This window comes from Maylandia zebra, linkage group LG3 (assembly GCF_041146795.1).
Source record: "Maylandia zebra isolate NMK-2024a linkage group LG3, Mzebra_GT3a, whole genome shotgun sequence".
NCBI lineage: Eukaryota > Metazoa > Chordata > Actinopteri > Cichliformes > Cichlidae > Maylandia > Maylandia zebra.
Genome location: NC_135169.1, coordinates 17,447,883 through 17,519,224, shown reverse-complemented (window position 1 = coordinate 17,519,224; position 71,342 = coordinate 17,447,883). Strand labels below are relative to the sequence as shown.

The following is a 71,342-nucleotide window of genomic DNA, read 5'->3' as shown; positions in this document are numbered from 1 at the left end:
CAAAGGAGAGTGATTGAGGATGATCATCTTTTTCGAGGCATAAATGCCATCAGCCTCTCCACAATTGACCGCATCCTCCGAAAGAATCAATTCCGGATGAAACAGGCATACCGAGTCCCTTTCGAACGAAACTCTGACAGAGTGAAAAACCAACGTGTGGAATATGTTCAGGTATGAGTTTGGATATTGTATAAAGTATTGTGTACCATCACAGCATGGCAGTTTATGCTGCCATTTCAGCACTCTTGAACTGTGGTTCAGGGTACCGATTGACTCTACTGTGTTATGTGTTTTGCAGAGAATCTTTGAGATTGAAGGACGGCCTGTTCCCCATGAAATAATCTTTGTGGATGAGGCAGGTTTTAACCAGACCAAAAGAAGGAAAAGGGGGAGGAACATAATTGGCCATCAGGCTATTGTAAATGTCCCTGGTCAGCGTGGAGGGAATGTCACTATGTGCGCAGCCATCAGCCAACGAGGGGTACTCCACCGCCATGCCGTACTAGGACCCTATAACACTATGCTTCTCCTTGCTTTTCTTGATGGTTTAAGACAACATATGTTCCAGCTGGACTACAGGGAACCAGCACAGCCAGAGCAGCCTCACTACGTTGTTGTGTGGGATAACGTCAGCTTCCATCGCGCTGCTCTGGTTCGTGACTGGTTTACCAATAACCCAAGGTTTTCTAATATCTTTCTGCCTGCATACTCTCCCTTTCTAAACCCGATAGAGGCGTTATTTTCGGCATGGCGGTGGAAAGTGTATGACCGAGAACCTTATGTCCGTGTTCACCTCCTTCAGGCCATGGAAGAAGCCTGCCTAGACATATCAGTAGATGCATGCCAGGGGTGGATCAGGCATGCAAGAGGATTTTACCCCCGCTGCCTGGCTAGGGCCAATATAGCCTGTGATGTGGATGAGATTCTCTGGCCTGACCCAGACCAAAGACAAGATGCTGAGGTGGGATAATGTTTCTGGTGTGTGTTGTACTGTATAGTACATGAATAAAAATGTGCCACTGTACATACATTGGTTGCGTCTTTTGTGTTTATCATGTGAAAAGGTTTTTGAAGGGGAGAACCATAAGCAACCTAATTGTTTTGGAACTATTGTTTTGAATTAATTGTACCAGTGTGCAAAACTCTGTTGTAGTGTGTGTGTTTTTGAGGGCTTGTGTTTGATGTCTGAGGGCAAAGTTTGGTTTTTCAGCAAGAGTGAATAGTTTTGAGTGTAGAGCTTCATTTTGACCTGAAAATAGGATATTTGGGAAATTGAGTGAGATGTTATGGATTTGTGTTTACTGTTGTGAGAATATGAGGCATAGTTTCAAGAAATGTGTTTTAGCAATCGAGAAAAACTGTAATACACTAACGGTAAACTGCATTCAGCTACCAGGGAATCAAATTTCGCGCCGTTCCGCTGCGCAGGGGTTACCGAACCCATAGACTGTGGCCGAACCACATATATAAGTTCAAATTTATACAAATACTATGTGTACACATTTTTCAGAACTGTGACCTCAACTTTACACATGAAACGTTTGTAAAAACGTTTGTAAAAAGACATAATTTGAGCTAAGAGAGTGCCGAAACTAGCTAAATTGCTAATATACGTTAAGCTAGGCTAAACCAATAATTAGTAATTACACTACATTTTTCTTTAAATAAAACTTACCTCTGAAGCGCTGAGCTTCAGCTTCGGTGACATCTAAGCCCCACTCTTGTATTTTTGTTAAGAGTTCCTCGGTTGAAAGTGAACAGAGCACACCAGGACTTGCAAGTTCGTAATCCATCTCCGTCCGTTGATAAAACCAAATGGCACCTGCTGCATTTACAGAAAGTTCTAGAATCCACCAGCTATTCGTTGAGTTTCTTCTTCTACTTTTTGTTTGATGATCCAAATAGTTATACTTTAAAATAAACATTCTCTTAAAAAAAATGTTTAAATGCATTTTTACTTTTTTTCTTTCAAATAAATTCATTGTTCTTAAAGCAGCTTAAAAATAAGGGGGGTTCAGGGAATACAAAAACAACAACAGCAATGAATAATAAAAAATAAAATAAAAACACTAAAATATATGCTTAAATCAATACAGTTGCAAATAAATTACTGTCAAAAAGAATTTAAAAAAACCTCTAATCAAAAAGAGCTTAATCAACCTGTACTTTATCTTTTGAAAGAATGGGTACAAATAAGTACTTTTCACAATTAAGGAACATGTATGTACCTTTCAGACGCTAAAAAAGGTACAGATAGTTCCCCCGAGGTCCAATATTTGTCCTTAGACTGTATTAATGTCATTTTTGTACCTTGGGGCACAGTAATGTACCCCTTCCGTACCCCTATTTCTGACTGTGCAGGACTACTTACTACAGAACCAGAATCAAAACTAGATGATAGTAGCACTAAAAATCATCATAGACCTGCACTACACTTATTTTTTAATTCTACCAAAGTACACTATGTAGATTCAGAAAAGTTTATATAAATATTTAGCCTTGTTGGGCAAACAAGCCTGCATAACTTAATAAATATAGAATTTGAAAAGTAACAAATGGTATCGAAAAAGATGCACTAGGTACGAGATACATGTTCTGATGAGTTTGACTAACATTTTTGACTAAAATGTCTGTCTCATCTGCTCTTGTTCCATCTCTGTTCTGTCCTCATTCTCCTCTCCATCTTCCTCTTTGTGTGACAATCAAGCCAAACACCAATATCATCAAATATACAGTTTAAACTGTATTGTATTCAAAATTGAGCCACACTTATGGAGCTCCACAATTCTTTTCCTGGTGTTTTGGTTGATATCTCTTGATTTTCCCATGTCAAAGAAACAGGCTCTGTGTTTTGCCTTATATGCATCCACAGCTGTGCCACCAGTCTACTCACATGGACTCTACTAACCTATCAGAAGCTTCTTCAGCTCAGAATGGAATCGTCTGCAGTTTTCTTATTACAGTTTTTCTCGATTGCTAAAACACATTTCTTGAAACTACGCCTCATATCCTCACAACAGTAAACACAAATCCATAACCTCTCACTCAATTCCCCAAACATCCTATTTCCAGGTCAAAATGAAGCTCTACACCCAAAACTATTCACTCCTGCTGAAAAACCAAACTTTGCCCTCAGACATTAAACACAAGCCCTCAAAAACACACACACTACAACAGAGTTTTGCACACTGGTACAATTAATTCAAAACAATAGTTCCAAAACAATTAGGTTGCTTATGGTTCTCCCCTTCAAAACCCTTGTCACATGATAAACACAAAAGACGCAACCAATGTATGTACAGTGGCACATTGTCATTCATGTACTATACAGTACAACACACACCAGAAACATTATCCCACCTCAGCATCTTGTCTTTGGTCTGGGTCAGGCCAGAGAATCTCATCCACATCACAGGCTATATTGGCCCTAGCCAGGCAGCGGGGGTAAAATCCTCTTGCATGCCTGATCCACCCCTGGCATGCATCTACTGATATGTCTAGGCAGGCCTCTTCCATGGCCTGAAGGAGGTGAACACGGACATAAGGTTCTCGGTCATACACTTTCCACCGCCATGCTGAAAATAACTCCTCTATCGGGTTTAGAAAGGGAGAGTATGCAGGCAGAAAGATATTAGAAAACCTTGGGTTATTGGTAAACCAGTCACGAACCAGAGCAGCGCGATGGAAGCTGACGTTATCCCACACAACAACGTAGTGAGGCTGCTCTGGCTGTGCTGGTTCCCTGTAGTCCAGCTGGAACATATGTTGTCTTAAACCATCAAGAAAAGCAAGGAGAAGCATAGTGTTATAGGGTCCCAGTACGGCATGGCGGTGGAGTACCCCTCGTTGGCTGATGGCTGCGCACATAACACAGTAGAGTCAATCGGTACCCTGAACCACAGTTCAAGAGTGCTGAAATGGCAGCATAAACTGCCATGCTGTGATGGTACACAATACTTTATACAATATCAAAACTCATACCTGAACATATTCCACACGTTGGTTTTTCACTCTGTCAGAGTTTCGTTCGAAAGGGACTCGGTATGCCTGTTTCATCCGGAATTGATTCTTTCGGAGGATGCGGTCAATTGTGGACAGGCTGATGGCATTTATGCCTCGAAAAAGATGATCATCCTCAATCACTCTCCTTTGAATCTCTTGCAGGCGGATTACATTATTTGCAATTACCATGTTTACAAGTTCCCTCTCTTGCTCCTCCGACAAAAGCCTTAACCTGCCTCCACCAGGTGGTCGTCTCTGTGTCCTACAAAAATAGAAGCACTCATTACTGTAACTGTCACACATTCATTTTACAGGCAAATAATGGAAACATACTGAAACTCAAGACACAAAAGTTCAGTAACTTAAACGTTACTGTACAAAGCAGTCTTACTGCAAGTACACCTACCTGTTTTCCTCCCTGAAGGTTCTGATGATGGAGGCAACAGTGAAGCGACTCAAATTTGGTTGTACTCGTTGCCCAGCCTCCCTCATAGTCATCCCATGGACAAGGACATGGTCAACTAAAGTGGCTCGAATTTCATCCGAGACTGACTGTCTTCTTGCCCTTGCTCTTCCCCTTCCTTGTCGCCGTCGTTCTCCACCTCCACCTCCTTCACCACGTCCTCCTCCTCCTCCACCTCTCCCTCCTCCTCCTCCACCTTCCTGTTGTCCTAGACCACCTCCTCTTCCTCTTCCACCACGTCCTCCTCTTTCACCATGTCCTCTTCCTCCACCACGTCCTCCTCCTTCACCATGTCCTCTTTCTCCACCACGTCCTCTTCCTTTGCATCTCTTTGGATCCATTGTTTCAAACCTGAATGAGCTGACTTTGGCCCTTTTATCTATCCATCGCAGGTTCTGATTGGTGTGTGCTAAATTTTGACTCCTAGTGTTTCCACCTGGTTAATTGTGTGCTAATTGAGCTCAAGCTATGCTGACTTAAGTTAACATTATTGCATGCTAGTGCTTTCTAAATGACTACATGGTGTAAGCACTGTAAAATGTAGGGATTTGTGTGTAGAGTTTTGCAGTAACAGTTCACCAAATTTGAGTCATGTGTCAAAGCAGGGAATAGTGTTTATAGTTCAGGGAAATGGGTGTGCTTTTTGACCAATAGCGTTACGGTTTTGAAATTTTAGTTTAGAGGCCTGGTTATAGTGTTTAGGCAATCGAGAAAAACTGTAATTAACAATAAACTTAGTGTACATGTACTCCTAAATTTGATGAAAGTGATAAAAAATAGACAGCTCCCTCTTTTTATTCTGACATTTAACTCATTCAAAAGATATTTCAATATTTATTTATCCAAAACAAAACAGGTTTACTCTAAATTGATGTTGTACAGTAAAAAAAAAATGTTCTTGTGTTTTCCATAAAGTGTATGTAAACATCTGGTTTCAACTGTGAATATACTGCTGTGTATTGAAGTTCCTCTTGTTTTGCATAGAAATATACTGAACAACATACAAAGCATAATATATAAAATACTACCAGAGTTTTTTCTTTGAAAGAAGCCCCTTATTCTTGTATATCAGTACATTACTGAAACCGGTTTATTTAGCCGTGGAGGGAAACAACTGAAAATATGAAATAAACACATGTAAGCTAAGACTCTCTAAAGAAACAGCATTGTTATTGTTCGGCTTTTCATTTCGCCCTTTGTTGATTCACTCGAAGAGCAAGTAACTACTATGGGTCACGTGATCAGTTTGATATCAATCATTTGTGATACACCGTCATATTTACATTATTTGTACAGTACGAATGATTTTCTTTGGTACCTGGTGAAACTTAAGCTCTCCTCTGTCTGCCTGGCTGCACTTCTACAGCAAAAACAGGCAGCAGCTTCTCCCCCCCTCGCTCACATGCGTAAGTGCTGTGCCTAGTGCCTGAGCTTGGATCATACCAAAATTAGGGGGAATTTACGACTGTGCGCTATGTGCTTTGAATATTGTGTGTAGTTTTTGTTTTATACAGTTGTCAGTCAGGCATCTAACTATGAAAGAAATTACACTCCAAAAAACCCCGGGTTTCTGAAAAAATGCAACCCCCCCCCCGCCGATGATTTACAATATCCCAATGGCCAATTATGTTCCTCCTCCTCCTCAACCTCTTCCTTTGCATGTCTTTGGATCCATTGTTTAAAACCTGAATGAGCTGACTTTGGCCCTTTTATATATCCATTAAAGTTTCTGATTGGCATGTGATACATTTTGACTCCTAGTGTTTCCACTTGGTTAATTGTGTGCTAATTGAGCTCAAGCTGTGCTGACTTAAGTTAACATCATTGAATGCTAGTGCTTTCTAAATGACCACATGGTGTAAGCACTAAAAGATTTAGGGATTTGTGTGTAGTTTTGCAGTAACAGTTCACCACATCTGACTCATGTGTTAAAGCAGGGGGATAGTGTTTAAAGTTCAGGGAAATGGGTGTGCTTTTTGAAAAATAGCATTATGGTTTTGAAATTTTAGTTCAAAAGATTGGTTATAGTATTTAAGCAATCGAGAAAAACTGTAATTGTCTTGAGGTAAAGTTACACAAAGGTTTAAATATGTACTTTTAAATGCTACCAGCATATGCCACTTTTGAACGATTATTTCTGTAAATAATCATTTATGAAAAAAAGGATCATTTATTTAGTTTAAATATTGGACCAGTCATTGATGAAATATGTCGTTTTTCTTTTTATCATCAGGCGCTTCCTCCCAACCTGGTGTCAACTTAGCAGGACTCGATAAAGCGAGCAGCGGAGTGATGTTGGAGTGTAAGTCTGCAGGATGGTATCCAGAGCCTGAAGTAATATGGATGGACGGTGATGGAAACCTCCTCTCTGCTGGACCTACAGAGACCCTCAGAGGTCCCGATGACCTCTATACTGTCAGCAGCAGAGTGACTGTAGAAAAGAGACATAACAACAACTTCACCTGCAGAGTCCAACAGAGGAAAACCAACCAGACCAGAGAAACACACATACATGTTCCAGGTAGAAGAAAAACATTTAACTTAATAAATAAAATCCATTTAAGGCAAATGAAGGTGTTGTGCTTTTAAAATATACTTTTTTATTATTTCAGATGATTTCTTCGTGGTTCCAGCAAGTTGTGTTGTTGCTGTCACCTTTAATGTGATTTTCTGCCTCATATTTGTTCTTGCAGTCGCTATTTTTATGTGGAAAAACAGTGAGTCAGTAATGTGTTTGATTTATTTATACATTCATTTCATGTCAAAGTCTGTAAAATTGTGCTATTTTGAACTAAATACATGTATAAAAAAGTGTATATGTTTAATTTTTATTTGTTTTCCCACAGAGATGAAAATTCAAGATACTCCTACCACAGAATGTCAGTCTTTCCTGGAAGATTTAGGCAACATAAATGGAAAACTTGATGAAGAGTTAAAAGTGTGTGAAGAAAAACAAAAGAATGCAGTACAGAGGATGATTGTTGTTCTAAAGGAGATTTTGACTCAAATAGAGAAGCAGAAAGAACAATTTATCAGCCAAACAAAGGAGGCAGAAAGACTGGCTAAGGAGAATGAGGAGAAGATTAAATCAGTTGAAAACGATTCTGCATTAAAGGGAGATAAAGCAAAGGGATACTTCAAACTAAAAGAAATCATGATCGATGTCAAAGGGGAAATAGATAAGGTAAAACAAAATAATCAACAGTTTGGATTTAATACAGACACGCTAATAAAGACTATAAATGATGAGGTTTCTAGAATGACACAACAGAAAGAAGAACTGGAGAAACACTTAGTGCAAATGAAAAGACAAATGGAGGAGATAGAGAGTAAGAGAAATAAGATCCAATCGAAGTTTGAGAATCTGCCAAAAAATAATAGAAATTTCAAAATTATTAGGCGGGGCAAAAAAAATTGTTTAAATGACACAGTAGTGTAAGTGATACTGAAAATTAAAAGTAACAAGAAATTTAAAAGCACAGTAAGAAGATATATGTTTTTTCAAATATGTTGTTGGATTTACTTAATTCAATGGTGGACATTTGTTGCACACAGATGTTTTGCTTCGGCAGCAACTTAAACAATTGAGTTAAATTAACACAATTTATTCATGTTCAATAAACCTGTGCAATTTGTGTTGATAAAATGTGACTTAAACATGTTTTGATGAAGTAATTTGAGCTCTTGGAATATTTTAATCCTTCACAATTTTCTCACGTTATCCCAACACGATTCAATAACTTTTACCCAATACTACTTGGTCACTTAAATGCTACATGTTATCTTCAAATTACATTTTGCTATTATATTCTAGTATCAAATACACAATTTTCAAATGGAGGCCTTATAACAGATTGTATTGTTCTCTTCCAAGATGGTTGCTGGCATCCACCAGTAACCTTTCAAAACAACATGTCTAATTTCACTGCATTGACAGTAGGTAAAGAATTAAACTGACATTACTCCTCCATTGAATCTATATAAATCAACAGTTAAATAATGTCAGTTCTTCCGTGTTCTCTGGAATCAATCACAGTAAAGAAATTAGACTGTTTCTTTTGAAAAATGTTGGGAAAGAACAAATCAAAACATTCTATTTAAGGCCTCTGACATCAAGATTCAGTTAAACAACAATTATAACTAAACAATTTGAGGTAATGTTAGTTTCCATTAACATTAAATTAGGTTACTGAATTGGCAAACACCTTCCTATTAACACTACCCATTTTACCCCAATAACTAAAGAAATTAGCACTTGCAGGTCAAAACCTTTATTCAAGAGACGCAAAAATAACATTGATACAGTGACTGTCAAAAATTACAGCACTGATCATACTGTGACATCTTGGTTCAAAACAGCACACTTAGAAATATTCAACGTTCTTTACTTCAACTGAATGAAACTGAAAATACCATTTCACACGGCCCATATGGGATATTTAGACTGTATAACTGTTCACGCTACATCTCTTCACTAGTAAAAGAAAGAAAAAATACAAAGACAAATTTAAAAATGCTGCCAAACAGACAAACAGAACTTGTACAGAGCAAAAGGAAAAACAAACAACAAAAAAAACGGCTTGTCCTCATGGCAGTTGCAGAGTATATAAAAATGAACCCTGCGATCCGTTCCTGGAATTGAGCTTCAAAAATGCAGCAGAACAAGTGTGAGATTTAAATGTCCTCTCACCTAGAGCTGGTCACCTCACATGCATAACAGTGAGCTTCGTTGCAGGAGCAGTTTTGTCTTAGTTGTGAGCTTTTCTTGAGAGCTGAGTTGCATCCAACTCCATTACCACCCTTTGAATCACCTCAAAAGTGTAGCAGAGTTGTGATGGGTAACTCATGTTGAAGGAATAAAAAAGGTCCAAACAGCATGGCTACTGCAAAGGTCACGTTATCCAGATCTTGAAGAACAACATCAGAAAAGTCATTGCCTGGCGCATCTCTGGAGACAGATGTTCATTGTGGTTTTCTCAATCTGTGCAGTGGCCTCAGTCAAGTCCTGGTTAAACACAAAACATTTCTTTAAGATTCCTTTTTAAACTCATCTCTTTTGAATCTACCAGTTCTAATGTTAGAGTAATTTAAACCAATGCAAGCAACATAGTAAATAGCTATAGCCAAAGAGTGGCCTGCCATGCTGCCATTCATGGTCTAACAGAGTTTCTAAGAGAGGGTGAAAAACATAATAATTTCAAATGCTTTACATTAGTTTTTGTTAGAAAGACACCGGCCCATCAGAAATCCAGGTTATGTCACTCAGAAGATGTTAGAATTTAGACTTTCAGCCCCACAATTTGGTTAGCTGTTGGTCAGTTGGTCTTTTTTTTTTTTTTTTCAAACAAAAGCTAATGTAAATATTGGGGGGATTTTTCTTTGTTCACTAGAATGACAAATTTAAAGTTTTTTCACACTGATGTGACCCCTAATACAGGGGTGGGGGTGGGGCCTCAAGGGCCGGCGGCAGAGTTCACTACCAGGCCTCATGTGAACTTCAAATTATTAAAGAGGACTACTGGTCCTAACCAGTCCAATGAGGATCAAGTGGATAACTAAATGCATTTTTAAATGTTGCAAATCCACAATCTACTCATAAAACACTCACCATGAACTCCTGCACCAAGATGTTGCAATTGTCTTTCACACAGATGCGGAGCACTTTGATGAGGGACTCCGAGCATTAATGTCATCCTTGACTATTATAACAAAGAAAACAGAGATTTGTGAACTTTTCAGTAGCACAGAAGAAAATGATCCCAGACAAAAACTCTTGACTTTTTAAACCAGTCAACATGCAACACCAGCATCTACAAAGCAATATCAAAAGTTCCTGTTTGACATCAACTTTATGGATATATCGTTTCCAGAACATTTATTTTTTAAAAAAGATAAATTTTTCTCAGTGGGCCAGTAAATGCATGACGAAAATTATGGCATCCTTTCGGTGGAATCAGTACTCACAGGTAATAGTTGACGGTTTCAATGGATGTAGCATAAAAATCTTTTACTGACCTAATGCAATACATATACACTTTGTAGTTAAAGAATTTTAAAGTTCTTACTGTCATAATGGCAGCTACATCCATTAGCTTTGTGCCCTGTTCCCCCGATCACTTTGCAAACACTTTCAGCAGACTGCCAGAGAGAAACTCAGCTCCGTCAGAAACCTTGACTGTATGCATGGTTGGGATGCACTGGAATGCTGCATTTTATCTGAAATGACATAAAATTATTTTGAAATAACAGCAGGCACTGTGCTTGGTTAATCAGTAATGTTTTGTTGAATAAAAACTGTGTTTCCAGATCTTATGGGATTAAAAAAATCCAAAGATGTTTGTTTCTGATTTGCAACCCAAGAACCCACAAGTTACAACCTCATTTCAGTTCAAGTGTGCATTAATGCGAGTCCAGTAATCACCTTTCTGGCAATACATACAGGTATAAGATAAACCTATGGCAGATTTTGGATTTCTCAGTTGTATTAATAGGGTGAGTATGCATGCACCTAATAATTATAAAAAACCTATTATAATTAAGTTACAGAAACGAAAATAGAATATACTTTCTTACCATAACACCTTGAACCCACAATCCATCAGCTGACTCCTGGTGAAATGCAGAATAGATGTGGTCTCTCAATGTGCAGCAAAAAAAACAAAAACAAAAAGAAAAGGACAGCAGGTGAGGGCAGGAGGGGTAGGGATGTAAGCTAGCATAATGCCGCTGATGATATTAGCTAAAGCTGTTCAATGTCCAAAATCTCCCTAACACCATGGTGCAGTAAATACACAATGTAACTGAAGAGTCAGTTGGCAAATCTATTCACACAGAAAACCAAATTATGTTATGAGTGCCTCGTAATTAGGTTTAATGTGATATTACGGCTCTTGTGCCAAAGACAAATTCAAATGAAAAAGCGCCAATTCTTTGACAACAGATAAAACAGCAAATAAGCTAACGGCTCTTTTTTAGCATGTTACATGGCGACACTCTAGACGTTTAACTACATTTGGCTGAAATATGGTAAAAATTAATTCAAAAAATCAAGACATACCAAAAACGTAGAGTTGGCTGCTCGACTTGACTGAGATGGATGCCTTTTTTAAACCACGATCCAAAGCCCGCGAGATGAAATCACGCGTGGTTTCACGAGATTTAACGTTGCTATCTTATTAACTTACTTCACCTGAACATGATATGAACAATTTAATACACCCTTTCTGCATATCATGTAGTTTTTACACTATATAGTTACATTTAACTTTAAAACATGAGGCAATTGTGTTAAATACATGCAAGATGCTTACATAAATCCAAGAGATGGCCAGTCCCTTTTTTTCAGTGTGGGATTTGAATACTGTTAGTGGAAATAGAGGCTTTTGAAGCTTCATCTGAGAAAGCCTGGTTGGCTAATAGAGCCAGTTAGCATTTTGAAATAACTAAAAATGACTGCTCTTGATCAGCAGACCTAAAAGTGAGATGGGACATATAATTTTAAATGTTCTTATAGATAACCGAAGAAATTGCATGCAAGCATTAAATAAATTAAAGTGGATCTTAATTTGGTATTTTAGTCAATCTAGAATATGACAGATTCCATAAATACTGTTTGTATTTATTGAAAGCAAACATTTAATTTAACTTAATTTTAATTAAATATTTAAATTATGATGCTAAGGTCCTGAGATATGAATATATGAGTATTTGTAAGTATTATTACTGATCAGTGGGATTAATTCCAAAAGTGGTGAAAGTCAATTTTTAACATCAGTTAAACCAGTCGTTATGCATTTGACAGAAACGATGATGTGGTAAGTAGTAAGTAAGTAAGTACTGCTGTGTCCTGTCAGTAAACAAGTGCTGAGCAATGTTTTGTTGTATTCATTTATTTTTAAATAATCTACTTACTGTTAGGAGTTAATTTGAGATATCAGGGTATGTTCTTGGTCATCCAGATTGTGGCAGTCTTAAACATTAGGTTGAAGTCAACTGGAGTTCTTTTTAGGTTTATGAAAACATTTCACCTCTTATCTGAGATCTGACTTCCCAACAGCTAAAAGTTGTTGGGGAGTCACCTTTTAGAACGGAAGTCAACTATAAAACCGTTGGCTTCAGTTCAAATCTTTCAAGTTGAACTGAGATGAAGTCAATGATACTTTCTGTGGAGCTGTCACCTTGGACGTCATCCTAAGAGTCACTAACCAACATGTGAGCTCTCAGGATGACATTAACCAAGGTGTAAATCAGTGATGGAAGTGTGATCTGTGCACTGGAACTTAAAAACAAAGCTTCTTTCTAACACAGAAGAATAGATAGAAGTGGGATAAATTAAATTGTAAGGTATGCTAATATGAAAAGGCAGTTAAAATATTGTTTTTGTGAATGTGTGTACAAATCGTTTGCATGTTGATGATTTTTAGTCTTTTAATGCTTTTTCTTGGTTTTTCCATGTTGTTTTTATAAAGGTTATGTTGTACATATCAGTGTGACATTGATTACTTATTGTTGTGTATGTGAGCATTTTACAAATTCAAATTAATGGTTCTTTGATATGTATAAACAACATATGTACTCATTTTTTAAATTTGTTATAACTTGATTATTCAAATGTGTCCTGATGACTTTAGCTTGAAAAAATAAATTAATATAACTTATTGAGGAAAGGGTCCCATTTTAACTGATTATCAAAAGAAGAAGTTATGCAACTTCTTGTTATTTCAACCTCAGATTCCTTGAATGTATGATAACACCTTATCGCAATGTACCAATTACGTACACAAACGAGTCACAAAAGGGTGGAGGTGCTGTGTCCCTTCACTGTGTCTGTCTACTGCATGGCCTGATGTTAGAATATTTTTTTCAGAAAGCAAGGTCTTTTGCTTTTATTGGAAAGGGCAGTGCAGACAGTAGGCAGTAGGGTGGGGGAGAGCATGAGGGGGGGATAACACACAGGAAATGATCTGTGGATCGACTTGAACTCATGGTCACAGCAGTGACTGTTAGTTTAGTTGGCCAATCATTTCATAGTTTTTGTCAAGACCTTTTTTTTTTTTTTGTTACGTAACCCCTATGCTGCCTGTTTCTCATAAAAAACCCAACAAAATGTCAACGCTTGGGAGGAAGAGAAGAGCAAACATATGGATACATTTCACATTTGATGTGAAGGGAAAAAAGACACTTTATAAATTGTGTGGAGCAACGCCCACTGGTAAAAACACAACAAACTTTTACACTTTAGAGTTTAGTCAGCTGGATCAAATTTAGATTTATTCTATTATAATTCTATATTATTAGTGAAATAAAAGTAGAATAAAATTAAAAGATGTTTTAGTCAAAAGATTATGACTAAAATTAAATCAAAATATGCTGTCAAAATTAATAGTGTGAGGCAAAAATGGTGGAACTGTGGAAGAAGCGAGGCACACCTTATGGCTGTCAATGTGGTACTCAAGATGGACAGGAAGACACAATGGCTGTATCCCAATTCAGGGTCTGCAGCCTTAAAGGCCACATTTTAAGGCCGATTACGTCACAGCGACGAGACGAAGGCTGTCCCAATTCGAAGGCTGCTCGAAATGCAGCCCTCGAATGCGTCCTTCATTTCTTGAATTTTAAGGATGTGGGGGTGTCAACTTAGACATTCACACAACTTAGACATTCACATTACTCACACTCTCATTACACATACATATAGGATCTTGGGGGTGGGCACGATACACGGAATCCAAAGTACCATCAGGGTGTACACCTCACCCCTGGCGTTGTTGCCCACCTCTCAAGGTTAAATACACGTAGACATTGAGGGCTAGCAGGAGGGACTATGCGCTTACCTGCTGCTCTCTGGCAGGTAGCTCCATGCCCTCCTGGGTTTTAAATGCACCTTAGAACACACATGCATCAACACTACAATGAGCGGGTGGAGGGATGTTTGGAGTCTTCTCTCACCCCCGTTCTCTGCGACCTGCTGGAGCGGGGGGGCTAGGAGGAGGAGTTGGCCGTCCGACTGCGGTCTGGCTGCCGGCGGAGCTCACGGGCGCGTCACTGCAACTCCCCCTGGCTTCTGCTCCGCGGCTGCTGAGTGAGCCCTCATCTGGGACTCTCCTCAGCTCTTTCTGGGACAGTGGCGTGGCTGCCCCTCTGTTGGTCTTCCTTGGTCTCTTGTGTTCTGGGGGCCTCTGGATGTCTGGAGTTTTGATCTCCTCCATACCTGCTTCATGCCCTGGAGGACGGGGCTGTGGCCCCCCCACACCCTCTAGCAGATCATTACATGAAGGAACCTTTTAAAAAAAACAAGCGCGTCCATGCTCACAGGTGTACACACGGGTGATCACACCCACAAACTACACCCTTTTTGGCTCCTCCCTCAAAGCACACTGTGTTCTGTTGATCTTATGTGCTGCACAATAATGTTTAATATTTAGTATTTACTGTCATATTCCCATATATCATTGTGATGTTGTTTATTCTATTACTCTTGTTCTCTTCTGCTTGTTTTCTTTTTTCTTTCTCAGCAGGTGATCCAGGTGATTGATATATGCATTTTTTATTTCTTTTTTTTTTTCTGCTCACTCTGTTGGTTTTTGGTTTTTGCCCTTCTCCCCCATCCCTCTTCTCAGCTGTTTCTCTTTCCCTCTTTCTTTCTCCCCTTCTTTCCCCCAGTCAAGTCTGTCCCGTATTCAGTAAGTGAAAATAAAATAAACAATAAAAGGTGAATCAAATGGACCATTACGGCAAGGCTGGGATGGTCAATTTGGTAAAGTAAATCCGTTGGGCCTCTTTCTTTGCCTTTAGACAACAATTCTGATGGCAAAAGAGCCAAACGGGACAGGCAAAAAAAAAAAATATGTCACTTATGTCACAGGTTATGTGCAAATGTTTAATAACGAAGAACATTAAAACATTACTGTTGGCCACATGTCGGCAAAGTTATATGACATTAGTGATGTTTGTACTAACTTGGTTTTAAAGCCTTTACTTTAAAATATACGTGCTCAGTAGTTGACCTTAATCTTACAGAGACTGTGATGATTTCATGGATATTTAAAGTAAGCACTGAGAGAAATTTAGTAATGCCGACATATTGAAAGAACAATATTTGTGTCTTATATATAATACATTTATATATACAGTGTAAAAGGAACCTGTCTTTGAGTGAAGATTTAAGGTGACAGGAAATATAAATAAATGCAGCTTGAATCTTTACTGAAGCTCAATATTTGAAACAGAGTTCATTCACTGCTGTATTAACTAATAATGACTGAAATAATAACTTTAATATTGGCCATATTATATTTACATTACCAAAGTGAGATGACTGTAGTCTCATCATTACTACATAATGGCGGCGGCCGGCGGCACATGCTTCGAGTCACGAGATGAAAAAATGCGGTGCTACAATGCAGTAGAATGTAACTAAAGCTGCGGCCAACATCAGAATTGGAAAATAAACATATTTAAGGAAACTTACTTCCAGTCATGAACTTAACACTCGGAGCATCACCGTGAAGGATGGCAACCAGGAACACAGCTTACGAGGTAAACAGAACTAACACGGAAAACAATCTCCCTTTCTCGAGTAGCATCGCGTTACCCCCAACTTCTGCCTACATCATTTCCTACAACTCCACCCCACACAATATTGCAGAACATAGACATAAAATCCCAGAGCCTTTTATACAATAACGTTTTCACTTTTATTTAGAAAGTAAGTATTCAACGGTTTAGAAAGCATTACAGTGGGTTGTGGTTTTGTTCAGTGTTTAAGATGATGGTGATCTGCAAATGGTGTTCAGAGCTCCAGGGCAGGTTAGGCTCAACCACACCAGGCAAAGGTGGCGATCATGTGGATCTGAGTGCCATAACTGTAAATGTATTAAATACAGAGATCACACACACTGACAGGTAGACAATAATAGGAAGAAGGTGAAAACAAAATGTAACAACAAAAACAGAAAAAATAGAAAAATACTTACAGTGATTTCTACTCAGCCTTAAATGTTAATGATTTGCCTTTAACAGAGAGGGTGATAACACAATTCAGTCATTCATGTGTGTTTATGGGCAGCATACAGGAGTTTTTAGGGTCAAAAAATATAGAGGAGTTGTGCGAAACAGTCTCTGTTAGAGGCTGATAAAAAACAAACAAATACATAAAACATCTTTCTCTAATCACGAATACTGGGTGGTGTGACATGACACAATGTTAAGTTAGGTTTCTTCCTTATTGCCATTGTTTGCTTTGTTTTAGGTTGTTTTGTTTGTTTGTTTGTTTTGTTTATCAAGGACTGATTTTTTTCTCTTCTTTTTTCAGGGGGATTCTTTTGCTTATTATTTGAGTACTTGTTCTCACTGAAATGCTCTGAGATTGCTTTGTATGATTAGATTCTGCACATGAAATTAACCTTGATCTTCAGCTCATTCTTCAACTTTTTCACTTCCTTTTCAGCTTGCTCTCTTTTTCCTATTTCCTCCTTCAGCCTCTCCATCAACTAAAAGAAATAGAAGACATTAAAAAAAGAACAACATGAGGCATATTCGACTTTATTTATATTATATAATAGTCTGGCGAGGATAATTTATTCATTTATTTTAAATCATAGGGTTGACCTAATTCTGAGAGGTTTAATGTGTATATGTTCAGTCGTATAGTGTGCACGCAAGATTAAGGTGTAACAACCAGAGTGCTACTTAACTAAATGACATGAATCTTTAAAATAACATTTCACTAAAGTTAAGGGGAAAAAGCTCAAAGTGAGTTGTTAAGATAATAAAGCAAAATGAAGAATTTGATGTTGCTCCTGTTTCAAAGTACAATAAATAATATTAGTTCTTTGTGTAATGGTAGTGCATATGTGTAGTTTTAGTGATTTCTTGTCTCTGACTTTCTGTGATGTCAGTGTAACCTGAATAAATCTGCAACATTTAGATTATGAGGGAAATATATTTAAAAAAAAGATTGCAAGTGAATTAACCTCTTTGTTCTTGATCAGGACTTCATTCAACTGAGATTCAGTTTGCGCCTCCTTCTGCTTCTCAATGCTGAGCTGCTCACAAAGCTGTTAAAGAATAGACAGAAAGACAGCTTATTTTTAAATGTATAAAAGTTCATTTGAAATTAAAATTCATCTTTATAAGTGCAACTGAAGAAGAAGTTACAGGGTCATTACAATTTTTTGATTGAATATATAATATAGTAATAGAACACTTGTATTTCACATGACCTGTTATACCTGGGTTGCAAGTCTTTTAACAAGGGAGCAGATATAAATAAAATAAAACTTTTCTAGCGAGTCATCTGTTACACGATGAATGTTGAAAATATATCTAGTTATCCAGTCATCCTTCTATTCTTCTTATCCAGTTCATGATCGTGGGGGGCAAGAGCTTATCCCAACTGCCATTGGGGGAGAGGCGGGGTACACCCTGGAAGGCTAGCTGGTCTGTCACAGGACTATCAGAGAGACAGGTAACCATTCACACTCACATTCACACTTGTGTGCAATTTCAAATTACCAATTAACCTAACATCACTAACTGCACATGTTGTCCACATAGACATGGGGAAAAAAATCCAAACTCCACACAGAAAGGCCGTGGTCAAATGATAGATTTGAACCCAAGACCTTGGTGCAATGAGGCTGCCCAATGTCTGGTTATACTGTCTCAAATATTTATAGATTACTTGCTTTATATTGACTCCTACAATCTATTTTATATCTTCATGTGGGTGGGGGTGGTATATGAGTGCAATATGCCACATTGTTTTTTATCTGAGTTTGTGTATGCTTAATTTTTAGACCTGCTAAGATTATTTTTCATGTCCTGGTCTGTGCTGTAAAACCTTAGAACAAAAGAGGGTAGAGTCTCTTTATCACAAGGCTGTGCATGTGTTTCTTTATAATTATGTTTGGGCAAAGTCCCAGTAAATTTTGAGATTTAAAGAAAAAAACAATAACCATAAATGTGTGTGTTTACTTCAGTCTTTAGCGCGCTGATCTCAGATTTCTGTTTCTCCACCTCTTCTTTCAGTTCTTCAGTAGCTTCCTTCCATTTCTCCAGCTAATAGACAGAAAGATGGAATTTAATGTCAGCATGTGTATCTTTGGTGTATATATTTCTATATATTTCTTAACATCGATCAAATACAAAAAAAAAAGGAGAAAAAAAGGATTGAGGACGTGAAAGCAAAGCCAGCATGTTTTATTTCAAAATCACCATTTCATCTAAAATATATGCAGATTTTCTCCTCTGTATTTTATTTTTGAATAAGTTTAAGATAAACCTCTTTTTCTCTGGTCTTCAGCAGCTTTTGCAGTTGTTGTTTCTCATCTTTTAGGGTTTTGGTGGAAGCCATGAGACTGTCCTCCTGATAAACAAGTTATATTTAAAATAAATAAATAATAATAATTAATGTAATGAAAATTCATCAACTAGTTGGAAATATCTCATTAGAATTACACTAGTTTGGCAAAAATGTTAAACTGATAATTTTTTAAAACTTATCAGTTTTGAGCATGGTTATACTGATAACTTTACATAAATCTTGCAGCCACCCAAAAATCCTTGTTTATTTGGGATAATTCCCTTCATATTTGTGAATCCACATAATGAAGCTCAGTGATTCACCACCACATTGATATTGTGTGATATGTGACACAATGATACATATTGATGGATGTGTGTGTACATGTCTTTTAATCTGTTTGTTTTCTTCTGTCTTGTTGTCCAGTTGTTTTTGTGTCTCCCTCAGTTCTTCACTCAACTTCTTATCAGCTTGTTTTTGGTTCTCTGCCTGACAAACAAAGAGAAAATGTGATGTTTGAACAGGCAGCGACTTAAAGGCTCTTTAGAAATTTGGTATCATCCTTTACTGTAAGCTTAATAATAGACCCATACTTTTCTATGTCACAGATTTGTCTCGACAATAATTCTTAAACTAAAAAAAAAAAAAGGAAAACAAAACAAAAACACAAAAAGCACTATTAAACATTTTACTTTACATAGATCTTTTGTCAAATGTGACAGCAGTAACAATACCTTCATTGTCATTCTTTTTATAATGAAATTTGATAACTTTCAAATAGTGACCCAAAATATATTTGGGTTTTTAAATGCTATACTTGTTTTACAGATGCAACAAGTTGACCTGTATCTCCTTAGATGGATATTAGATTTACCAGTGTGGGTCAAATTAATGAAAACTAGAGAATCTTGAAATTTTATAAATATACATTACATATCTCTATCTGTATGTCTGTATTTTTATGGGACAGGTGTGACACTGCTCAATAGGGGCCTTGACACTGGCACAGAAACTGTCTGTCTACAGCATTTGCCCAGTTTCACGTAGACACAGGCACACAGACACATGCAGGACTTTGAAAAACCTTCAGGTGTCTGAATCTTGAAATACTGAAATAGTAAAGCACCACAGGGGTGATGATTATGGTGCACATAAGGAACAGAGGTCATATAGAAGTCAGAGGGCAACTTCAAACAGACATAAGATATACACCTTCCAAGTACTTACAATGTAACAAAATAATCTAAACAAAATAAAACTATTTCTATTTTTTCTCCACTAACTGAAATTAAAACAGGGTTTGGATATGATAAGATTACAAAGGCACCTGACCTACTGTTTCACTTTTAAAATCACCATTTCATCTAAACTATATGAAGATTTTCTCCTCTGTATTTTATATTTGAATAAATTTAAGATAAACCTCTTTTTCTCTGGTCTCCAGCAGCTTTTGCAGTTGTTGTTTCTCATTGTTCAGTGCATTGATGGAAGCCATGAGACTGTCCACCTGAAAAGGCACAAAGGCACCTGAGCTACTGTTTCACTAATTGTGTGAAATCAAAATTCCTAATTATGCAAGGTTTTCTACCACTGCTTTGAGTGAACAGACTAGCTGTCATAAACTCTTATGATGGGGGAATTCTTGGCCTGGAAATTGGGGGGTGGCTGTAGCTCAGGTGGCAGAGCAGGTCAGCCCTAATCAGACTGGTTCGATCCCAGGCTTCCTCCTGGCTGCATGCCAAATATCCTTGGGCAATATACTAACCCCATGTTTGTCTACTGGTGGTGGTCAGAGGGCCCGGTGGCACCCCAGGGCAGCTGTGGCTACAATGTAGCTTGCCATTGCCAGTGTGTGAATGGGTGGATGACTGAATGTAGTGTGAAGCGCTTTGGGGTCCTTAGGGATTGAGTAAAGCGCTATACAAATGCAGGCCATTTACCATAAACTATGAATATATATTAAGACGTTATGTATTTGTACTTCTTACCTGCTCATTCTCTCCTTTCAGTTCAGTCAGCTCTTTGTCAGACCCTTGATTTTTAATGACAGACTTGAGATGCATTTTAGACTCACACTGCTGAATAACACCAAAAGAGAAACATGCAGGTCTAAACACAAATTTGTGTAAACTCATATTGTTTATTTTTTGTTTTTGTAGTTTCATGTTGTGCGTATTGGAGATTTCTCAGTTTTAAGATTAAGATGAGTTATTTATGTATTATCTAAAGTTATGAACAAAATCTTATAGAGCAAGAACACATTGACATGAAATGGCATGTACATAATAATGAAAAAAAGATTAACCTTCTCTTTAAAAGTTGTGACTTCTCTGACAGGGTCCTCCCTTCCATGCCGAGTATTCTGAAGGTTTTTGAAGGAATACCTGAACTGAGATGACGCGCAACAGACATGTAACACACTTTCTTTGAGCAAACATGCTAGAAAATCATATTAAAAGTAGTTGTGAAGTAATGGAGTTTTCATTACTCTGTGCATAATAAATGTAAAACAAACAGTGACTGTATGTTACAGCTTACCAAAGGAAACCAGGATGACTGGGATTCAGCAGCTTGGTTTCCCTCCAAATGTGAATGAAAACAAAATATTTACATGATTACCTATAAACACATGCAAGCACTTACCGAACAGTGTGAAATGTATTTTAGTCTCCATAATTTTTTTTATTTTTGATTCACACATTTTTAATTGTGTTATTTTTCCAGAAATAACTCATAATGGTCAGTTTTAATTTTTGCACGGCCCAACAGAGCAAAGGGCACAGATTATAATGTGTTGATCCACTTGTAGCTTTTAGCATAGGATTATTTTTGATATGCTTATACAATGTTACGTTTCCATCTAGAGTTGCATTAATTTTTCACCAAAATCCTGCATTAATGTTGGGAGTCAGAACACTGTGTAAAGTCTTGGGCCTAAGGTCTGAACTCTGTGCTGTCCAATTTTTGTTAAAGTGATGGCTCACGAATGCTGCATTGTCACGTTAGAAAATCCTTGTGGCATCAGTGGGAAAAAAAAAATATATATATATATATATATATATATACTGATGTAAAAACTTGGCCATTCAACATAAGAACGTAGTGAACAACCTAATATTTTGGGCACATAAAGTTGCTGAAGCTTGAGTTGATCAACTAAAGCAACCCCAATTGTTAACACTGTACTCATAGGAGTTGATCTTAACAGTACATCACTCCATGACTATGTGCACCATGATCATGATCACTGAAGACTACATTTCTTCCTCGAAGATGACTGTTCACCACTATTGTAATAATTTTTTATAAAGTACAGTTTTTCACCAAATTCTAATGGTTTCTGTTTTTACCTTAGTTGTTTTCTTTGCTTGATGCAGGTCAATAATTTCTATCTAGAGTAATCTTTTCCAGGAACACAGGATCTTCCAACACAGTTGTTTAAGAAAATGCACTTCAGTCAGTTGAGGTTAAATAATGGTTTGCCAAATGTTACCGTTGCCTAGTTAAATCCAGGTGTTGTTGTTTTCATTTGTACAGGTCATGTATTTCACACTTGTGTTGAAATTAATTTATTTTAGACCTACCTGTTTTTCCTCAGTTTCATTCATCTCTGCTTTATTCTCCATGTCTTCCACAGCCTCATCATCGACATGTTTTGCACTGAGCAACTGAAAACAAGTAAATATGTATATAATATGTATATAAAAATAAAGAAGTAATACAGTTGCCTCTGGACTTGATCATTAGAGATCTTCAGAAATTATATAAAAAAATATAACTAATGGTTTTTACTGAACAAACCTCATAGCCTTGAAGTGTTTCTGTTTTTGTATTTACACTGAGAGGAGAATTTAACAAGTAGTTTGGTTGTTACATGTCTGAAGAATTGTGTATGGTCACATTTGGTGTTATCAGATCTATCAGTATTTAGCATTGTGTTCCCTTGCTAATACTAAATGCTTCATAGGAAACACTTCTAGCGTTTTACTTCATTTACTGAACCTGTGATGATCACATTGCTGTTTCTTACATGACTGCTTGTGTTAGCGCCTTCTTCCAAAACTTCGGGTGGCACTGGTTCATGTGCCATTAGTTTTTCATGCTCATTTTCTTCCTGATTTATGTCCCTTTGAGAATAACTGTATTTTTCTCCCTTCTCCATTTCATCCAACTGGTTCCTCCTTGTCTCTGTGTAAAATAAGAACAGTAGATTTGGTTTTAACAACCAGTTACCCTGATGATAGCAAATAAAACTACATTATCTGTTTTTATTTAGATTCACTTTAGTTTACACATTTTGAAAATCCCTATTAAACACATGAGAATAATTTTCCAATTACACGAGGTTCTTAATTTGTGACTTACTGGTTATTTGTTGTCTCCATTTAAACATAAACAAGCCACTTGCTACAATTAAAATGGTGCAAACAGTCAAACAAACAATGATGGGTACAGCAGGACTGCACACGAGCGGGACGAAATCATCTGCAATGAGAGCATATACATGAATGGAATGACATCTTGATCAAACTAGACTCACTTAAAACCAAAGTTAACATCATGACACATATTTACAAATTGTGTTTACCTGGAACATGTATGTGTGTCTCTCTGCTCTGGTTGGTGTTCCTCTGTTGGACTCTGCAGGTGATGTTGTTGCTGTGTCTCTTCTCCACAGTCACTCTGCTGCTGACAGTATAGAGGTCATCAGGACCTCTGAGGGTCTCTGTAGGTCCAGCAGAGAGGAGGTTTCCCTCACCGTCCAACCACAGCAGCTCAGGCTCTGGATACCAGCCTGCAGACTCACACTGTAACACCACCCTGCTGCTGGCTTTGTTAATGGCTGATAAACTGATGACAGGCACAGAAATGGCATCTGATACTGAGCAGAAGAGAAAGAATAAAACTGAAGTATAAAAATACACTAAATAAAATAAACATGCAGCATGTACTCAGACCTTTCCTACTCTCAGATCCATAAGTATTTGGACAGCAACAGTTTTTGTAATGTTGCCTCTTTAAAGTACAGTAGTAGATTTTAAATCAAATGATTACAATGTTACTAAAGTGCAGCCTTTTACATTTAATTAAAGGGTTAAGGGGGTTTTGTGCCACGTACAGTTAGTTTGGAGCATTTGATTGAATTTAAGCAGAGTATAATTTTATACACTTAAGAAACCAATCTGAAGAAACACTTACATGATCAGTTAACACGAGTGATGGGAAGATAATTTCACGAGCTAACAAATGCAAGTTCTAACAGTTAAAAAAATAAATTCCTTTCAATTTGCTAGGGATTAACAGGTAGCAGGCCTCACCTAGCTGTGAAACTGGGGACTATAACTCAGTCAATGCAACACTTTTGTTAATCCCTTTGAATTAATATTGGAACTGTGCTCTTGAATCATATCTTGGAACATTGTTTTTAATTCCTTTGTCCAGATATATAAAAATCTAATTATATTTACTTACCAACAAGTAGCTGAATGAATGAGTTCTTTTCCAGTGCTGGAATAAAACATTTATACCTTCCCTGGTCAGATATTTTCACATTAGAGAGTTTCAGTGAAATGTTTCCCTGTTTCAGCTCATCAGGAAACAGTGATGTTCTTCCCACAAATGATTCATGCTTTTTATCTACAAGCTCCTGACCGGAGCGCCACACATAAACAAATCTGGGGCTCAGATCAGGTCGTGTCCACTCCAACGTAAAGTCAGTTTCATATACAGTAGGGTCGACATGGCATGGTAAGATGATGTCAGCACCAAGTGTTGCCAATTTTAAGATTGGAGGTTGACCTGGAAATCCAAAGTCTCTGTGTTATTTAAATATACATATATATATAAATATATATATATATATATATATATATATATATATATATATATATATATATATATATATATATATATACTGTGTTGCTGTATATATATATATATATATATATATATATATATATATATATATATATATATATATATATATATGTGTATATGTATATGTATATATATACATATATATATACATATACATATACATATATATATATATACATATACATACATATACATATACATATACATATATATATATATATATATATACATATACATATACATATATATATACATATACATATACATATATACATATATATATATATATATATATATATATATATATATATATATATATGTATATGTATATGTATATATATATATATATATACATATACATATATATATATATATATATATACATATACATATATATATACATATACATATACATATATATATATATATATATATATATATTCTTTTCTTTTTAGCACTTCATGCTTCAATAAGACAGTATATAATTAACAATTTATTTACCTCTGCAGATGTGTATTAAGAAAAAATGAAAAACCAGTACAGTGAGAATTTGGGACTGAGATGTAATGCGAAGACGATCCATTTGGAAAAGAACGGAAGACGACTGAAAGTAAAAAGACAATTAAAAAAACAAAGAGAGAACGAGACAAGAGAGGTTTCAGCTTGACTGACACAAAATTAACTAGGAAAACAAAGCACTTGTCTGCAGACAAAGTTCAAAACTTTCCTAACCTAAGCAACTTGAAGGTGAACAAAGCTTTTCAATTGGTCATTTTACTGTCAGGGTGATGTCATTGCTATAACTACTAATGTGTCATGGCTTTAAGCTTTCACTTCTGTTCCAGTTTTCCTTACTGTGTTGCTGTCAATTATACATAAATAACAGCTGATAATCACCAGTATGCTTTTAAGTTAAGACACCACAGAACAGTCTCAAAATGATGTTTTCTGTGAAGTTAAGTTCTAAAATAAATTTTAGATAACACTAAAAAAAACAAATACATACCCGAATGCCGCCGTCCATTATCTCATGACACTGTGTAAATCATTGATAGGTATCTACGGAGCCTGGCAGTGTTCATAAAGAGGACAAACTGCGATTCCTGGCCCGGTTTTAGCCACTCTGACTAACCTCTTGAGTTGTTGTTAAAAATAAGAGGGTTTTGCACAAAGTACAAGAAGAAAAGAATAAGAAAATAATGATGAGAGCTCTGAATGCAGACCCGATTAAAAAAAAATGCATGAAATATTATGAAACCAATATTAATGTCACAGTCTGACGAATGTTGCATGTGGCCCATCCTTTAAAATGATCACACTATCTGTAAATAATTAACAGGCTCACAATATTCAATTGCTCTGTTTATCAGCAGAGTTTCATGCACTGAATTTAGTTTTTATTGTAATTAATGTGTCACAATTTTCCTAATGAAAACATTCAAATAGCACTGAATTCACATAGAATCGTGTTGTTTTCTCATTGAAAACAGAGTCATATTTAAGTGAAGAAGTGAACTTTGACAGTGTTGCCAGGTAACAGATTGGTGTCATAAAAGAATTCATCTGCAAACCTCAAGTGAAGCAATGACCTTGTGTAAACTATCATGAGGAGCACTGCTGGGCAAAATGTTATTTGACTTTTAACAGTTTGCAGGAACCACAATGTGAGATTATACAGCACTTGTATTTTACTTCTATTTTCAGTGGTGTCCATTCCAGGTGATTTCACCTGGAATCATTTGACATCCAAAGTATATAGATGATATATAATTCACTAATAATAAATGATGATAATGTAATATATTACATATTAAGGTCATGCGATTACAGCTGAGGACAGTTCACTCTCCCCCAAGTTTGTTGAAGCAATTTGTAACATACCAAAAACTGTAACTGTTTCTACTGTCACACTCCTACTATTACTACTGCTGAGCTCAATATATACAGTGTAACATTCACAATTTGATTTACAAGCAAACTGGTAGTTTGCAAAAAAAAAAGACCCCCCCCCCCCATTTTAGTCCACTTTACTCACGAGCAGATTTTCAGCTCAGAGTCCTCTCTGTGTCCGAGCTGCTGCTGCAGCTGAAAAAGCCACAATGGACTCTGCTGCCTGTTGCTGATGAAGTGGTAGAGAACAATTGCGTGGCTATGCTAAATTGGGAATGCAGGAGCTGGGTGGCAAGAGCTTCTTATTGACATTAATATACCAGCTTCCCTCACAGCTATGCAACAGTTTTCCACACTGATGCTGATAAACTGTAAAAGAAAAGGCTGTCGTGTTTGCTGAAACATTTATTTATTTTTTGCTAAATTGACCTATGTTTTGACCAAGTCTGAGCTGGGTGAGGGGTTGACCCAATTTAGCAGGACTGTTTCACTAAAGGCTTCACTACTTGCACAAAGGGTTTGCCAGCCATGCCTTTTCTGTGCAACACACAAATCTAGGAGAGGCACGCTATCACCGCAAGCAGCACATCCACATCTGATAAACTATTTGAATATGTCATAATTGGATATTTTATTGTTTCTGTATAAATTCAGTTAATTTTGAGTCAATTTTAAAATGTTTAGTTTTAATAATAATATACCACAGGTAAGATTTCAGAAACTCAGTACAGGTATTACAATAAAAAAAAAAAATAGCAGAAGTTCACTGAAAGTCCTCTAGATATCCAAATTCTCCTTAAATATGCGCATAAATAATTTAATGAATAATCCTTCCTTATTTAAACATGAGCTAATGTTTGGTTTCCCTTTGTCTTCTTTACATTTATAAACACAATAGATTAAAAATACATCATATACACATGTACAACACAGTTCTGTGATAGGTTGGTAGTATGCCTGTGCTGTGAGGTCCATGCCTCCACATGCTTATACCAGTGGACAGGTAGGTTCATATAATATATTAAATCTTATATGTTTAGTGTATGTTGTCGTTTCTGCCTGCGTCCAGCCAGCCAGCCAGCCAGCCATTTTCTACCTCTGTTCTGTTCATCCACTCCTTATAATAAACCTTCACCAGTCTTCACCTACCTGCGAGTCCTGTGTTTGGGTTCCTTCTTCCTCGCCTCCACACAACGCCTGACACAAACATAAATAACGTCAAGGTTAAATGTGTACCTTAGCTCTAAGTGTAGACCTGCTATTCTGTACTAGAAGATGTATTACACATATGTGTATGTGGCAGTATGCTCTTAGACATTAAACGAAGATTAGTTAGAAACTAATTTAAAACTATAAAAACGAATTTAAAATACAACATACCTGCTGCATGATGTGGCATTCACTTGAAAAGAACATGCAGTCTGAGTTAATAAATCATTACCGAGTTAATGAAACTTACAGATATCGTGTGTGTCTTGCAAATAAAACACATAAAAACGTAAAGGTGGTTTTCTTGGCCTGGGATTTTATAAAAATATTCTGCAGTAGATCAAAAACTAAAGAAAACCATTAATCAGCATATGAACATTACCTGATGCTCCTGAAGTGAAGCAGAGCAAAGTTACAGAGGTTTTATTAGAGACATGGCTAAGGGTTTTGCATTTTTGCATAATTTTAAAAAAGTTTAAATTTGTTCAGTATTGAACAGCAGAAATGAGGCTTTCTTTTCGTAAGTAAGTAAAAGGGAAAAAAAACAGCGGCCCACAGCGCTGTAAACAACGGTAGACTTGTGCTTAACAAGCAAGCGAATAATGCAGAAAACAGATTTTTAAACAGATTTTGCAGACTTATACCCCCTAGATCAAGTGATCTTTTGCTTTTAGCTGTACCAAGGTCGAGGCTGGTTCATATCGATCGGGCATTTGCAGTCGTAGCACCTAAACTGTGGAATAATTTACCCCTATACATCAGACAGGCTCCCACTGTCTTTTATTTACTGCCTTTTAATACAGCATGAGAGTTATTTGTTAATTCATATTTGGTGTTTACTATCAATACTCTAAGTTATTTTATTATGTATGTTGTATTCTTGTACAGCACTTTGGTCAACGCTCCTGTTGTAATTAAATGTGCTATATAAATAATTAAACCATTAAATAATATTGGATAAAAATACTTTAACCCTGGTGGCACCTCAATGCATTACACTGAACAGATGATGAGCTGGATGGGACGTGTCTTTCCGTATGTTTTTGGCTCTTCTGATGAACCTGGAATTTGCAATCTCTGCCGGGGGGACAGAGAGCATCTGATGACAATCATGGCACGGTGGAAGGACACAAGCATCTGGTTCAGCCTGTTTTTACTGAGGAAAGTAGAGATGCTGCTCCCAGGAATCGGAAGGAGGATTAGGATTCAACTTTATTGTCATTATGAATAAATACAGGGTAACGAAATACAGTTTGCATCTAATCAGAAGTGCAAGAGCAGTAAGTGCAATAAGAGCAGATTACATACAGATAATAGTTACCGTGGTTCAGGGGGTTGGGAAGCTCATCTTTTAACTGGAAGGTTAGTGGTTCAATCCCCACCTCTGTCTGCCCTGGTCGTTGTGTCCTTGGGCAAGACACTTCACCTACCACTTACTGGTGATGGCCAGAGGGGATGATGGTACGATATGGCAACCTCGCTTCTGTCTATATTGCTATTGTGAGTACAAGAAAATAATTATTATAATATGATGTGTTAAATTTGTTTAGATCAGAGGAATAAGGAAGGATTGGTCTGTGTTTTAGTTTGGCTTAGTTGTGGCCTGAGTGTGTGTAATTGTTTAGAAAGAAAGGAATTTATGGATACTGGGGGGGTCTGCTGTCATAAAAGCAGGCAGACAGGAAGCTACAGTTGGGGGTTGCTGATACTGATGCTTTAACCTTTAATAAAAACTCATTATTGTTATAACTTGGAAGTAGGTTTGCAGGAGACTCTCCACCTTATCTGTAAATGTAAGACAACAAGAGGCCAACGACCCAGTGGATGCAGAGTGGGGGTCTCAGTGTTTTTAATATGTTAACTCTGTTTTCTCTGTTGTGCAGAGGAATTTGGTGTAGCTTGGGTGAGATTACTTTTATAACCGGCAGGAAGTCACGTACAGAGAGACACACACACAGTGCTTTGACTGTTACGACGCACCCACACCTACACACTCACTCACATAGACACACGGGTACTCGCACACAGAGGCACTCACGTGCTCGTGCATACACACACAGACAGAGTTTGCAGCACACCATGGGGGTTTTATGATGGGGTCGCTTCTATAAAGCTGTGTTTCACAGACAAAGGAGTGAAGATCTGCAGAGGGACACCGGCCTGGCACGTCTTCCCTTCTAGAAGATGCATGCTTAAATGAAGATGAATAAAGATGAATAAAGGTATTTGTGAAATGACTACTGAGTTCCGGTGCCGTTTCTGGATCCTTCAAGGAATAAAAAAGAACCTGAGTGAAACTGATTTTGCAACACTATACAGAGAGCAAATATACAGATGAACTACAGACAAATGCACAGATATAAAGATGAGCTGTATAGCATACAGATGTTCCATATTGATATCAAGATGGGCAGATATAAAAATGTACTATGAACAAATACACAGATGTGCTACATATATACAGATGTATCGATGTGTGGGAAACTGATCTACAAAGTGCTATGACTATATCTACAGTAGTGGAAGCGTAGCAGACTACAATAGTGAACAGTGTGTGTACTATAACAGAGACTATCCTATGTCAGTGTCCTAAACTATAGCAAAAACTAATGTGAGCATACGGTGAATGTTGAGGATGAATGACAGACAGGATCAAGGTCATTGGGAGCGATAAGAGGGACAAAGAGTGTAGAAGCATTAAGTGAGTGTGGATGGAAAGGTTCAGCAGGGGACTGATGTCAGGAGGCCACTGTTTCTACCAGAGCTCCATGCATGTAGAGTGGGGTATAATTCCCCTGCAGTCTTTTTGTTGTTTTTAGAAGCAGGTTGGTGGCTGCACACCACTCTGTCAGCAGCTTGGGGGGTCCTTTGTCCCTCTTTGGGGGGATAGGGACTCTCCACCATTTGACCCTAGAACTGAAGAAGCTTCTCGGATGAGAGGTGAAATGTCTTCAAGCAACTTAAACAAGTCTTTTTTTCTTTCCAAGCTCCTTAGACTTCTTTATTTACTGTTTTTGCGCTGTCCTTAGAAAACAGTTAAAAAAAGAAGAAAAGAAAAAAACCCACACACAAAAAAACGTTACGACGATGACAGTATTTTAAAATAAAGCATTGCTTATATAATTTTTATCATAATTCTGGATTTACTGGCCTGTAATTACAATTTAAAAACTTTGAAGTACGAACTTTCAACATGGGCTGAAATAGAGACTGAGGGTGGCAGCAGCTTGTTGTTGTGTCAGCTTAAATGTCAGTCATGTGATTTAGAGGTGCAGCGTGTCCGTGGACCCCAGAGGGTTAATAACACTCACATTCATTCCATTTCCAGAGTGTAACAACCAACCACCTGTGTGAAATCTGAAATTCCCATGGTGTTGTTCAAAATGTGCTCTGGCACAATCATAAGCATCGCTTGCTACAGAAAACAAGAAAAAAGCCGGTTTGAGCTATGGGCTCAACCATTTGTTAATGGTGGAGGGGGGTAACACTATGCAATATATCCAGTTTTAGCATTTATATTCGCTAACTATGGTCAAAGTGTTAATGCTATCCTTTTTTAATAAACAACACTGTCATATGCAAAACTAGGGTGGCACTTGGGGTGGCAAGAGATTATTTTAGGATGGCACTTGCCATCCCATGCCACCCTTCTAGATCCGCCCCTGGGTGGCAAACATTTATTTCCCGTCTTGTCACATTGTTGCTCTGATGATTTTTAACTGCTATGTTTTTATTTTACTGTAGATAAAGTTTTCTCTCTTTTCTTTAAAAAGGTATCTATTTTTGTCACAAGCCGTAGGAAGGACTTAGATGCAGACGGAAATAATAAAGATTAGTTCCTTTATTTTACTTTCCACGTGCGATACATACAAGTGTGGGAAGAGGGGTCCGAGGTCACCAGGGTTCACAAAGGGAGGCGAAAACCCTGGCACGGGGGACCATGACAGTTTTCCTTTCACACGTTATTTTTCTCTACATATAGGAAATCTCGTGACTCACTGTCACAATGTTGTGTGTCATGAGCGTCTCCTGCTCCTGTCTGTTTCAGTTTTTGTTGTTTTTTGTAAGGTCTGTCACCTCTTAAAACTTTAGACATTAAAGTCAGTGTGATGTCCTCCTGGGCTTTAGAATGGTAACACATCCTTTATCATCTAATTTTTCTCATTTATCTCATTTTTAAAATGAATTCATCTCAAATGCTGTAAGAAATTTCTTATAAAACAAAACTGAAAGAAGTTTAGAAAAAAAAACATTTACACAGCCTTTCATGTCTGTTCTCATGTAACTTTAGATCATACCTGAGACATCATGGTGAATGAATTTGTATCTTACTTGTTTTGTTTTGTCTCCAGATGGAAAAAAACAAACTCAAATTTAATTCAAGATGATGCTTACAGCCAAACTTACAACAGTTATACCCGCTGTTAAGGTGCAAGAATCCACTGCACTATTCTGCTAAATGATAGCTGTCACCACTCGGATTATATCACGTCATATCAGAAGGGGAAGAATTGAAAACTGGAAGCCAAGATTTTTTTTAAGTTCTTTCCACTTACTCAACCTTTCAAAGTTCAGGTTTTCAAACATTTGCAACATCTCTCTCTGTACAACTGTAGCTCAGTTGTAAACATGTAAATGTGAGTGTTTCACCCACATTTGCCACTAAAAATAGATCTGCAATAGAAACACATCTAGGAGCACGCCACACACACAAAAAAGTTTGGGTCGAGGTTAGACCTCGTCCACTCACATGTTTTAGCGTTAATGTCAATGGCTGGATTCAAGTGACATGGTAATGTCACAAACTCTTGCCACAAATGGCTGAGAAGGACCAAATAACTGAGACTGACCTACATATAAAAAATAAATAAATTAAATTTTTAGCTGTAGTGTATATTCACAGCATGATGAACATGTGTTTGCGCATCTGATGAAGGACAGTAGTGAAGATGAATTGAAGCATCTCTGATGTTAGTGAGTCATCAGACAGGCTGAGTGATATTTCCCAATATTAATATTGGCAAAGTATTAGAGCAGATATATTGTCTCATAGCTGGCAAAAAGTGCTGACTTCACAAACTGCTTTACACAAATTTGCATCATCCTGAGGACTGTTTATGTAACACACCCCTCAGTGGACAGCCAGAAATTATACCTGGTACTGACAAAACAGGTAAATGATGAGATGTACGACAGGTAGTATGTTTTCCTCTCTCGCTTCTGCCACATGTGAAGACCAGCTGTAGTGTCACACTAAATCATCTCACTAGGGTGGAGGTGCCCCCTTTTAGTGTAATTACGGATCCCACCACATGTTGAAGATCCAACAAAAAACACAAAATTAAGTCCCTTGTTTAACAAAACACACCTGAAGACTTGTGCAATATACAAAAGAACATCACATAATGTGACCACACATTACGGTGTGTCACATTTACACTGCTATAGAAGAAGCTTTGTTGCTGCATCTTATGCTGGGACTTTTTAGAAAACAGAGCAACATAACAAATAACACATTCACACATAAAAGAAACTGATCAACAGTCACAGAGGGAATTTGTTTAGTAAAGTTATTCAAAAGTTTTTTTTTTTCATGAGTTTATTGAAAAATCATCTCTCAGAGAGAATCCGGATTCATCTGATCCAAAGAGAACAAGCATGAGACTGTCTTCTTATTGGTGGAACATATTTTTGTTCAAGAAAAGAATAAGAATATAACACATATAAGGACCAAAACATGTGTCTGTGCTAAAGGTTGTAAAACACAAAACAACATATTTACTGGTCAATGACATATTCATGCTTTTTTTCTCTCAAGATCTTGTGAGTTTATCTTTGTGATGCTTTGACTCGTGTATCTTCAGCTTACAAAGACACAGTGAAGCGTCGTCTTCATCCACACCCTTGCAACAAAACTGTTTTTGTGTTGCACCTCAAAGAATAATGAAGATCTATTGATTCTGATATTGAAGATCACCTTGTTTATTTACATATTGTTAATTTAATAAAAAACACTGTTACACTGACTTCAAATTATATGAAATATATAAAATGTAATATTGCTCTTTTTTTTTCTTTTATTCATCAAAAGAGTCCTGATGAGTTTACATGATGTAATCGTTTTTTTTAGTATCACTTTAGCCTGTGGCGCTCTCCAGTGCTGCTGATGAGGTCGATCTTTAGCTTGTCTGGAGAATCCCATATGATCATGCCCAACCACATCACTTTAGCATTGTCAGGATATGGGTTCCTGACACCAGCTCCCCGTACCTGTAAATGTAGCCGATAAAAAGGTCACAGATGTCCAAGTGAAAAGTAATAATAGGAGAGACTAAAAGAAGAATCTAGTAACACAGAGACTCACAGTGAGTTCCTCTTTAGCTTTCAGTGTAAAGTTTTCTTTAAATGTGTATGTGGAGGTTTTGTCGCCGCTCTGTAGTTTTAACTTCCAACCTGCCATCAATATATCCTATAAAAGAGAATGAAAAAAGGGGTGGGGGGGGCAATGATGAAGTTGACTTCATAAATGTTGTGTTTATAAATAAAAATGTGTCATTTCCATCTTTGTGTTGTATCTACAAGTGAAAACGACCTTGTTTCACAAATATTTCTGGAAAAAAACACAAAACATGTTGTTTGTGTTTAGGTAGTACTCATTGTTCACCAGCATGCAAGCAGCAGTACCTCACTGGAAGAGTTTTTCAGACAGATATAGCGACCATGTCTGTCGACCTCGTCTAAAATAATGTCACCTCTCTGTGGTGTGTTAGGTTTGTTTGACTGTTGCTGAGAGAGAGAGACAAAAAAATCCAGATTAGTGTGTGACAGATGATGATGTAAAATAGTTGGAGCTTGTTAGAAAATGTGTTTGCTAAAAGTTGCTAAAATATTTAATAAACGTTAAATAAATAGCTAAGAAACTATGTTTATAAGAAAGAATTCAGTGAAGTGAGTTAATGCTAAGAAACACAAATATATCGTTGGTCTTAATATGAATCACAGAAGTAAGTAAACATTTTCATTCTTTCTCAGTGAGATGTTCATGATCCAGATTTTAGCTCTAGTCCCATGAATGACTGTAAGTCAGTGAAGTGTTGAAAACAAGTGTTTGTCTGTCTGTATTTACCTCTTTCACATGTTCTTTGACGTTTAGTTGTTTTATCTCCTGATGGAAATTCTGTTTTTCATCCTTCTTCAACTTTGTGTCAGCTTCCTTTTTTTTCTCCTGATCACAGACAGTAGAAACTGACGTCAGAGGAAACTAGTCTGACCAAAACAGTTTGTTCAAAATGATCGGACTTTGTTTCCTTTCAAAACTTTGTGCTTGTTCATTTATTTTATTATTTACTTTGTATCTGTAATTTTTTCTGTGTGAACTGTGAGACGAGGAAATAAGAGTCCTGAAAGTCTCTGAAATGTTCGGGTTGTTTGGCTTTAACTTCTGTTCTGTGATTGCTGAATGATTTCAGAGGTTTTTGCAGCAAACCTTGAATTTCTGTCTCCGCTGTCTCTTATTGTGTGGATGTGAGTCTTTGTCTGTGTTTGTAAGAGAAATCTGTTTTTACACACTCAGTTTGGGTCCTTGTTTCCTTTCCTGCCATTAAAAAGCCAATAGAATAAATAATAAATGTAAATGTGCTGCATGTTTGTTTGTTTATGGTTGAGGACAGAGCGAGGTCCCAATAAATGAATGTGTGCTTGTGCTGAAGTGTTCAAAACAACAGTCTGTGTGTGTTTACTTCTTTCTTCATGTTGCTGATCTCTGCATGTTTCTTCTGCAGGTGATGATGTTCCTCCTTCAGCTTCTCCTCAGCTGCATGTTGGTTTTTCTCCAACTAACAGACAAACAGATCAACACAAAGGTTCAGCCTGAACAAAACTATCTGGACTGTCAAACATAACAGTCTGAACACGTCTCCAAAACTGTTCACACATTTTCTGTTTGCTTTCAAATCTCTCTTCCTTAAAGCACTCAAACAGGAAATCTGACCTCTGACTGACCCTGAACTCCAATAATGTCACTGAATCTGAGAGCAAGCTGAAGATTTGTGTTTCTATAAATATCTTTATGGTAAAAGAAACACGCATGTGTTCATGCACAGTTTATATAAATATAAAAACAAAATAATTGATAATCTGGTGTCTCTGTTTTTGTAACTTTATCAAAGTTTCAGTCCAGTTTTCAGATTACAAATTGAAATGCAAATGTTCCAAATACGAGAAAGAAACTGATAAATGCAGTTAAACTATTTAAAAAATGGGAAAATGGTTAAACAACAAAAATGAACAAATTAAGTTATAGACATGACACAATGCTGAGACTCAATGTTATAATATGAATCATAGAAATAACTGAAGTTTCAAATTCCTTCTTAATGAAATGTTCATAATCTGCAGTTTTTAATTCTAGACCCATGAATGACTATAAGTCAGTGAAGTGTTGAAAACGTGTGTTTGTCTGTCTGTATTTACCTGTTTCCAAAATTCTTTGGTGGGTGGTTTTTTCTCCTCCTGCTGGAAATCCTGTTTTTTATCCTCCTTCAACTTTTTGTCAGCTTCATGTTTTTCCTCCTGATCACAGACAGTACAAACTGATGTCAGAGTAACTAGTCTGACCAAAACTGTTTGTTCAAAATCATCAAAGTATTTCTGTTACCTTTCATAACTTTGTGCTATAATAAAAACATACATTTATGATATCTTATTTATTAAGAGTTAAATAGTTAAGATTAAAAAAATCAAACTTTGTTTTTGACTCCATTTTTTTTTTTTTTTCCTTTGAACTGTAAGACGTGGAAATCAGAGTTCTAAAGGTTACTGGCATTTTCAGGTTTTTGGCTTTAACTTCTTTTTATTTTGCATTCTGTGATAAACCCTGTGACTCTGTTCCTGTGGAGGCCTCGTCTGCACTTTGTGAGAACTTTTTGAATTACTTTGTTGAACATGTCTCTGCTTTAAGGTCTCTACATTCACAGCCAGTTTAAGATGTAGATCCACCTTCCTAATGCAGTGAATATGAGAGCATGCTGAACACTTCTATTTCTGAGAATATCTTTATGGTAAAAGAAATATGCATGTGTTCATGTACAGTGTAGATAGAATATAAAAATTATATCATTTAAAATCTGGTGTCAATGTTTTTGTAAACTTTATCAAAATTTGAGTCGATCTCAAAAGTACCTGGCAGCTGCTTGGTCGGGTTTGGCCCCCCTGGCTCTGATGGGCCCCTGTTGGGGTGTGGGAGGCCCTTGGATCCTGGGTCTCTGGGCTCAGAGGTCGGTCTGCTGTGGTGCAGTCGGCTGCTGGCTGAGCCTGTGAGCTCGTAACCACAGACTCCTGGGGCTTCTGCTCTGTGCCTGCTGGGTGTCTCCATCCAGCGCTCTCTTTTGCTCTTGTCTGATTCGTGGCCACAAATGTGCGTGCGTTTGTCCTTTTGGGGGTCTCATGCTCTGGGGTTTTCTGGGGCCTCTCCACTTCTGTGACATCTGGTTGTTTTGCCTCCTGCTGGAATTCCTGTTTTTTATCATCTTCCAACATCTTGTCAGCTTCCTGGTTTTCCTCCTGATCACAGACAGCAGAGACTGAAGTCAGAGGAAACTAGTCTGACCAAAACACTTCGTACAAAATCATCAAAGTATTTTTGTTTCCTTTCAGGAATTTGCACTTTTGTTTAAAAAGTATATATATATATTTTTTTCTTCTGTGTGAACTGTGAGACGAGGAAATAAGAGTCCTGAAAGTCTCTGTAATGTTCGGTTGTTTGGCTTTAACTTCTGTTCTGTGATTGCTGAATGATTTCAGAGGTTTTTGCAGCAAACCTTGAATTTCTGTCTCCGCTGTCTCTTATTGTGTGGATGTGAGTCTTTGTCTGTGTTTGTAAGAGAAATCTGTTTTTACACACTCAGTTTGGGTCCTTGTTTCCTTTCCTGCCATTAAAAAGCCAATAGAATAAATAATAAATGTAAATGTGCTGCATGTTTGTTTGTTTATGGTTGAGGACAGAGCGAGGTCCCAGTAAATGAATGTGTGTTTGTGCTGAAGTGTTCAAAACAACAGTCTGTGTGTGTTTACTTCTTTCTTCATGTTGCTGATCTCTGCATGTTTCTTCTGCAGGTGATGATGTTCCTCCTTCAGCTTCTCCTCAGCTGCATGTTGGTTTTTCTCCAACTAACAGACAAACAGATCAACACAAAGGTTCAGCCTGAACAAAACTATCTGGACTGTCAAACATAACAGTCTGAACACGTCTCCAAAACTGTTCACACATTTTCTGTTTGCTTTCAAATCTCTCTTCCTTAAAGCGCTCAAACAGGAAATCTGACCTCTGACTGACCCTGAACTCCAATAATGTCGCTGAATATGAGAGCAAGCTGAAGATTTGTGTTTCTATAAATATCTTTATGGTAAAAGAAACACGCATGTGTTCATGCACAGTTAATATAGAATATAAAAACAAAATAATTGATAATCTGGTGTCTGTGTTTTTGTAACTTTATCAAAGTTTCAGTCCAGTTTTCAGATTACAAATTAAAATGCAAATGTTCCAAATAACCTAAACTTTTTTGTTCTTTCTATTTCATAATCAGAATCAGAAGCAGCAATTTCCTAATGTTGTAAACCTGCTCAACATTTGGCAATAAAACCCTTTCTGATTCTGATTCTGATAATCTTAACCTCATCAATCACCTGTAAACTGCTCCCTCAGGATTATAAAAAGTATAAAAATATTTCACACAAACAAGAAGCATAAATGTGTTTAATAAACTTCTGCTAACCTCTGTTTTACTGGATTCCTCCTCTTTCATGTTTTTCTCCATCTGTTGCTGATGTTTTTTGAGAGCTGATGAGCCTCCAGACTGAGAGAAGATATGAACAGAATAATTTAGGTTGTTACATAATGTTCTGTAAAATGAAAACATGACAGAAAAAAAATATTTGAATATTAGGATAGTAGAAAAATACACAGCAAATTCAAAAGTGTTAAATGTTTTGGTGTTAATAGTCTTCTTGCAAAAGTAGAGTTAATTTTACTCTAAGCAGAGTCACATTCTTTTAATGTAACTCTGAGGTGTAAAATGATAGTAGTTAAAATCGAGTGTTAAAAATGAGTGTTTCTATTTCAAATCTGGAGGTGTTACAATGGAAACATTAACTCTTGACCTCTTAACTCTGAACTCCTACAGGGGCTATGACACCAATAGAGTAAATTCACAGACTCCGCCCCCAGCACGGCTCCAATCGAAGCTGAAGTGAAGCCGTTTCAGAACATTTTGCTCTACATATTTGAGTTGTTTGCCATGCTTGGTAAGTCATTTTTTCAAAGATTGTTTCAATTGTTATTAGCTTTTACTTCTGTGGCTCTTTGGAGTTGAGACAAAGCTGTGTGAAAGGCATTAGCCATGTTGCTCGCTGATAGCATAATATTCTGTTTTAGCTAGCTGAAAGGTATTGTTTGCGGGCAAATACCACAGCCTTGAAAAAAAGCTTGCTTTTAAAAAAAAAAAAAAAAAAAAAAAAAAAGCTTGCATGTGAATTTTCAGTCAAACTTTTGGTCAAATACACCTAAAACAATGTCTAGAATGTGAAATGTTGGTATAATGGTGCTACTTGAAGCCTGAAAACGATCGCCCATAAAAAAAAAATAAAAAAACGAGCAAACAGTAGTAGCAGACGTCCTGACTCGATTCTACGGTAGCATTTAGATCCCTCCAGAGTTTTGTGCACACGGTTTAGGTAAAAATGAAAAAAGTTGAGGTTTTACATTTAGTTCAGTATTACCTGTTCCCTGTGTCCTTGTCTTTTGGGAAAATACTTTACACAAGTAATGGCTCAAAGAGGATTCCTTTTTTTTTTTTTTTACTGTGCTGCAATTGTTTACTGGATTATTTGTGCCGTTAATTAGTGTCAACTAATTTTTATTCAATCTCCACACAGGATATGCTTGTGAAGATGGAATATGGGGGAGAGCAGAAGTGCGTTGAAGTTCCACAAAGGGATGAATGAAGGACATGCATATTGTATTGAAGAAATAAGTGTTGAGAATGCTGTTATTTCCATTTACCATGTCAGACCTTTTGATAAACAAAACTCTAATGAAAGTGAGAACATGTATACTGTTACATCTTTCAGAAAATGTTTTGAAATTGTGGTGCACAGTTCAGAATAAATGTTTTCAAAAACCATTGCATCTTTTTAGTAAATGTTTATTTCCAAAAGAAATTTCTAGAAGTTCAGAACAGTAACATTCCCGCTTTTTAGAATGAATTAGAAGATAACTCTTACGTAGTTAAACTAAAATACTCTTTGAGAGTTAATATATAAACTCTTAACACCAAGTGTTAAATTATCAACTCCAGACAGATTTGGTGTTTAACACTAAATCAGAGTTAACGTACCAACTCTCCAAAAAGAGTTAAATTAACACTCTCTGGTGTGGACCCATATAGACACTTTAATAGTGTTGAAATCAAATCCGACAGTGTTAATTTGGACATGCTGGATTTGCTGTGTACCATCTATTCATACAGCAGAAGACGGCAACTATATATTTCCCGTCACATTATTCCTCTGACGATTTTTAACTCTTTTATTTTCATTTTATTGTCAGTAAAATTGTCTCTTTCATTTCTTTAAAAAGTTGTATATTTTATTTATAAACATTTTTTTCCCCACATTCATGAAATCTCTCATACTGTTTTTCCTACAGGTTGTGTTGTCTTGTCTGTTTCTGTCATATCACTCACTGGCTCGATGTCCTGTGTCATGAGTGTCTCCTGCTCTTGGTCTGGTTCAGTTTTTGTTGTTTCTTGTTTTTTTCGTAAGCAGTGAGGTTTCCAGACATCTGTGAAACGTTTAGACAAGAAAGTCAACATGATGTCGTCCTGGGCTTTAGAATGGTAACACATCATTTATCATCTCATTTTAATATGAATTACTTAAATATGCTGTATGTTTTCTTTTTAATGCAACACAAAGAGGTTCATAACTTTGCATGTGTGTTGCTTTAACCCCTGTAGGCAAAACTTTAGATAATAATTTTGACAACATGGTAAATTAATTTGTGTCTTACTTGTTTTGTTTCGTCTCCAGATGAAAAAAACTCCAATTAAAATCAAGATGATGCTTAGAGCCAAACTAACAACAACACCAATGATGATGGGAGCAGCAGAACTGGAGTTGAGCTGGAAGTATTCATCTGAAACAATAAAAACAGAATTACATGTTATTTTAAAAGATTCTGGTTCATTCAAACCAAAATCGAGCATATCATACATTTTATAAACTAGATTTACCTGGAACATGTATGTGTGTCTCTCTGCTCTGGTTGGTGTTCCTCTGTTGGACTCTGCAGGTGATGTTGTTGCTGTGTCTCTTCTCCACACACAGCAAAATCCGAAGTGTTGATGTGAGTTAAAATTACTGGTGTTAAAAATTTCGAGTTGAAAAGTGTTGGTTTGAGAGTTACAGTAACACTAACGGTGCTGAAAAAGCTCTGTAGCCGGAGTTATTTCAAAGAGTCAATACTATAACACTCATTTGGAGTTGATTTCCACATCCGGGTTTTTCGCGCTCATGGGCATGAGGAGTCCGCCAGAAGTTTGCTGTCAAGATCGAGGAGGTTGTTCAGGTAAGAACTATACAACAAGACCTATGTTATTTTATCATTATTAAATATTGTAACTAACTAGCCTATAACATTATTTATCAGAAGCATGCAATATTTTCCTAATGTGGAGTGTATTCATCTGCGGTAAGAGATGGGATTCGTTAGCTTAGGTAGCTAAACTATCCTCTATAACAAGTTAATATTGCAGCGAAAATAAATGCGTGCTTAATATAATTCTCAATTCTAGTTAGTTCTAATGTCATAAGAGAAATGCTTTCCAGTGTTCAATGCTTATTAAATGAAACGAGGGAGGAGTTAGCTATCCTCTGGATATGTTAAATGTAATGTTAAAATTTGAATTTGTGGTAGCCTAGCTGGCAGCTAAGACAAATGCGTTTAGCCCACTGCTTTTAAGGGAAGGAACATTCGCCTCAGAAATATCCTATTTAAAAGTGAACTAAACAATCACATGGAGACGTTCAAGTCAAGTTTTGGAAAGCGTCAAGATAGGCTAATTACACGTGCTACCAGCGAGTTTAGCAGTAGCCTAGCCTACAAATCTTTGAAGTGGCAGGGGGTTATGGAATTCTGTTAGATGTTAGTGACCAAGCAAGGCGCGCTGCGTTTGTGCATGGATTGCTTGCTAACGGTTAGGATATATCATACATGTTGTAGTAGGGCTGCTCAATTAATCGAATTTTAATCACGATTACGATCTGGGCTTTCAACGATCATTAAAAATGACTGAGCCGATTATTAGCCCCTCCCTCGTGCTTTACTCTCGCGCTGCTCCGTGTGGCAAATCGAGCGCACCTCTCTGCATTTCGAACACGTGTCACAACAATTAAGAGGACGCGAGGGAAGCTCGGAAAGCTAAGCAGAAGTTATTTGGAGAGGAGAGTGACTGCCGTTGGTTGAAAAGAGAGGTAAAAAAAACTTCAGTGGTGTGGAAACATTATGGGTTCGCGGAGTCAGACGTGGATCAAGTAGACATAGTGTGTAAACTTTGCTACAGTGTTGTAGCTGCACCACAGAGCAACACTGCAACGTTCACTAAACATAGATGTTTACATTTTTCATTTATTTTTTATATTGCAAACATTTGCACTGTTATCAGTATTTGCACACTATTTTATATTATTTTTTGACAATCTTTAAAGTCATTATTCAATACATTGTTATTGTTAAATAAATATCGTCAAATAATCGAGATCTCAATTTCAGTGAAAATAATCGTGATTATCATTTTTGCCATAATCGAGCAGCCCTATGTTGTAGTAGGCCTAATCTAAGGGAACATTTTCCCCTTTTCTACAGTTTTAGTGAAATAGGCTACCATCCAGTGTTTAAGACAAAGCGGTATAACGACTGAGGGTCGTTGACGTCGCCTCCACTGATAATCCTAGCATGTCGTGTCACAAAACAACCACCACAAAGTAGCAACTAGCCAGACGGCTGTGCATGTGTCAGAAACTCCCGATATAAATGTAAGACTTGCACTCATTAATTTACAGTATAAGGGATATTTGTTGTCATAAGTGAAAGCGTGATGAAGGCAGGTGTGCGTTCAACAGGAAATTTTATGTGGATTATCATCCTGACATGGTTTAAACAGAGATGCTTTTCCCCAAGTAGGCTACAGCGATTTACTCGCAACATAGCAGAACTAAGTATCTAGCCTGCGTGCAGACGAGAAGATCGCCGTTGTCGTCTTATAAACATGTGGATGGGTGGATAATTCATTGGATGCTATTTCTGTGTACCCAAGTTCAGCTATTTTAGTGCGCAGGGGGAAGCCAAATTATGTTCCTGAGGTTGAAGTGGTCTGTCACCCCTTCACAGATCATCACACAATGTATAGCCTAATATTTTCTTAAAGTTGTCCGGATTTGTTGCCACTTAAGCTATGGTTTAAATATATGGTAAAAAATATTCTGTGCCCCCTTCTCTCCACCAGGTGCTGTTGTAAGACATGTTGCTGAAAGTGAAATACCTCAATGTAAAGAAGTACATTAAATTGCACGCAGGATTCACTTATCTAGAATTCATCAGTGAAGGTAAGATAACCTGGCAGAACAAAATTTGTTGCACATGTATCAGTTCATCATGTTTGCATCTCATCTATTTAAAAAACGAATTAAATGTTAACACATTTTATTTTAATGTGTGACATTAAAAACAGTACAGAGCAGTAGGCCTAGGCCTATATTGTTGCTGCAGACTTGTCTAATTTAACCATTTTAAAGACAGGTAAAACAGCTGTTAATAAATATTAGCTAAATAAAAAAGTCAAAATTAGTTTTTAAAAAAGTTTTTCAGGCATTTTAGGTGACATTATGCTTATCTTTTTGTAAAGCCAAAACCAAGTTTGGACTTCCGGATGCTGCTGACCTTGATATTTTCGATGAAACTGACACAGCTGTCGAAGAAGACATTTTTCTGGAGTTACTGGAGGCCCAACCAGACCTATGCCTGACAATACGTGAAAAGATTTCAGATGAAGGTAAATGTTATCATAACTTAAATTTTCAGAGTATAGCCCACTCAATGTAGAGCCAAGTTCTTTTGCTCTTGATGCAGATGACATTGACCTGTCTTCATGCAATATACATGACAGTGGACAGGGCTGGGTCATATTTGTATAGAATGTTGTCTGAACATGAACATTGAAATTGTGTTATTAATGGCATTGTGGAGTAGCCTAAAGAAAGTTAACCAAATCATCTCTCCCAAAGATTTTTGTCCTTTAGCTCATTCCACACCATCCTCCTCGGATACATTATCTTCCCTCACGGACACTATATCACTTTCATCAAGTGACAGTGACCTCAGGGAAAAGGGCATTCCTGCAGGCCGCAGTAGATCCAGCAAAGACAGTTCTGCACCAAATGTTTCTGTGTCAGAGGCTGCAAAAGAGGTAATTGAGAACAGAAAATGTCTTTTGTATTTTTGAGTTGACACCGTTTATACTGTAGATTGTTATACAAATTGAAATTCAAAACATGGTGGTTCCCAACTTGCCCGGTATGAAAAAATGTTAGTAGAAGTTAGTGCTTCTTGCTAGATATGTCTTTCACAGGTTTGTTGACATTCCTCTAAACTTTCACCTTTACTGACAAACAAGTTTTTATTGTTATTATTTTCCCTTTTATATGAGCAGATGGTTAAAAATGCCTTGACTAGGAAACCTGGTGGAGAGGAAATTCTTGAAGAATACAATGCCGAAAATTCACTGAGCCACCGCACCCGGCGGCAGCTTGTTAACATATTGGCAAGTGATATGACTGAGAGACATGGGTAAGAGTAATAGTACCTAATAAAAAAGTAAAGATGGGCCATATGGAATATTCTTGTAATGTATACTGCAGTAAAGACACATACTTCTGATTTAACATTGTCAATTGTATTTCCTCTATAGCAGAATTCCCTCCCGTAAGCAAAAGGAGAAATATGCCCTTGGAATAATTACACTCTTTCCCTCATTGAAGGATCCATTTTCTCCAAACGGCTATGTAAGTCATGCAGTGATTGTAAAACAGCACATTATTTAGTTTTCATCATGGAATAATTACATCAGCTAAATGATTTAAAAGAAAAATCTTAATTCCTCTTTCGTAATAACTATTGTCATAAAACTGTATTGAAATTGTGGATGTTGTTTAACATGTATTGCACCTGTTACATGATAATAGTCCTTGGGTTTCTTTTTGCTGAATCTGCAAAGTCTGTAAGATCGCATTTGATGTTTATTTTTCATCTATGTTTAAATGTGACAGGAGCATTTCTACGACGGAGTGAAAGGCACTGGATATATAGCGTGGCGCCTCAAAACCATGTCCAGGTCTACAACCAAACGGCCAGTGAAGGAAGTCCCAGTGCATCAAGAACAAGGGCCTAAGCGCAGAAGATTAGCAACCACATTGCCTCAGCAACTTGATGGAGATGCCTGCAAGGAGGCCATCTCATTTCTTGTTCACTCTCCTGATGAAGCAAGTGTATTTCAGAAGATGAAAATGACGTTCCAACATCGCCAGGATCTGGTGCATGATCCACAAAGAACTGCAGATGTCTTCAAAACATTTCCACGCTTTTTGGATGTCAAAGGACTAGTAAGTCAAATCACTTGATATTTTCAACTGTTAATCCTTTTTTTTTTGTTTTGCTGATGTGGATGGCAACAGTAAAAGATGTGATCATTGGTCATCCCAGTCAGGCTATATCCCATATTGGTCAAAATCACATTGCAATGTAAACAATGTTGAGCACTGTCTTTATGTCCTGTGTGTATGATGAACAGGTCAATCAAGACTTCCTGCTGCTGTTTGGTGCTGAAACAGCCACCAAGTTGCTTGAGAAGTGGGACATGTCATTCAAGCCAAAGGTTATTAAAGAAGCCAAACAGCTGACTCAGTCAACTGACCTGTGTCGTTTGATAAAAGCTGCTGAGAAACCAACAGAGAGTGATGTAAATGGTAGGCGTCGCACCATGCTTGTTTGATTTTAATAATATTTATTTTTACCTGTCATTTTGAAATTGTTTTATAAATTCAACCATACACAGACTGGGACAGTGACATGGCCTCTCTGCTGCTACTCCTTCAACTTTTGCCACCCACAGCTGGACGAAAGAGGAGAACCAAAATAAGTCCAACTGATGCAGCACACAAAATGGTGCACTTTCACAAGGTAAATATGTTGTCTCACTTTTTAAAATCCTACAAAACACTTTTTCAGTTTTTGCACTTTTTAGTTTTCCTCTCCATGAAGTATGTGTCTTAGTATTTTGTAATAAGTTAGCAAGGCACATAATGTCAAACTGAATGAATGGTTCATACTCAGCAAGTATAAGCTAGGCCTATATGTCAATATCTCATTTGTTTTTAGTCATGCTGCAGCATTGATGAACACTTGCAAGCAAGAGATGGTAAACAACCATACATCCTCGCTGTTGGTCGAACCCAGAACAGCATTGACACCTTCTACATCGCAGTGGACAAACAGCTCATCCCCTGCCAAGCCACCAGCTCACTCAGTGCTTTTGATGAACTTTTCAAATCCCACTACGTGTTCAACTTATCTTACGACGAGTCACTGGTTCATCTCTACAGTTTTGTGCAGACCACCATATTCAACATTGATGCCACCTCAACAGATGAGTCACCACGTGTTCGTGAGTTGCGTGCCAAAATGTTGAATGAGAACCATGTTTAAATGTTTTATCTGTCAAACTCTGCATAGCACCAGTCAGGCTTTGATAAGTCATTTGCGACTAGGTCACAGTTTTTATCCAAGCACCAAATTTAATGACTTGTTCAAATTGTTGTATCCAGGTAGGAACATGATTCCCAAACACCACTTTATGTTGCACTACCCAACTTGCATCAGAAAAATTGGGCCATTATTGCATGTATGGAGCATGAGAGGTGAGGCTAAACATAGGGTGTTCAAAGACACCCTTAAGAACTTTAAGAACATCACAGTGTCACTTGCCAAAAAACATCAAACATCCATAGCATACAAGTGGGAGACATGTCCTTTAAGCCATGTTGAGTATGGGCCCTTGAAATCATTTGATGTTGATAGTGAGGAAAATAGTGAAATGATCTCCCTAGGCTTGCCTGCTGTTGCAGAAGAGGCTTTCGCTGCTAATTGGGTTAACATTAATGGGACTGAGTACAGAACAGGATTGGTCATTTGTTGTGGTTCTGAACATGAGATGCCGGTGTTTTGCAGAATAAAAACAATAGTTTTGGTCAATAGTCACACCTACTTCATAGTTCAGAAGCTTGTGGTTGAAAATTTCAGTGAACATTGCCATGCTTATAAAGTGTTTGAAACGGATGAAAAAGATGTTGTTAAAGCAGACTGTATTGAAATATACAAGCCCTTTGATTTGCAAAGTGCTTATGGTGATGATGATGGTCTGTACATTGTGCCATTATTTTTGTTGTGAACGTATGCTGTATGGTGCTTGGAATTTAATATTTATTAAAATGCTTATGTGACCAATTTTATGTTTTCTCCTTTTATCCTGTAAAGGGACTTAACAAGGACTTTCACTGAATGTAACACAGTAGTCATACAGTAATTGCACTTTAATGCATTTTTGTATTCAGACAATTAATACAGACTAGTATTTAAAAGCTCATATATGTCACTTTAAAGTGCCAAAATAACACTGTAAAAGTTACAGAATAACACTCTAAGTGAAAACAGTCAACACAATCCAGTGTGAAAATAAACACTTAAAAGTGTCATAAATAACACCATAGTTGTTGTGTAGTAACACCCTCAGTGAAAAGAGTTAACCCAAGCCAGTGTAAAAGTGAACACTTATCAGTGTCCTAAAACAACACTATAAATGTTAGGTAGTTACACTCTGAGTGAAGACACTTCACACCATACAGAGTGAAATTTTAACACTATGGGTGTTATATTTTTAACACTACAATGGAGTTAAAATAATAACACTTTGCAAAGTGTTACTTTAACTCTAAACCAGTGAGAATTATATAAACACTGGAAAAGTGTTAACTTTAACACTATAGGAGTTGAATTAACACTGGAGATTTTGCTGTGCAGTCACTCTGCTGCTGACAGTATAGAGGTCATCAGGACCTCTGAGGGTCTCTGTAGGTCCAGCAGAGAGGAGGTTTCCCTCACCGTCCAACCACAGCAGCTCAGGCTCTGGATACCAGCCTGCAGACTCACACTGTAACATCACTCCTGTCTTGTCTCTGCCCATCCCTCCTAAGCTGATGACAGGTGAGGAGACAGCACTCGATGCTGGATGAAATGTACAATTTAAAATAATGATCAGTCATGCAAATCACTAAAAACTGCACCAGTCTAAAGACAATATTTGAATATTGCAAAACTGATAAAGACTTTTATACTGCCTAACTGTTTGAAGATTGTTCCTATTGTTTGCACCTCAGTCAGTTGTCAGATTCTTGTTTTTTTTGTGTTTGACGCATCCAAACCAACTGAGACAATATTTCATTTCCAAGCTTGTGTAATGCATTGGCTTAATCAGTAGGTGAAAGGTGTGTTGATTTGACCTATTTTACTGCAAACACTAGTCCAAACTGCTCTGTGCACACATAACATATATAATTCATCCACTTACCGACCACAAGATCAATAAAAACTTCTTCATCCTTCTCTGGGATGTAACATCTGTATCTGCCCTCGTCTGCAGGTTTTACTTTGGATAGTTTCAGTGAAATGTTTCCATGTTTCAGCTCATCAGTGAACAATGATGATCGACCTTTGTAGGAAGGGTTTTTTCTATTTATGAGTTCCTGACCTGCACGGCACACAAGCACAAATCTGGGATCCAGGTCAGGTCTTGCCCACTCCAAAGTCATTGCAGCAACATTTTCTCCAGGTATCAGGTGACATGGCAAAGTGATGTCTTCTTCAGCTGTTGCAATAATTGGCTGATTTGGACCAATTAACCGAGACTGACCTGAGATAAAAAAAAATCAGTTTATCAATTTATTTATGAATGAGTACTTCTAAGAAATCCTGCTAAATGTCAATGGAACGATTTGCTTTTTCTTTTTTCATGACTGACAGCACAAACAGTGTACTGTCAGTGTAAAAGATGGAAATCAGCTCTGAAACATCCGCTGAGATCTTGTTGAATTCAGTTGTTTAAATCCACAAAGAGCAGCAGTCCAGCCCACATCAGAAATTAATGTTAGTTTCTATTTTTTTCCCTGTGCTGAGACAGTACACAAACTTTAGGGTTCCCCCATCTGCTGGATCCCACTTTAACCCCTGACTGTACTCATTTTTCTGCTGAGTCTCGGAGGCAAAGCTGCCCTCTACAATGTAGGTAATAGAAAATAATTATTTCTTTTACATTATCATTCTCTGCAGGTGACCTACATACTTCTACTTGAGTGAAGAAAGTCAGGACTTTTGCCACTTATGATAATTACATATTCAGTTATAATCTAGACACATTATAGCTTCTAGAATTGCACCTTTAAAGAATAAAAAAAACATTGAGAGGAAACATTAAACCTTTTGTCTAGGCACAGAAAACAGAAAAAAGTAATAAAAGATAATTATTTGCCATATCAGTAAATTAGAAAATTTGAGCCATTAATTTTATAAACACCCACACTCACAAACAATAACTATCATGTTATGTTAGAGGGCACCTACAAAAATGTAGAAGAAGAGGGACAACCAGAATGCAGTGTGATGAATGAATTATGCAGCTCTGAAAATGGAAAGAACAAATAATAACACAAAGAAACTGTTAGTAATAAAACAATAAAACATGGTCTGTTTCATACTTTCACATTCAATTCAAATGTCCTTGAGGTCTCTGTGGCAGTTACACATGCATTAACTGATAGTTTAAGATCATTTTTTAAATTGTTTGAAAATTGTCAGAATTATAAAATGATTTACTAAAAAAACCCCAAAACAACCGTTTTCTTTGATATTCTCCAATATCAGGTCATAGTTTTAATATCTTTAAATGAAATATATAAAGTCAGACATTAAACACTTATTTATTTGAAAAATATTGATTAGAAAACAATTTGCTAATCAGCCAACTTTAAGCTTTTCGACATAGATACAAACATAAATAACGTCAAGGTTAAATGTGTACCTTAGCTCTAAGTGTAGACCTGCTATTCCGTACTAGAAGATGTATTACACATATTTTGTATGTGGCAGTATGCTCTTAGACATTAAAAGAAGATTAGTTAGAAACTAATTTAAAACTATAAAAACTAATTTAAAAGACAACATACCTGCTGCATGATGTGGCATTCATTTGAACAGAACATGCAGTCTGAGTTAGTAAATCATTACCGAGTTAATGAAACTTACAGGTGTGTGTGTGTGTGTGTGTGTGTGTGTGTGTGTGTGTGAAAATCTTCCTTATGAACTTTGAGCATGTTGCCAGGAAACTGGTCACTGTTATAAAACAAGTAGAACTGCAATAAAACTTCAAATGAACAACAACAGTGTTTCTTCACTGTCTTTCCACCTTAAGAGTAAGCACTCATGGAGTTGTTGTTAGGTCTGCTATGATGCTGCAGGGGGCATAACATGACTTTTTCTAATATGTTAGGCAGGTGAATAAACATGAGAGACTGAACTGTAGGAGAAACTGTAAAATAAAAGAGAGAAACAGTTTTGAGGACTTAAAAAGATGTCAACTCTGTCCACTGCACTAAAGTGCATCATGTTTTCTATGTAGTTTTTCTGCATACTCTGTTGTGCAGATGCTGTTCATTTTTTGCCTTTACTGTAGTGCTGGAAGGTACAGCTGCAGTGCCGAATTTTCAATTTAAATGTTTTCTGTCCATTTGATCTGTTTGTACATCAAGACTTAAATGTTTCAGTCAAAAGAGATAGCATTCATGTAATGTTATTTGAAAAAGTAGCATGTAAATGACGAAAAGATGATTTTTGGGGAATTATTTCTTTTTAATTGCAGACCAAAGACAAGGTGTAAATTTAGAAAAGAGGAAGATTGGAATTTGATCAAGAGTTTTTATAACATGAGGCCTTTTGCTGTTATTGGACAGGACAGTGCTGACAGTACAGAGGTGGAGAAGGTGAGGGGAAAAACACACAAGAAATAGTCTAGACTCAAACCTAGTTCTGCTGTGTCCTTCATTATATGGGTCACCTGCGAACACCATGAGACCGGACAGTGTGCGCACCGCGGATGACGTCAGTGCGCACACTGTGTCTGAGGAGGATGTGCGGAAGTGCTTCAGGAAGGTGAACGCACACAAAGCTACTGGTCCGGACGGGATTCCCGGCCGCGTCCTCAGGTCATGCGCGGCTCAGCTGGCTGGAGTGTTCACGCACATCTTCAACCTTTCCCTCTCTCTGTCTGTAGTCCCAGCCTGCTTCAAAATGGCCACCATCGTCCCTGTACCCAAATCCTCCACCATCTCCTCATTGAACGACTGGCGACCTGTAGCCCTGACCCCCATCGTAAGCAAATGCTTCGAGAAGCTGGTCAAGGACTTCATCTGCTCTGCACTACCCGACTCACTGGACCCTCTACAGTTTGCATACCGCCACAACAGGTCCACTGATGATGCCATAGCCCTGACACTACACACTGCCCTGTCACACCTGGAGAAGAGAGACACGTATGTGAGGATGCTGTTTGTAGATTACAGCTCAGCATTCAATACCATCGTTCCCTCGAAGCTGGACAGGAAACTGCAGGATCTAGGACTGAGCAGCTCCCTCTGCAGCTGGATCCTTAGCTTCCTGTCTGACAGACGCCAGGTGGTCAGACTGGGCAGCATCACCTCATCCCCCATCACACTGAACACTGGTGCTCCACAGGGGTGTGTACTGAGCCCTCTCCTGTACTCACTCTACACCTACGACTGCACAGCCACTAACAGCTCCAACATCATTGTGAAGTTTGCGGACGACACTACAGTGGTGGGTCTTATCACCAACGGTGATGAGACGGCTTACAGGGAGGAGGTCAGCGCCCTGACCCACTGGTGTCAAGACAACCATCTCACCCTCAACGTCGCAAAGACAAAGGAGTTGATAGTGGACTTCCGGAGGTGCAGAGAAGTACACACCCCCATCACCATCAACGGCGCTGCTGTGGAGAGAGTGAGCAGCTTCCGGTTCCTTGGCGTACACCTGGCTGAGGATCTTACGTGGTCAGTACACACAAACAAAACAGTGAAGAAGGCCCAGCAGCGCCTCTTCTTTCTCAGGAGACTGAAAAGATTTGGCATGAGCCCCCGCATCCTCAGGACCTTCTATCACTGTGCCATTGAGAGCATCCTCACTGGATGCATCACCACCTGGTATGGCAACAGCACCGCCTACAACTGCAAAGCTCTCCAGCGAGTAGTGCGGTGCTCTGAACGGATAATTGGAGGTGAGCTTCCCTCCCTCCAAGACATCTACAGGAAGCGCTGCCTGAGGAAAGCGGGGAGGATCATCAAGGACTCCAGTCACCCCAGCCATAAACTGTTCAGACTGCTTCCATCAGGAAGGAGGTTCTGCAGCATCTGGTCCCAAACCAACATACTGAGAGACAGCTTCTTCCACCAGGCCATCAGACTGCTGAACACATCATAGACACCTCAGCTTCACTACTGGAACTTTAACATTATGCACTCCATACTGTATATAAATGCCACTTGTTTTGCACATATTCAACTCTGTATATTTTATATATTTTATTATTATTATTATTTTTTTTTTTTTTTTTTTTTTACTATTTAATTTGTAAAAATGTGTATACACACACACACACACACACACACACACACACACACACACGTAGGAAAATATTTAGTATACACATCCATAAATGCATACACTATTATATATTGTACATATATTTATTAGTTTCAGGTTGGCCATTCTTGTATTTTGCTCGTTTGTGTTGTTGTGTTTGCACATCTCTGTTGCTTGTGGGGCTCGCACACAAGAATTTCACTCGCATGTGCTGTGCCAGTGTGCCTGCACATGTGATGTGACAATAAAAAGTGATTTGATTTGATTTGATTTGCTCAGCCTTGGAGTTATAGCAGTAATGTCTAATGGTCTGTTTGAAGACCGATTACATGACCTGGCTGAGCAGCCAGCCATGGGACAAATGTGAATGTGAAAAAATAGTGAAACTGAATGACCTTCTTGCCAAATAAATGAGGCTTCCTAGATCACTGCAAGCATGATGCAACCAGGGCCAGTACAAATGGCAGTCACTTATGTGCAGAACATCAAGTTTATTTTATCTTAGATGCAATCAAGAAATTTGTCCATAATAGGAAATATTCTCTGATCTAGATCTATTATCAACAAAACTATAGACTGGTACATATGGGCTCTTTATGCAGAGGAGCTGAAATTAAGAGACTTACATGAATTTCGTAAATTTCAAATTCAGTTGAAAGTAGTAAAACTTCAGTAGTCATCAGAAACTTCAACGATAAAAAAGAAATAATCCAAGCATGTCTTGTTATAATTATTTTTTAATATCTGTTAAGTATTTTACATAATTTGTTATGGGTGTATTGATTTAATCCTCTAGGGTCAAAGGTATATTTAACCTTTGAAAAATCTGTTTACCTTGCCTTGTTTGGTGTCATTGTTTTCAGCACAACCTCACATATCTGATTTGTTTTGTTTTTTTGTTTTTTGTTTTTCATTTTGACATATAGTCTTTGTCTACGTTCACACTGCAGGCGAAAGCGCATCAAATCCGACTTCTTTGACCCTATGTGACCCATATCCGATCATGGTATGACAGTGTAAACGGCACGATCGTCACTGACACAAGACAGGGCGATCGTGGCTCAAGAGTTGGGTGTTCGTCTTGTAATCGGAAGGTTGCCGGTTCGAGCCCTGGCTTGGACAGTTTCGGTCGTTGTGTCCTTAGGCAAGACACTTGACCTACCGCCTGCTGGTGATGGCCAGAGGGGCCGATGGCACAATATGACAGCCTCGCTTCTGTCAGTCTTCCCCAGGGCAGCTGTGGCTACAACTGTAGCTGCCTTCACCAATGTCAGAGTGAAAGAATAGCGGAATTGTGAAGCACTTTGAGGGGTCCTGAAAAGTGCTATATGAATGCAATACATTATTATTACAAATCCGATCTGGGTCACTTTCGTATGTGGTACTGAAACCAATACATATCTGATGTTTTAGGAAGCGACTGCTGTTTGAACGGTCAGGTCGCATTAAATCCGTCTTTTACGTCACTGACACAAGACAGACGCCAATTATCAGCTCCGGAGAAAACATTGTGAACGCTTCCTGTCGATCCAGTGTAGATGTCAGTGAAACTGTTGGGAAGACAACGTTGGAGAAACGTGAACTTTTTATTTGTACTGTATAATCTGCAGATTCTGACAGAAATCTGCAACTATCCTTTGAAGCACCGCTCCTCTAAAACAGCAATAAAGATAATTATAAGGCCATATGTAAATAACAAAATAACTTTATAACTTAAAGCAAAATTGGGAAACGTAAAATCTGAAACAAGTCTTTATAATAAGGGCCAACAGTCAAACAATACTGTTTGGTCTGGGTCTAAACAGAGCGTGTTGTGTGTGACGTTTGCTTTTGCGCATGTGGGACACTTTGAGGGTTCACACTAGAGCGCGTTTGCTGTCGCATTTTATTTGTTGTGTGAATAAGCAGACAAAAACATCAGATTTAATCAAAAAATCAGAATTCAGCATTAAGACCTGCAGTGTGAACGTAGCCTTAGTCTGTTTCTTTTGTGAGAGTCTTGTCCCGTATGCATCAGGTTCTGTTTCACTCCTCCTTGTCATTAAGTGCATTAAGTCCAGCTGTGTTCCCACGTGTCTCCACTTCCCCTCATCACCCTCATGTGTACATGGTGTCAGTTTCACTTTGTCCACCATCAGAGTGTCTGTTATGTTCCCGTCATGCACCTGTTCCTGTGCCCGGTGTCCTTCATGTTCCCATGTTCTGTGCACCACTTTCACTAGTATTATTTCCAGTGTAAGTTTTTGTTTATGTTTAGGATTTTCATCTTCCCTTGTATCTGCTCCATCGCCTTAATAAAGGCTCGCTTTCTGTTTAAACTTCTGTTCGCCTCCATGGCCACATTTGGGTCCTCATCACACACACTCCATCAGTATTAACACAATGGACATGAAAGCACACACACATCAGAGTAGGAAAACCTTTTCATGACTTGAAACGCAAATGCATACTTTAAATTATGCAAAATTTACACAACTATTTAAATTTAAAAGTACAGACAGTCCCTTGACATTTTTTGAACAACTAAACAACTATTATTTACAAAATGATCAGACTTTACATTAAGATCTTACACAAATTATTTGTTCTACTCCAAAAAATTGTTCCTGTCTACCACAAGAAAGAGGTCACAAGACAAACCTGACACCTTCAGGGTGTATGACTCCTTCTGTTGTCCATCTGGCCAACAAAAGGACATTTAGCATTTGCCTCACTGTTTTGACACGTCATATTTTAGCTTTTATTGCTAGCAAGTGCTTTCAAAATGTGAGCTGTTTTCTTAGAATATTCAATTTTTCTAGTTTCTTCCTCCACTAAATGTGCCGTTCGTATACAGGAAAAAGCATAACAAGAAATTTTCATCATAAGTCTAATTACAAATAAAGAGACAGAGGATGCAAAACTGAACACAATGCACACAGGATGAGAGACTTAAATAAAACAGGAGGTAACACACACTGAAACTCAATTAAGATATGTGGGCTTGTCACTGGGACTGAGGGAAAACAGACATGAGACACACACTGGGGAGACAAAATAAAGATCATACAAACAACAGGAGATGCTGAAGACAACACAGACTGGAACAGACATGAAAACAGCGAAAACCAGGAACTAGAAATATTAAAATCAGGCGCTCTAGGAAATACAAAATTACAGACAACTATAAGAAAATGTCTTAAATCCAAAAGAATGGCTGTCAAATTGTAAGGATTTTTGAGGTCTACTCTAAATATCATCATTTTGTTTTCTATTTTCATTGCTTCATATTTTTAACTTTGTTTCCATCTCAGAAGCAGGTTTTTATATCATTCCAGACAGACTAGAGCTGTTTCACTACCTGTCACTGTTTTTGTTCTTTTCACTGCGGTGATCTCAATTAGGGCTGGGTATCGTCACTGATTTCTAGAATGGATTTGATTCAGATTCACAAGGTCCCGAATCGATTTGATAGAAATGACTGAAAGATTAATAGGCTTTGTTTTGAGTTTTGTTCAAAAAAGAATGACTTCATATAGGGAAAAATATATATCACATGTGCAGGACACCTTAAACTACACTGTTCCAAAAAATAGTAATGACAAATTATTTTACTGTGTATTTTACAGTTATGTACTGTTTTTCTAGAATATCATTACATTTACATAAGTAGACTGTGATCTGACAGGTCAAATGTAAAATAACATAACATCACTGTAAATGTAATAAAACACAATTTACTTGTTTTTTAAATATATTTTGTTGTACATATGCATATTTAGATTGTAAAAATACATCCAGAAATGTCTCCCATCATGCTTTGGGACATGTGCTGCTGTTTAGATGTTCTTGTTTTATTGTTTATGGTTACGTTACTTTTAACTGTTATCTTGAATGTGGTGTTTACGCCGTGGTGCAGAGTCACTGACAGTTGTGGTTTTGTAGAGAGAGTGCTGTACCATGAGTGACTTCTGTTGTGCTGTTGTTGAACATTGAGGCACAGGCAAGTGTTTTAATAAAGAGCTCCCCCTATCAGCTTGGGGTTAAATAACAAGCTCAGTCTGTCTCTGTGAGCTTCTTTATTAAGATTTCTCTGCATGCCACAATGTAAAACATTGTATGGACATGCTGTGCTAATTATATATTTTGAAAAAGAACTGTAGAGGTAGGAATTGCAATTAATATAAATAACATGACGCTAAGCATCGGCCAATGAATGTGAACTAACAACAACAAGGTCGCGGGTAATGCTGCGACCGTAGGAAAAATGCTAATATGAAGGCATTTTACTGTGCATTTTACAGTAATGTTCTGTTCTTCTAGAATATCATTAAAGTTACGTAAATAGACTTTGACTTCACATTTTGAATGTAAATTAACGTTAAATCACTGTAATGTAATACAACATAATTTTCATGATTATTAAATGTATCTGTCTGTACATATGCATATTTAGATTGTTAAAATACATTCACAAATGTATCATGATCTCACAAATATCTGTCCGTTATTTGAAAGATTGAACTGTTTAATTCAAATGTAATGCTATGGAAAAGCATATAACATGATCCCTATAAGCTTGTGTTACATCACATAAGTATTATTATCATTGCTAGTTAGGCCGTTCGTGGCTCAAGAGTTGATCTCTGATACTGAACAACATCCAAAGCATAATATATAAAATAACATCTAGCAGAGTTTTTTCTTTGAAAGAAGCCCCTTATGTCCATTCTTGTATATCAGTACATTACTGAAACCGATTTATTTAGCCGTGGAGGGAAACAACTGAAAATATGAAATAAACACACATGTAAGCTAAGACTCTCTAAAGAAACAGCATTGTTGTTGTTTTTTCATTTCGCCATTTGTTGATTCACTTGAAGAGCAAGTAACGTAATATTGGTCAGTGATCAGTTTGATATCAATGTTTCGTGACACACCATCATATTTACATTATTTGTACAGTACGACTGATTTTCTTTGGTACCTGGTCAAACTTCAGCTCTCCTCTGTCTGCTTGGCTGCGTTTCTCTAACAGCGCACTTGCAGGCAGCAGCCACCCCCACCCCCCGCTCCGCCACTGATATGAACATTACCTGATGCTGCTGAAGTGAAGCAGAGCAAAGTTACAGAGGTTTTATTAGAGACACGGCTAAGCGTTTTGCAATTTTGCATAATTTTAAAAAGTTTAAATTTGTTCAGTATTGAACAGCAGAAACGAGGCTTTCTTTTCGGAAGTAAATAAAAGGAAAAAAAAATCAGCGGCTCACAGCGCTGTTTATGTGAAGCGAAATGTGAAGCCTAGTTTGGATCTTCTTTTGAGTGTGGATGGAATGCATGCAGAGTGGGGTATAATTCCCCTGTAGTTTTTGTTGTTTTTAGAAGCAGGTTGGTGGCTGCACACCACTCTGTCAGCAGCTGCACCTCCTCTCTATATCCAGCCACATTCCCCCTTTTTGGTAAGGCCCACCAGGATGGTGTGGTCTGCAAACTTAATCCAGTGGATGGACTGGAATATAATCATGTGTGTGCAAAGTATACAGAGGTGGACTTATGAGGGGGGCCGGTATTCAGAGACAGGGAGGAGGATAGATGAGAGCCCACCATTACTAACTGGGGTCTGTCAGTAACTCAGTTTGGTGTTTCAGAAGCTTTTATTTTAAACACTGAATGTAGGACTGAATATGACATTTTTATGTAAATGTGAGTCTCTGTGCGTTATATGAGTGCTTCTAATATTACACAAAGGTCCATCACACTGTTCATGAAATGATTGGTGGATTATTGGAGAGTTGTGGTTATGTGGAGAGGGTGTCTGCTGTCGTCCATTAGAGCTTTCACTTTGTTTCATGTGTCTCTCTCCACCATCATCAGTGAGTCCAGCCTTCTGACAAACACCCAGCTCACTTTTTAGCAGCTCGTCCAGCTGTTTGCTGTTTGTGTCCATCAGGCTGCTCCACCAACACACAGCAGCATAACAGAGAGCACTGAGCACCACAGTGTGATCAGTATATGCAGCATCTCATCACACACAGTAAAGCAGCTCGGCTTCTGAATACACTTCATAGCATGTGTTTAAATATGATGTTATAATAATAGCAATAATACAATATAAAACATTTGTTAAGATCATCTATGTCACACACAGAGGTGACAAATTTCAATAACTACAGAGGGGTAAAGATACAGTGAAGTACCTGATATTTCTCCGCTGCCATCTCATCTTGCTGAGTCTACACTTCTTTATTAATCACAGAAATAACTAAAATTTAAAATTGCTTCTCAGTAAAATGTTCATAATATCCAGATCACAGACAGTACAAACTGATGTCAGTTTTGTTCAACTTGATCAAAGTATTTCTGTTTCCTTTCATGATTTTGTGCTTTTATACAAATATACATTTATGATATCTTGTTTATAAAGAGTTAAATTGTTAAGATTTAAAGAAAACAAAAAATTTCATTTTTGTTACTTCATATTTTTTTAGTTTCTAAGACATGGAAATAAGAGTTCTGAAGGTCACTGACATTTTCAGGTTTTTGGCTTTAACTTCTTTTCATTTTGAATTCTGTGATAAACCCTGTGACTCTGTTCCTGTGGAGGCCTCGTCTGCACTTTGTGAGAATTTTCTGAATGACTTTGTGAAAAAAGTTTCTGCTTTAAGGTCTCCACATTCACAGCCAGTTTTAGATGTAGATCCACCTTCCAAACACACTGAATATGAGAGCATGCTGAATATTGAAACACATATGCAAGTGGTTACATGTGGTTAAAATGATTCAAAATGCAGTAAGTATACATATTTTACATATAAATATAATCCATAACTTGATTATTGTCTGTAGCCCACATAATTAAACATTTTAGTTACATAAAACATGTGAGTTTTGATTTTATGTACTGTATAGCCTGTATAATAAATAAATATGTAGTCCAATTAGTATAAAATCCAGAAAGCTACACAACATGGAGTGGTTCATTTACAACCACAAGTCTAACTTGAGTTTCACACTGTTTTTTGTTAGAAAATAATCAAACTGTTACATGTTAAATTACACAAAATATCAGAAATCTGCACTGTCATGAACAAAAATTTAAACCTGACTTTTCATGATTTATTGGATTAAACCTCTAAAGTCCAAAATGTAAGCGGCCATTTTTGACTCCTTTTGAATTTACATTTGTATTTCACCTTCAAATTGTTTCATTATATTTTTTTCCTGTCTTACTTGGCATCATTCTTTTCAGCTCAAACTCGCGTGTCTGAATTTAGTTGTTTTTTCATTGATTTACTGTGTTAACACAACTGATCGGAAATCACAAAAAAAAAAAAAAGTAAAATCCTAGAAGTAGCTTTTTTACTTAAAAAAAACAGACATGTTCAGTAAATAATTTTTACCAGTAATTACCAGTAAAAAAAACATTTGTTTGTCCACCAAAAGGCAGAGGAGAACATCACAAAGATAAACCTGACAACAGGAGGTGTATCACTCCGCTGGTTTTCTACTTAGTGACAGTGTCTACATTGCAATGTTCCTTTGTGACATTCATTAGTTCCCTCACTGACACACAAACCAAAACAACGACTACACAACAGACTAACTATACAAGACGACAGAACACACTAAGACTCCACGCAAAACGTCACAAATCTCCCACATCTAAAAGCTCTCTCTCTCTCTCTCTCACTTGCTCTGTGTTGCTGCCGTTACCGTCACTCCCAAAACTTTCTCCTCTTCCTAAAAACCCACGTGTTGACTTTTTTTTAAAAATTGGCCGACATGGTACATTTTTCCACCAATAGAAAAAAAGGTGGCTTTTTTTCTTTCTTTACTCTCTGTGAAGGTTCTCAGTCATCCAGGTCATCGTAGTCTAAGGAGCTTGGAAAGAAAAGCGTCTGGACTTCTTTCAGTTGCTTGAAGATGTTTCACCTCTCATCCGAGAAGCTTCTCCAGTTCTGAGGGTCAAATGGTGGAGAGTCCCAGATTTAAACCCGGTGGGAGTGTCCCCCCAAAGAGGGACAAAGGACCCCCTGATGATCCTCTACGTCCAACAGGAAGCATGATGACAGTGTTTGAGCATCTGATGAAGGACAATAGTGAAGATGAATTGAAGCATCTCTGATGTTGGTGAGTCATCAGACAGGCTGAGTGATATTTCCCAATATTAATATTGGCAAAGTATTAGAGCAGATATATTCTCTCAAAGCTGGCAAAAAGTGCTGACTTCACAAACTGCTTTACACAAATTTGCATCATCCTGAGGACTGTTTATGTAACACACCCCTAGTAAATTAGCAAATATTCATTAGGAAATTAGGAAATAATCCAGAAATTATACCTGGTACTGACAAAACAGGTAAATGGTGAGATGTACGACAGGTAGTATGTTTTCCTCTCTCGCTTCTGCCAGATCTGAAGACCAGCAGTAGTGTCACACTAAATCATCTCACTAGGGTGGAGGTGCCCCCTTGTAGTGTAACACACCACATGTTGAAGCTCCAACAAAAAACACAAAATTAAGGCCTTTGTTTAACAAAACACACCTGAAGACTTGTGCAATATACAAAATAACATCACATAATGTGACCACACATTACGGTGTGTCACATTTACACTGCTATAGAAGAAGCTTTGTTGCTGCATCTTATGCTGGGACTTTTTAGAAAACAGAGCAACATAACAAATAACACATTCACACATAAAAGAAACTGATCAACAGTCACAGAGGGAATTTGTTTAGTGAAGTTATTCAAAAGTTTTTTTTCATGAGTTTATTGAAAAATCATCTCTCAGAGAGAATCCGGATTCATCTGATCCAAAGAGAACAAGCATGAGACTGTCTTCTTATTGGTGGAACATATTTTTGTTCAAGAAAAGAATAAGAATATAACACATATAAGGACTTGAAGTGCTCGGCCATTCATGAAGTAAAAGTACAACAACCTGTTTGTTCTTCTTTTGATTCAGTGCTTTTGTCTTGATGACATTAACTATGTTAGTTAATTAAACTATATTAAACTATGTTAGTTAGTTAAAACATCAATAACATGGTTCACTTTTAGCACTGACATACAAAAACACCTCCTGATATACAATACCAAAACATGTGTCTGTGCTAAAGGTTGTAAAACACAAAACAACATAATTACTGCTCAATGACATATTCATGCTTTTTTTCTCTCAAGATCTTGTGAGTTTATCTTTGTGATGCTTTGACTCGTGTATCTTCAGCTTACAAAGACACAGTGAAGCTTCGTCTTCATCCACACCCTTGCAGTAAAACTGTTTTTGTGTTGCACCTCAAAGAATAATGAAGATCTATTGATTCTGATATTGAAGATCACCTTGTTTATTTACATATTGTTAATTTAATAAAAAACACTGTTACACTGACTTCAAATTATATGAAATATATCAAATGTAATATTGCTCTTTTTTTTCTTTTATTCATCAAAACTGTCCTGATGAGTTTACATGATGTAATCTTTTTTTAGTATCACTTTAGCCTGTGGCGCTCTCCAGTGCTGCTGATGAGGTCGATCTTTAGCTTGTCTGGAGAATCCCATACGATCATGCCCACACACATCACATCAGCATTGTCAGGATATGGGTTCCTGACACCAGCTCCCCGTACCTGTAAATGTAGCCGATAAAAAGGTCACAGATGTCCAAGTGAAAAGTAATAATAAGAGAGACTAAAAGAAGAATCTAGTAACACAGAGACTCACAGTGAGTTCCTCTTTAGCTTTCAGTGTAAAGTTTTCTTTAAATGTGTATGTGGAGGTTCGGTCGCCGCTCTGTAGTTTTAACTGCCAACCTGCCATCAATATATCCTATAAAAGAGAATGAAAAAGGGGTGGGGGGGGCAATGATGAAGTTGACTTCATAGATGTTGTGTTTATAAATAAAAATGTGTCGTTTCCATCTTTGTGTTGTATCTACAAGTGAAAACGACCTTGTTTCACAAATATTTCTGGAAAAAAACACAAAACATGTTGTTTGTGTTTAGGTAGTACTCATTGTTCACCAGCATGCAAGCAGCAGTACCTCACTGGAAGAGTTTTTCAGACAGATATAGCGACCATGTCTGTCGACCTCGTCTAAAATAATGTCACCTCTCTGTGGTGTGTTAGGTTTGTTTGACTGTTGCTGAGAGAGAGAGACAAAAAAATCCAGATTAGTGTGTGACAGATGATGATGTAAAATAGTTGGAGCTTGTTAGAAAATGTGTTTGCTAAAAGTTGCTAAAATATTTAATGAACGTTAAATAAATAGCTAAGAAACTATGTTTATAAGAAAGAATTCAGTGAAGTGAGTTAATGCTAAGAAACACAAATATATTGTTGGTCTTAATATGAATCACAGAAGTAAGTAAACATTTTCATTCTTTCTCAGTGAGATGTTCATGATCCAGATTTTAGCTCTAGTCCCATGAATGACTGTAAGTCAGTGATGTGTTTGTCTGTCTGTATTTACCTCGTTCACATGTTCTTTGACGTTTAGTTGTTTTATCTCCTGATGGAAATTCTGTTTTTCATCCTTCTTCAACTTTGTGTCAGCTTCCTTTTTTTTCTCCTGATCACAGACAGTAGAAACTGACGTCAGAGGAAACTAGTCTGACCAAAACAGTTTGTTCAAAATGATCGGACTTTGTTTCCTTTCAAAACTTTGTGCTTGTTCATTTATTTTATTATTTACTTTGTATCTGTAATTTTTTCTGTGTGAACTGTGAGACGAGGAAATAAGAGTCCTGAAAGTCTCTGAAATGTTCGGGTTGTTTGGCTTTAACTTCTGTTCTGTGATTGCTGAATGATTTCAGAGGTTTTTGCAGCAAACCTTGAATTTCCTTCTCCGCTGTCTCTTATTGTGTGGATGTGAGTCTTTGTCTGTGTTTGTAAGAGAAATCTGTTTTTACACACTCAGTTTGGGTCCTTGTTTCCTTTCCTACCATTAAAAAGCCAATAGAATAAATAATAAATGTAAATGTGCTGCATGTTTGTTTGTTTATGGTTGAGGACAGAGCGAGATCCCAGTAAATGAATGTGTGTTTGTGCTGAAGTGTTCAAAACAACAGTCTGTGTGTGTTTACTTCTTTCTTCATGTTGCTGATCTCTGCATGTTTCTTCTGCAGGTGATGATGTTCCTCCTTCAGCTTCTCCTCAGCTGCATGTTGGTTTTTCTCCAACTAACAGACAAACAGATCAACACAAAGGTTCAGCCTGAACAAAACTATCTGGACTGTCAAACATAACAGTCTGAACACGTCTCCAAAACTGTTCACACATTTTCTGTTTGCTTTCAAATCTCTCTTCCTTAAAGAGCTCAAACAGGAAATCTGACCTCTGACTGACCCTGAACTCCAATAACGTCACTGAATATGAGAGCAAGCTGAAGATTTGTGTTTCTATAAATATCTTTATGGTAAAAGAAACACGCATGTGTTCATGTACAGTTTATATAAATATAAAAACAAAATAATTGATAATCTGGTGTCTGTGTTTTTGTAACTTTATCAAAGTTTCAGTCCAGTTTTCAGATTACAAATTGAAATGCAAATGTTCCAAATACGAGAAAGAAACTGATAAATGCAGTTAAACTATTTTAAAAATGGAAAACAATGGTTAAACAACAAAAATGAACTAATTAAGTTATAGACATGACACAATGCTGAGACTCAATGTTATAATATGAATCATAGAAATAACTGAAGTTTCAAATTCCTTCTTAATGAAATGTTCATAATCTGCAGTTTTTAATTCTAGACCCATGAATGACTATAAGTCAGTGAAGTGTTGAAAACGTGTGTTTGTCTGTCTGTATTTACCTGTTTCCAAAATTCTTTGGTGGGTGTTTTTTTCTCCTCCTGCTGGAAATCCTGTTTTTTCTCCTCCTTCAACTTTTTGTCAGCTTCATGTTTTTCCTCCTGATCACAGACAGTACAAACTGATGTCAGAGTAACTAGTCTGACCAAAACAGTTTGTTCAAAATCACCAAAGTATTTCTGTTACCTTTCATAACTTTGTGCTATAATAAAAATACACATTTATGATAGCTTATTTATTAAGAGTTAAATAGTTAAGATTAAAAAAATCAAACTTTGTTTTTGACTCCATTTTTTTTTTTTTTTCCTTTGAACTGTAAGACGTGGAAATCAGAGTTCTAAAGGTTACTGGCATTTTCAGGTTTTTGGCTTTAACTTCTTTTTATTTTGCATTCTGTGATAAACCCTGTGACTCTGTTCCTGTGGAGGCCTCGTCTGCACTTTGTGAGAACTGTTTGAATTACTTTGTTGAACATGTCTCTGCTTTAAGGTCTCTACATTCACAGCCAGTTTAAGATGTAGATCCACCTTCCTAATGCAGTGAATATGAGAGCATGCTGAACACTTCTATTTCTGAGAATATCTTTATGGTAAAAGAAATATGCATGTGTTCGTGTACAGTTTATATAGAATATACAAATTATATCATTTAAAATCTGGTGTCAATGTTTTTGTAAACTTTATCAAAATTTGAGTCGATCTCAAAAGTACCTGGCAGCTGCTTGGTCGGGTTTGGCCCCCCTGGCTCTGATGGGCCCCTGTTGGGGTGTGGGAGGCCCTTGGATCCTGGGTCTCTGGGCTCAGAGGTCGGTATGCTGTGGTGCAGTCGGCTGCTGGCTGAGCCTGTGAGCTCGTAACCACAGACTCCTGGGGCTTCTGCTCTGTGCCTGCTGGGTGTCTCCATCCAGCGCTCTCTTTTGCTCTTGTCTGATTCGTGGCCACAAATGTGCGTGCGTTTGTCCTTTTGGGGGTCTCATGCTCTGGGGTTTTCTGGGGCCTCTCCACTTCTGTGACATCTGGTTGTTTTGCCTCCTGCTGGAATTCCTGTTTTTTATCATCTTCCAACATCTTGTCAGCTTCCTGGTTTTCCTCCTGATCACAGACAGCAGAGACTGAAGTCAGAGGTAACTAGTCTGACCAAAACACTTCGTACAAAATCATCAAAGTATTTTTGTTTCCTTTCAGGAATTTGCACTTTTGTTTAAAAAGTATATATATATATTTTTTTCTTCTGTGTGAACTGTGAGACGAGGAAATAAGAGTCCAGAAAGTCTCTGAAATGTTCGGGTTGTTTGGCTTTAACTTCTGTTCTGTGATTGCTGAATGATTTCAGAGGTTTTTGCAGCAAACCTTGAATTTCTGTCTCCGCTGTCTCTTATTGTGTGGATGTGAGTCTTTGTCTGTGTTTGTAAGAGAAATCTGTTTTTACACACTCAGTTTGGGTCCTTGTTTCCTTTCCTGCCATTAAAAAGCCAATAGAATAAATAATAAATGTAAATTTGCTGCATGTTTGTTTGTTTATGGTTGAGGACAGAGCGAGATCCCAGTAAATGAATGTGTGTTTGTGCTGAAGTGTTCAAAACAACAGTCTGTGTGTGTTTACTTCTTTCTTCATGTTGCTGATCTCTGCATGTTTCTCCTGCAGGTGATGATGTTCCTCCTTCAGCTTCTCCTCAGCTGCATGTTGGTTTTTCTCCAACTAACAGACAAACAGATCAACACAAAGGTTCAGCCTGAACAAAACTATCTGGACTGTCAAACATAACAGTCTGAACACGTCTCCAAAACTGTTCACACATTTTCTGTTTGCTTTCAAATCTCTCTTCCTTAAAGAGCTCAAACAGGAAATCTGACCTCTGACTGACCCTGAACTCCAATAATGTCACTGAATATGAGAGCAAGCTGAGGATTTGTGTTTCTATAAATATCTTTATGGTAAAAGAAACACGCATGTGTTCATGCACAGTTTATATAAATATAAAACAAAATAATTGATAATCTGGTGTCTGTGTTTTTGTAACTTTATCAAAGTTTCAGTCCAGTTTTCAGATTACAGGTTAAAATGCAAATGTTCCAAATAATCTAAACTGTTTTATTCTTTCTATTTCATAATCTTAACCTCATCAATGACCTGTAAACTGCTCCCTCAGGATTATAAAAAGTATAAAAATCTTTTACACAAACAAGAAGCATAAATGTGTTTAATAAACTTCTGCTAACCTCTGTTTTACTGGATTCCTCCTCTTTCATGTTTTTCTCCATCAGTTGCTGATGTTTTTTGAGAGCTGATGAGCCTCCAGACTGAGAGAAGATATGAACAGAATAATTTAGGTTGTTACATAATGTTCTGTAAAATGAAAACATGACAGAAAAAAAATATTTGAATATTAGGATAGTAGAAAAATATCATCTATTCATACAGCAGAAGATGGCAACTATATATTTCCCGTCACATTATTCCTCTGACGATTTTTAACTCTTTTATTTTCATTTTATTGTCAGTAAAGTTGTCTCTTTCTTTTCTTTAAAAAGTTGTATATTTTATTTATAAACATTTTTTCCCCACATTCATGAAATCTCTCATACTGTTTTTCCTACAGGTTGTGTTGTCTTGTCTGTTTCTGTCATATCACTCACTGGCTCGATGTCCTGTGTCATGAGCGTCTCCTGCTCTTGGTCTGGTTCAGTTTTTGTTGTTTCTTGTTTTTTTTGGAAGCAGTGAGGTTTCCTGACATCTGTTAAACGTTTAGACAAGAAAGTCAACATGATGTCCTCCTGGGCTTTAGAATGGTAACACAACATTTATCATCTCATTATAATATGAATTAATTAAATATGCTGTATGTTTTCTTTTTAATGCAACACAAAGAGGTTTATAACTTTGCATGTGTGTTGCTTTAACCCCTGTAGGCAAAACTTTAGATAATAATTTTGACAACATGGTAAATTAATTTGTGTCTTACTTGTTTTGTTTCGTCTCCAGATGAAAAAAACTCCAATTAAAATCAAGATGATGCTTAGAGCCAAACTAACAACAACACCAATGATAATGGGAGCAGCAGAGCTGGAGTTGAGCTGGAAGTATTCATCTGAAACAATAAAAACAGAATTACATGTTATTTTAAAAGATTCTGGTTCATTCAAACCAAAATCGAGCATATCATACATTTTATAAACTAGATTTACCTGGAACATGTATGTGTGTCTCTCTGCTCTGGTTGGTGTTCCTCTGTTGGACTCTGCAGGTGATGTTGTTGCTGTGTCTCTTCTCCACAGTCACTCTGCTGCTGACAGTATAGAGGTCATCAGGACCTCTGAGGGTCTCTGCAGGTCCAGCAGAGAGGAGGTTTCCCTCACCGTCCAACCACAGCAGCTCAGGCTCTGGATACCAGCCTGCAGACTCACACTGTAACACCACTCCACTGATGGCTTTATCAAGGTTTGCTAAGCTGATGACAGGTGAGGAGACGGCACCTGATGCTGGAAGAAATGTACAATTTAAAATGCTGATCAGTAATGCAAATCACTAAAAATGCAATGGTAATATTTGAATCTGATACAGACTGCAGTTTCCAAGCTGGTGTAACTCACTGGCTGAATCAAGGCATTATTGCAAATACTAGTCCAAACTGCTCTGTGCACACATAACATATATAATTCATCCACTTACCAACCACAAGATCAATAAAAACTTCTTCATCCTTCTCTGGGATGTAACATCTGTATCTTCCCTCGTCTGCAGGTTTTATTTTGGATAGTTTCAATGAAATGTTTCCATGTTTCAGCTCATCAGTGAACAATGATGATCGACCTTTGTAGGATGGATTTTTCATATTTATGAGGTCCTGACCTGCACGCCACAGAAATACAAATCTGGGGTCCAGGTCGGGTCTTGTCCACTCCGAAGTCATCACAGCAACATTTTCTCCAGGTACCAGGTGACATGGCAAAGTGATGTCTTTCCCAGCTGTTGCAATAATTGGCTGAGTTGGACCAATTAACCGAGACTGACCTGAGATAAAAAGATCAGTTTATTAATTTCTTTATGAATGAACTTCTAAGAAATGCCGCTGAACCTCAATCGAGAGATGTTCTTTTTCTTTGTTAAATAATATTTCATAACAAATGTCTTACTTCCCCTAAAATATTCAACCTCTACATTTTCGTATTGTGAATTATAATGTAATGATCAAATTACAGATTCAGTTAGAATTTATAACCTAGTCAAATTAGTCAAAGGTATAACTACTAGGTTACAGCTTTTAAGAATCAATAAGAACACTGAGAGATAACACAAAAATATTGACAAATTAAAACAAAAAACTAAACATTAAACATGGCAATTTGAGCCATAAATTTTATAAACACATACACACAAATAATTACTGTGACCTTATATGTGAAGGTACTTACAAAAATGTACAAGAAGAGGGAAAACCAGAAAACAGTTTCTGAGACAATAAAGGGAAAATCCAGCCATCTGATGATTTATGCAGCTCTGAAAATGGGGAAAAAATAATACAACAAACAAGTTACTAATAAAACAATAAAACATGGCTGAGTCAGGTTCATACTTTCACATTCAATTCAAATGTCCTTGAGGTTTCTTTGATGGACACACAAATACCTTCAGTTCATTGTTCCATTGTGAATTTAAATTGTGTGAATATTGTCAGATGTAGAATACTGTACGATAAACTAAAACTATGTTTAGTACAACTTTTCATTGCCATTTTCTGATACTAGGTCATAGTTGTAATATTTGTAAATGAAACATGCAAAACCAGATATTAAACACTTATTTATTTGATAAATATTGATCAGACAACAATTATCCAGTCCCCTGAAATGCAGAAAGTTTCAGCTTTTCCTCCAGAAATAACTTCGAAGTTATAATGTGTACCTCAATGTAAATGCTCTAAATGTAGACCTGCTATGCTGTACTGTAAGATGTATTCGATGTATTTTGTATAAGATGGTATTTTAGTAAGATGAGAAAGTCAGTAAGATATAACTTAGACATTAAAAATAAGATATAAAATACAACATACCTGCTGCATGAAGTGGCTCTCACTTGAAAAGAACCTACAGTCTGAGTTAGTAAATCATTACTGAAACTCAGTATTAGTGAAACCAGACATCCAGTGTGTGTGTGTGTGTGTGTGTGTGTGTGTGTGTGTGTGTGTGTGTGTGTGTGTGTGTGTGTGTGTGTGTGTAAAATCTTCCTCACGAACTTTGAGCCTGTTGCAAGGAAACTGGTCTCTGTTATAAACAGGGTTGGAAACAGATCTGCTATGATACTTGCGGGAGCATGAAACCACTTTTCTAATCAGGCAGGTGAATTAACCTGAGAGATTGAAGAGCAGCAGAAACTGTAAAATAAAAGAAAGAAAAAAGTTTGGCAACTTGAATAGATGCAAACTGTTTGTGTTGCTGCTACTGTCCCATTTATGTGTTTAGAATTTATCAGTACACAAGCACTGCTCAAGCAAAACCTAGTAAACAAATGAAGAGATGAAGTTCTATTAATTAATTTGTTTCATCCAATGTTGACATTAGAAAGAATTTAGAATATCTGTGTTTGTTGTATTGCAAACCAAAGACGAGCGAGAATTTTAGAAAACAGGAAGATGATCAAGAGTTTTCAGAACATGTGCATTTTTGCCTTTATTGGACATGACAGTGCTGACAATAGGCAGGAGGAGAGAGTGAGGGGGAATGACACACAGGAAATGGTCTGGACTCAAACCCAGGTACTCGCAGTGAGGACTCGAGCCTTCAGTACATGGGGCACCTGCTCAGCCAGATGAGCTGTAGCAGGACCGTCTAATCAGAGTCTGATGGTCAGTTAGAAGACAAGTGTGACTGATTATATGAGCTCCAATACAAGCCTGCCAGCAGCCAGCAAGAGGAGAAATATGAATTGGAAAAAAAATTAAAAATGAATGGCTTTCTTGACCAAGAAATGAGGCATCAAGTTTTATTTAGAACTTTTAATCCTAGCTGCAATCTAGAAATTCAACCATAATAGAAAATGTTCCCTGATCTAAATTCTCTTCTAGGTCAAACAGCAACACAAATAAAAGCTGCAATGCGTATTGCCACAAATGGACATGGAGATACAGTATATATGCATTGAGTGCAATAAATACATGTCTCCATGTGTTGCATAAACTGGCACAAACAGTATTTTTATTCAGTTAATTGGATAGACTTTTGTGAATTTGGAACATTACAGTTCAAAGAAGTTAACATTAGCACTCATTAGAAATTTCCCTTTATATTTGTTCCAAGATAAGAATTGGTGGTTCTACTATTAAGTTTATTCAAAAGACTGAATAAACTCTCACGGTTGGCAGCATTCACGAGACGTTGCCAGCCATTTGCTTCCAGTTTGTCACCTACCTCATGTTGGTAACAGGCCTCATGGGTTCATGTTTTCTCATCAATGTTCTCAACTTACCTTGGCTTTTGTGTCCCTATAGTAATCTCATCAAGGGATCATCCACCTGCAACTTCTCCCTTTTACTCGCTTCATGAACTCAAATATCCTGCTACTCTCACATGCCTGTCCTGCCTTCTGCCTTCTCTAGATCACAGGAAAAAAAACAATGTTGGAACCTCTTTCATGCATACACCAATTGGATGCTCACCTGACTACCCCCGCCTGGACCTTGCGCAACCCAGCTGCAAAGTAAGCCACAAATTCAATACTCACTTTCTCACCAGTTACTGTTCTCCACACCCAGATCCTAACCTTAATTTCCCTCTGTTACAGTATCACCACATTAAGACTCCCCACCAAGCACCCACGCCATATCATTGCTTATCTTTGTGTTTAGAAAAATTAAAGCTTCGGAGAAACCTTATCGCTGTGCCGTTTTAATTGGCATTTGGGTCCACTCTCACATACGGGCGT

At 37.3% G+C, this 71,342-nt stretch overlaps 6 protein-coding genes and 1 long non-coding RNA gene across 9 annotated transcripts in view; 2 read left to right on the top strand and 5 right to left on the bottom strand.

The window, feature by feature from the left end:
* The window catches only part of LOC106676619 (sterile alpha motif domain-containing protein 3-like), a 6,556-nt gene extending 4,759 nt beyond the window's left edge, over positions 1–1,797 (bottom strand). Inside the window, exon 1 of the mRNA XM_076880295.1 lies at positions 1,676–1,797. Coding sequence (XP_076736410.1) covers positions 1,676–1,793 — 118 coding nt within the window. The 5' untranslated portion in view covers positions 1,794–1,797. The remainder of the gene's footprint in view (positions 1–1,675) is intronic.
* LOC143416681 (butyrophilin subfamily 1 member A1-like) overlaps positions 1–7,317 on the top strand; it is a 13,321-nt gene extending 6,004 nt beyond the window's left edge. The window contains exons 3-5 of the mRNA XM_076882141.1: positions 6,699–6,986; positions 7,078–7,097; positions 7,312–7,317. Of these exons, the coding sequence (XP_076738256.1) occupies positions 6,699–6,986; positions 7,078–7,097; positions 7,312–7,317 (314 nt within the window). The remainder of the gene's footprint in view (positions 1–6,698; positions 6,987–7,077; positions 7,098–7,311) is intronic.
* A 1,403-nt stretch (positions 7,318–8,720) lies between these two features.
* Positions 8,721–11,809, bottom strand: LOC143415007 (uncharacterized). 2 transcript variants are annotated; one of them, XR_013095615.1, is made up of 5 exons: positions 11,523–11,809; positions 11,039–11,074; positions 10,531–10,681; positions 10,074–10,164; positions 8,721–9,470 (listed from the first exon to the last, which is right to left on the bottom strand). It is a non-coding gene; the product is annotated as an uncharacterized LOC143415007 (long non-coding RNA). The 2 variants fall into 2 exon arrangements; XR_013095616.1 differs by having other exon boundaries at positions 10,074–10,159.
* Positions 11,810–23,106: 11,297 nt separating this feature from the next.
* LOC143416680 (butyrophilin subfamily 1 member A1-like) lies at positions 23,107–25,110 on the bottom strand. The gene is made up of 4 exons (XM_076882140.1): positions 25,106–25,110; positions 24,243–24,586; positions 23,359–23,652; positions 23,107–23,255 (listed from the first exon to the last, which is right to left on the bottom strand). The coding sequence occupies exons 1-4, from the start codon at positions 25,108–25,110 to the stop codon at positions 23,107–23,109; spliced, it is 792 nt and encodes a 263-aa protein (XP_076738255.1).
* Positions 25,111–33,712: 8,602 nt separating this feature from the next.
* Positions 33,713–69,604, bottom strand: LOC101474308 (uncharacterized). The gene is made up of 16 exons (XM_076880277.1): positions 69,475–69,604; positions 68,837–68,921; positions 68,094–68,435; positions 67,610–67,903; positions 67,387–67,512; positions 67,061–67,158; positions 66,644–66,724; positions 66,027–66,122; positions 65,135–65,515; positions 36,927–37,307; positions 36,219–36,317; positions 35,486–35,581; positions 34,873–34,971; positions 34,431–34,532; positions 34,111–34,215; positions 33,713–34,016 (listed from the first exon to the last, which is right to left on the bottom strand). Exons 1-16 carry the CDS (start codon positions 69,481–69,483, stop codon positions 33,879–33,881), a joined length of 2,532 nt encoding a protein of 843 aa, XP_076736392.1. The 5' UTR covers positions 69,484–69,604; the 3' UTR covers positions 33,713–33,878.
* On the top strand, positions 41,138–47,366 carry LOC143412364 (uncharacterized). 2 transcript variants are annotated; one of them, XM_076880282.1, is made up of 10 exons: positions 41,138–41,373; positions 43,310–43,409; positions 43,709–43,855; positions 44,088–44,269; positions 44,513–44,649; positions 44,771–44,864; positions 45,129–45,461; positions 45,650–45,824; positions 45,914–46,038; positions 46,237–47,366. In XM_076880282.1, the coding sequence occupies exons 2-10, from the start codon at positions 43,325–43,327 to the stop codon at positions 46,561–46,563; spliced, it is 1,605 nt and encodes a 534-aa protein (XP_076736397.1). In that variant the 5' UTR covers positions 41,138–41,373; positions 43,310–43,324; the 3' UTR covers positions 46,564–47,366. The 2 variants fall into 2 exon arrangements, with proteins under 2 accessions (XP_076736397.1, XP_076736400.1); XM_076880285.1 differs by having other exon boundaries at positions 41,138–43,409; positions 44,774–44,864.
* LOC143414069 (butyrophilin subfamily 1 member A1-like) lies at positions 47,909–48,813 on the bottom strand. The gene is made up of 2 exons (XM_076877709.1): positions 48,482–48,813; positions 47,909–48,138 (listed from the first exon to the last, which is right to left on the bottom strand). The coding sequence occupies exons 1-2, from the start codon at positions 48,720–48,722 to the stop codon at positions 47,909–47,911; spliced, it is 471 nt and encodes a 156-aa protein (XP_076733824.1). The 5' UTR covers positions 48,723–48,813.
* Positions 69,605–71,342: the final 1,738 nt, after the last annotated feature.

What these genes read in the sequence shown, in the direction of transcription:
- LOC143416680 (XM_076882140.1), bottom strand. An exon ending in ATTCATTCAGCTACTTGTTG is followed by an intron (nt 23,653 to 24,242) that starts GTAAGTAAATAT and finishes TCTTCTGCTCAG; the next exon opens with TATCAGATGCCATTTCTGTG. An exon ending in GACACACATACATGTTCCAG is followed by an intron (nt 23,256 to 23,358) that starts GTAAACACAATT and finishes CTCTCATTGCAG; the next exon opens with ATGATTTCGTCCCGCTCGTG.
- LOC143412364 (XM_076880282.1), top strand. Translation starts at nt 43,325, where the DNA reads ATGTTGCTGAAAGTGAAATACCTCAATGTAAAGAAGTACATTAAATTG. An exon ending in GATATGACTGAGAGACATGG is followed by an intron (nt 44,650 to 44,770) that starts GTAAGAGTAATA and finishes TTTCCTCTATAG; the next exon opens with CAGAATTCCCTCCCGTAAGC. An exon ending in AACAGAGAGTGATGTAAATG is followed by an intron (nt 45,825 to 45,913) that starts GTAGGCGTCGCA and finishes AACCATACACAG; the next exon opens with ACTGGGACAGTGACATGGCC.
- LOC143414069 (XM_076877709.1), bottom strand. Translation starts at nt 48,722, where the DNA reads ATGACTTTGGAGTGGGCAAGACCTGACCTGGATCCCAGATTTGTGCTT. An exon ending in TTTTATTGATCTTGTGGTCG is followed by an intron (nt 48,139 to 48,481) that starts GTAAGTGGATGA and finishes CATTTCATCCAG; the next exon opens with CATCGAGTGCTGTCTCCTCA.
- LOC101474308 (XM_076880277.1), bottom strand. An exon ending in CTGGAGACGAAACAAAACAA is followed by an intron (nt 67,159 to 67,386) that starts GTAAGACACAAA and finishes AACGTTTAACAG; the next exon opens with ATGTCAGGAAACCTCACTGC. An exon ending in TCAAAGAACATGTGAAAGAG is followed by an intron (nt 34,533 to 34,872) that starts GTAAATACAGAC and finishes TCTCTCTCTCAG; the next exon opens with CAACAGTCAAACAAACCTAA.